The sequence below is a fragment of the Pezoporus wallicus genome, unplaced genomic scaffold (assembly GCF_028554395.1).
Source record: "Pezoporus wallicus isolate ANWC-B61680 ecotype Strahan unplaced genomic scaffold, APGP_CSIRO_Pwel_v1 contig_5879, whole genome shotgun sequence".
Taxonomy (NCBI): Eukaryota; Metazoa; Chordata; class Aves; order Psittaciformes; family Psittacidae; genus Pezoporus; species Pezoporus wallicus.
Genome location: NW_026637549.1, coordinates 2,365,224 through 2,437,312, shown reverse-complemented (window position 1 = coordinate 2,437,312; position 72,089 = coordinate 2,365,224). Strand labels below are relative to the sequence as shown.

The following is a 72,089-nucleotide window of genomic DNA, read 5'->3' as shown; positions in this document are numbered from 1 at the left end:
TACCCTTTCAGATCTGAAATAATGGTTCCTGTTAAGCAGAGAGGAAGAGCAGCCAGAGAGAGCTGCAGAGCTATATGCCCTTTGACTGCACCCAATACTTAAGGTACACTGAATTAGCCAGTGGTCAAAATGGACAAAAATGTCAGATTGATGTTTCTATTTTTGCTGGTAAATTTGCACCTGTGGGCTTACCCTTGATTGTATGGAGGATTTCTGCATACATAGCAGGAGAGATAATAATAAGCCTGTGCTAGAAAATAGATGCATTTGTATGAACAGGCAATCTATTTGAGAACTCTTCCCCTCCATGCACAAAACAGACCCAAAAGATAATAGATAAAACCACACTGTGGTTCTCAATTCAGAATATAATTATGAAGCTGGTAAATATGGTTTCCTCCAAAGCAAGCTAATTTCTTTCTGATTGTGATTCGTAATAGAAAAAAGAAACCTGCATGCGTACTGGCCAAGACAGAATTAATTTTCTTCATAGCAGCCCACATGCTGCTGTGTTTTGGATTTATGGCTAAAATGGTGCTGTTAACACAGCAATATTTTGGCTACTACTGAACAGTGCTTGTCCAGCATCAAGGATGTCCCCTTTTTGCCACTCTACATTCTGTCCCTCCCTCAATCCAAGCAAATAGGCTGGTTGTGGGCAAGAAGCTCTTAGGAGACAGGGCCAGGATAGCTTACCTAAACTGGCCAAAAGGTTAATCTACATTGTATAGCACTATGAACAGCAATAAAGAGGAAGAAAGGAGACAGTTGCCTTCCAATATGGTCATTGTTAATGGCTGGGCATCAGTCTGATATTGGAAGGGGATGAGTGAGTGCTTTTGCAGACCTTTTTTCCCCCACCCCTTTCCTTCACCTATTGAACATTCTTTACCTTGACCCACAAGTGTTCTTGCTGTTGGTTTTCTTGTTCTCTACCCTGTCCTGCTGGAAGAGGGAAGAGTGAGCAACTGGGTGCTTGGCTGATGGCTAGGGCCAACCCACCACAGCATGGTAACGGGAGGCTGATAATGTGATCAGCTGAGCATGAAATAATGACTCCGCATATAAATTGAAACTATTGTCAGATTACTCTGGTAGACCTACACTGTAGCTTGCCTGCATTTCATAAACCTCTTAATAAATGCATGGGTGGCATGTCTCTGGCATTAGCATCTTTTGCAAAACATATACCCTATCATGAATATTTCTATCAGTAGTTATCTGGCATCTGGATAATTACTGCAGTCCAGGAAGCTAAGCTATGGAGAGCATGAAGTATAATTGGTTTTCATAGTAAAACTTGGCATAGATTCTTACTCACTGGTTCTGGTTTGCATATGTATTGAATTATATATGCTTCTTTTAGGGCTGCAGATAAAGTTCTACTGAATTGACCTCTAGGGTTATTGAAAAAACAGATGTGTGGGTAATACAAGATGAGGAATTTTAATAGCCTCTAACTTATTATTTCATTCAAACCGTGATTCCTGTTGTCATTAATACAATAAATATAACTGGTTTTGTATCTCCACATAAAAGAAAAATCGTAATAACCTAAGACTGATTTTGTAACAAGCTCTGCAGAATGAGTTATTTGTACATTAATGGCTCAGTCTTGACATTTAATACTATTACTTGCTAAAGAATGAATACTTCTGGGTAGATTTTTTTTAATTTCTCAGGAATAGATGGCTAGGCTATGTTCTAATCTTACACTGAATCTTATGAATTTGTTTGGACATTGTGTTCATAGGATTGCAGAGCTGAACTCACTTTTTGTATGGTAGCAAGTATTCCATATACAAAATTGCCAAGCTCATAATTATGAACTTTCAGCACAGAAACAAAACAAAAGGTAGCACTTACAGATAACCTCACTGTATCACTGAATGGTGCAGGAGGAGTTCCAGTTCTAAAAGCCTTTATTTTTCTTTTAAATTTGACTAATCCTTTAAATTATGCCTCCAGGAAAGAAGTTTGCAGACTCAAAGAAAGAATAACATCATTGTAGATGCAATAAGACATAATAAGGTAGTGAGAGGACAGCGCTGTTCCTGAAAATATTAGTACTTCCTAATGAAAAGCCTGTTGCATGGTAGAAGTATTTTAAAATTGACTTGACCTTATATTGAAAGGACTGCAATCATGAAAGCATTATAAGTGTATCTTTGTTTCACTTTATGTTACACATTATAAGTGTATCATTTGTCAAAGTTCTTTGTTGTTTTACTTCAGCCCTTCTCTGAGCTTTGTTGGGTAGGAAATATTTCTGTGCTATGGTATTGCTACCAATGTCTGGATAAGCACCACCTGCTGTTTTAAGTGTGCAGCTCTACATTTAAACATACAGTCAACACTGAGACATGCTTTCATGGCTCAGTCTTTCCACCTGCTTAGTTAGACTACTTAGATGAGCTTTTGTAAAAACCAGAAATTGATGTCCTCATAGACTTCCCTAATACATAATAAAATATCAACATCTTTGTTGTGGTTTAAACCCAGCTGTCAACTAAGTACCACACAGCCACTCACTCACCATCCTCAATGGGATGGGGAGAATTGAAAGAATGTAAAACCCTCAGGTTAAGATAAGATCAGATTAATAACTAAAGTACAGTAAGCTACTACTAATAATAGTAATGATAAGGGAAATAATAAGGGGAGAGCATATAAAACTAAAATGTGAAAGGTAAAAAAATTCCAATAAACACAAGTTTTGCACAATGCAATTGCTCAACACTTGCTGACCAATACCCAGCCCGACCTGAGCAGCGATCTGGGCCTTCCAGGTGACTCCCCCCAGTTTATATTCCCCCAGTTTATATACTGGGCATGACATGCTCTGTGATATGGAATATCCCTTTGGCTAGTTTGGATCAGGTGTCCTGTCTCTGCTTCCTCCCAGCTTCTTCCACCCCTCCTCACCGTCAGAGCATGAGAGACTGGAAAGTCCTTGATCAGGGTAAGCATTACTTAGGAACAACTAAAACATTGGTGTGTTATCATCATTATTCTCACGCTAAAGCCAAAACATAGCACTGCCCCAACTACTAGGAAGAAAATTATCCTAGCCAAAACCATGACAATCCTTCAGTTTGAAATACTGGTTATGGAAGAGCCAGTTCCACTCAAAACACAAATTACCAGCAGATTGAATGAAATAGTGTGGCAACACATACAATGTCTTGTTTTGGCCATGGGCTACTGCCGCAGATACCTACCACAACTGGTGTCAGTAAGATGAAAGCTAGGAAATACACAGTTCAAAATGAAGCTGAAGCCGGTGCTCTTTCTTTGCGGGTATTAGCTACTGTGACCCTCATCCTGTCAACAGCTCCATATAGCACATGAGCATAGGTTGGTAATGTATGCAGAATGTATCAACACTCATTTGGCTAGAGAACAAAAATAGTTTCAGGAACACTGAAGCTAGCACCAAATGTCTGGCTTACAATCTTCATACATCGCTCCATCATCTCATTTACAAAATCTGTAACGTTGTAAAAATACAAGCATGTGTGATTTTTTTGCATGCATCAAGACTTCCAGAATCAATATAGAGGCCAACTCTGAGGCAATACTTTGAACTAGTTACAGAGAGCATGACAGCCCAAAGACAAAACATTATCACAGACCTGAAAAAATAAACCTTGAAAGATTAAGTCACTGTGGTTTATTAACTGTCCTAATTCCATCGAACCATGACATTGACACTGCAGTCACCTACTATGCAAACAGAAAATGAATGACAAGTTCAAGATAGAACTGATGCAAAACACTGTGTAAGTAAACCCAAAGCTCCTATAACCAGCTGTGCTTAATTCCTTAAAACAGTAAACTGCAAAACTGCTTGCTCACCCTATTTCCCTTAATAAGCATTTCCTTTAATTTTCATTTTTATTCTACTGTTAGCTCATGTATTAAATGAGGATTAGGAAGAAAAATGGCAATGTTACATAGCACTACTAACTATGTGCTCTTCTGTAGTTCAACTATTCACGCCTGCATATAAAAGACAGAAAAACAACAGACAAGTAGGTATTAAGATCAGAAAAAGCACTCAGTTGGCATCTCTTCAGACATTTGTAAAGGGAACTTACATGCACAGAAGCTTGATAACTATCTCTTATAAAAAGCAAGTGAATTTGGTCCTTGCAGAAGACATCTTTTGAAAGGCGCACTTTGAACTCAGATCCAGAGAAAGTATGTAAGCTCTGATACTCTGTAGGTCTGCTGGTCCTAAGACACCTGCTCTCTAATATTTTATTTCTGACCTTATCTTGTATAGAAATCATGATCCATGCCAGGTTGTCTTATTTTATAAGAATCATGCTCAGATACTGGAACACTACAAGCACCCTGCAAATATAAAAATTGAAATAGAATTTACAGATGAAAGTGGACCCAGTACCCAAAGTTGTGACGTGAAGATCATCATGCAGACTTAGAGCAATTGGCCATGAAGTTTTCTAATATTTTGGCATAAATGAGTGATGTTTTCCAGAATATTTTGCTGCAAGTGCATACATTTCTTGGAGCAGAACCCAGTTCCAGTTGCTCTCAGAAATCTGTATCACCTGTTTTCAGACAATTTACTAGTATTTCCCTCTTTTTCTGAGGTAGGTCCATGAGCTTTATGAATTATGTGGAGATGTAACATCTGCTACTGCCCTAACAAAATGACAGCAAAAATTTTTCTTGTTTTGACACACGGAAAAATCTTTTCATTCTTCATTCATCATTAATCACCACTCTTTGTGTGAAACTTCTTGCTAGACTCAAAGCAAATATACATTTAAAATATGTATGTTGCAGTGACTTAAGTTTTTTATCTTCTGTAGTAAAGCTCAAGCATCCAAGATATGTGGCCTGTTTATAAATTTTTGCACATGCTTTTTAATTTATTTTTTTTTCTCAGCTCTACAGACTCTTGTCATTTTTCTAAGACAACTGGTAAATCGAAGAAATCATGAAGTTCCTATTTTTTATTTTTTATTTTTTTTTAAATGTAAATAAGCCAAAACACTCATGAAAGCTGTGAGACAAAAATGCACTTAAATTTAAATCCTGGTTTCACCAGTGCCTCTATTGAAACTGCTACAAACCCAAAATCACAGGTATTCAAAGACTTCATTGGAATTGTGTGCATAATGCTTGCCTTCATTTTTTTTTTAGTTTTTCTGGATCATAGCATTATAGATGGATGATTAACAGTGGCAGTGTTCCAGTCAGAGCTGTAACCAGTTTGCAAATGGTTTTAGTTATGTTGGACTCATTGTGATGAAGTCTCAAACAAATCTCAGTGATAGTTTTTACAATGGACAAGCATCTCTCACCCAAGCTTTTAGGCAAATATTCTTTCAGGCTTTCCTTAATCTTCATTGCTTAAAAGCCTGTGTCATTTTGAAGCTTGCTCTGCAATGTGTCAGTTTGTTTTAAAAAGTTCCTTCTTTGAGTTTTGCATTGGGTGAAAATTTGCTTGCATCTGTAGCAATGTAAAACCAAAGTAACCAACCTTGTTTTCGCAGCTTTCACTGAACTTAATTGGAAAATGATGTCATTTGCTTAATTGGAAATGGTAATTTAAAATTTACAAAAGCAATCTAGATAAATTGAGCACAAAATCACCACATTAGCTGCCCTGCTACCATGGAAGTTAATGGAGAAGCCCTAAATGCAAACATAGCTAACTTTCTACCTTATATAATTTAGTATTTAAATAAATTCTCCTGGACAGAATCAAAGCCATTTTAGACAATAATAGAGGGAAAAATTGAATTGCACAGCACACATTTAGCAGGTCAACATTTAGCTCTGCGTTGATCCCTAAATGTCATGTCATAAACAGCTTGTTTAAAATTTTGAATATCTTCCATTATCTTCCCTCCTTTTCTCCTTTCATATCCTCTCCATCACTCAACACTCTAATACGTTTACCTTTTCTATGCTTCTCTTGAAAGAACTTCCTTTTTATTATATGCTTCTCAAATGACTCTTTTTCCAGACTTTAATTTGTAATTTGCTTCACCAGCTCTCAAAGTCCCATCAACTTGATTTAATCAAGCATTTATGAGAAAAATTAAATACAAAAGGGAAAAGGACTTTCAAAATTTTCAAGATCAGATGACAGTTTGTTCTGCTTCAGAGATGTTTCTTCTGAATGGTGGAACTGCAGGCTAACTTTCAATGCATGAAGTCATTTTTATATTTTGTATTTCTTCTGGTTTTCAACTTTTTTCATTTTATTTTTATGAAGTCATTGGTAGAGGTCTTTGAAAGCTAGTTCTTGCCACTTCTCTGAAATCCTAGCCATATAACTCCCTTACAAGTTGTATGTCATTCATAACATCAGACTACTATTAAATTCAACCTGCATAATAAAGATTGTACTAAGTACATGAAGCAAAAGGTTTTTGAGACAATAACAGAGGTATTGATAGAAAAGTTTTTTTCATCCTTTTATGTATATAGAGAACCAAATTCCACTAGTGTTCACTAATGAATGATTAATGTAAATGCATAGAGTAACAGAAGAAAAATCTTCTCCTTATTGAACAGAAAGACTAGCAACATCTTTGGTAGGAAAGCTAAGTAGGCAATTATTTACCACCCCAACATGTATGCTCGTAAAGAGAATAACAATATAAAATTGTTCTTATTGTGCTATGCTGAAAGCTTGGATAACTCACAAATCCTTTTTTAGCAGAAAGTTCTTCTCTAGACGCCTATCTCTGTTGACTGCAGGCAGCAAACTGGCTCCCTCCAACATTCTGCTGGTCTCTAATAAAAGCATTTAAAGAACTATACACTTTGATGTTAAATAAGTAGAGCCAGACAGATATCTCAGAATGAGGGTATTGGAAGAAAAATGGGCACATCTACATGGCATTGTATACCAAACAACAGAAGTTTTGGGCAATTGTGTAACTACAATGCTATGCAGACCCAGAAGCACAATAGTGAGAGGCTATTAGCTGTACACTACAATTTAATGCAGAAGATCAGTAATTTTCCAGAAAACTTCCACCAATCAGAAGCTGGATTAGACAGTTGTTTACATCATTACAGGAAGGCTGCATTTGTTCAAGGATACTTTTTTTTTGGTGTTAGAAAGAATGAAATCTGGCAAAGCTACTTTCCTTTAATGATGTAAAGTAGTGAGAAAATATTTTGAATGCTAGTTTGAAAATGAAAGTTCCCCTTAGGCCCAAAATAATTAATGACAGGATAACATAGTCAGACAATGGGGAGTCTGGAGCAAGGGAACCAATTTACCGTAACAACGTGGCTGATTCTACTGCAGATCGAAAAGATGTAGGGCCATGCAAGATATTTAAGAAGAAATATAAGGAATTATTTTACCCAAAGGTTTGGTTATCCATAAATTCTCTTCTCTGTAGCTATTTGTCCCTATAAAGAGGGATTGTCAAATGGAATTTGAGACGACAGAGCACAGCAGATGTCAATTTAATGACATTTTCTATTTATTGTGCATAGGAAACACATGTTTGCTGGCAATTCAGTACAGTTTTTCTTAAGATTTCTGTTAAAAAATGAAGACATCATGATGGCAATTGTTCTTGGTTTTTTTTTCAGGATTTTATTTCTGACTTTCCCTACCACAGGCTGAGTACTAGGTTTTCATTCTGCTTTAGGAGTGGATAAGAAAGTAGGACTCAACTTCTGTCTTAAAATTATTCCCTGCTTTCCTGGGAAGAAGCCAAAATGATCAGTCTCTCAAATGGCTTGTCATATTGATTCAATTATCACTTCCTGGGCCATTCTGTGAGCTGAACAATGGAGCTACACAGCTTTGATTTTCACCAGCTCAGCTGGTTGAATGCTTTTGGTGATTTTAGCACTGTGATGAACAAGCCCTGAAGTACTTTAAAGTGTTTCTCTGTCTCTCCTAGGAATGTTCTTCTGCCCAGAACTATTGCAGTATGTTGTGCAAAATCTTTGTCCTTTCTTATGCCATATGGGGATCCTCAAGTGCTGACTAAAGAGGCAGCTGCCTACATATGGCAGATATAAAATCTTTCTATACCAGTCGAGGAGGAAAAGGGCATTTAACTGGAACTGAGAGTTTTATGGCTTTTATTTGTTTGCTCTTGAAAATATTGACTGGACAGTTCAGCTCAGGCCATACTTAAAAAAAACAAACCAAATTTCCTGGGTTATATTCAAGCCACATTTGTACTTCAGATAATTTGAATTGTGCTTTTTTACTGTCCCTTTGGCCAAATTATCTGACCACTTCCAAACAAAACCAGCCAGTTTCAGCTGGCCTTGTTGATATGAAGATTAGCCCAGAAAAGTTGTTTATTTTCTTACTTTTGGTTGGGCACAATTGGCTAAACTATATTTATACCTGATAAAGATGGGAATCAGAATAGAGCCCTAATACACTATGTTAGGGTCTTAAGAAATCATTCCAAATTAGAGCAGCTCTAAGGCTGCCCTAGGTTATGTTCAGGCCAGCTTTAAGCAGCAAACCAAACTATATGCAGTATAACATACATACAGTTCACTTTCATTGATCATTAATTTCCTCTGCAATAAGAGGATTTAGGCTGAGAAGATAATCTGTTTCAGTGTACTGTACACATTAGGAGTCAGCCATAAGATGAATTCTGCTGTGTAGCCACAGCACTTCAAGCCCTTTACCTTCCTTCTCCTTAATGTCTGACTTTTACGTTGAATTGCTGTAGTGTCAGTGGGTTGGATTTCCTCAGTCTGATAGATTTGATTTTACAGTCAAATGCTTTGCCCTCATTCCATTACTTTTAAAAATGAGAAACTCTATTGTTCTTTATTTGTGGACAGTAATCAGCTTCTAAACCATCCCACTATACCATAAAGATCTGCTGAGGAATTGGCATCTGGGTCGAGTGTTAATGGACATGTATAATTAGCAGATGGGGACTCTGGCAGCATATGGTGACCTGTCCTGACCAACTTGTTCCTCTGATCCTCCCCTATATTTTTAGATACTTATTTAACTTTTGCTATGTTTTACCTTTCTCTCTTCTCCAAGCCATCTTTTTTATTTTATAGTTGGAACATCTGTTTCCATGTTTCCTGTCTTTTCAGATTGTTTTCTGTGAGTTGAGTGTAATGGCAAACAGCTTACTGGTACGAGGAAAACCCTCAAGTGCTGGAACTTACATAGCTGTGCACTGCATTTAGGAAAGTGTGACTTTGACATTAGTAGTTTAGGCTAACTGAAGCTTTATAAACTGCATGTGAATCTTCTGCAACTGTAGCCTTAAGTATTTGAAATATTAATTGCAATGGGTTACTTACCTCCATATGACATTCTCTGGAGTAGCCTTTCATGTTTTCATGTTGCAGTTAAAATTATACTACTTTGACATTAGTAATACTTTTATTTCCCCATGGTAACCCTTTCTAGATATTTAATAAGCTTAAGAGGAGATTAGGAAAATTACATAAGCATATACTCTTGAAAGCTTAAAATTATTGGCACCACTACAGCAGAAAGAAAGGCCATACAAGAAACCTGAAAAGAATAGACAATACTGATAATGGTTTTCTATATAAATTATTTGAATTTAATCTTATCCAGAGATTTTTTTAACAGTTAACATCATTAAAAGACTAAGCCGTTCATCATGAGTTATATGTTTATTTTTCTTCTGGTGATATACATATATATAAGTGGTAATAAGGCAAATAAAAGTAGCCTACTCCTATATTTCTCTTCACAGATCTCTCCTTTTCTGTACCATGGCTTTCTCAGCTGGAAGACCAATGATTTTCTACTCTCCTGCCATGTCTACAAATTATCAGTTATCAAACAACAGATAAACTGTCTGAAATCACAAATTTGGGCCTCTTAAATGTGATTATTCTGAGGGACTTTAATAGATCTTCAACTACAGTGTTTACATTTGTGTCACCTGTTTGTAAATGTTCTGATAAATGAATCCAGTTTCAGCAAAATTTACCAGAACAGTCACTTTAAAGAGAGAATTGTAAAATATTATTACAAAAGGGAAGTTTATCCTTTATGGCTATAAATATTCATGCCTGACTAGGTTGAATATGCTCACTCAAGAATGGGGCAGAATCATGTAATCTATGTGCTGAATCACCTCAGATTCAACTATTCCATGGTGAATATTGTATAATTATGTAAAATACTGACTCTGGTTTGTCTAATATACTAAGTGAAAAATTAAATGCTTGTGAAACTCATGCAGTATGCCTGAGTTTGTCAGTTTTATTACTAAGGTTCGTTTCCTGAACATCAGAACTTCCATTAGGAAAATACCACATCAGGACAGACCAGGGGCCTTTGTGTTGATAAGAAAGAATCTGGAATTAAAAATACTTGTTACTCATATTCTCATAAGTACATAGTGAATGCTGCCCTAGAATCACATGACTATACAAGTGCAGAGAAACTTCAGGAGGTCTCTTGTCCAACCTCCTGCTCAGAGCTGGCTAGCCCAGAGGTCTGATAATATTCCAGGGCTTTGTCCAACCTGGTACTGAAAACTTCCAGAGGCATAGAACAGCATAATCTCTTTAAGCACTCTCTTCAACTGCTCAACCTTTTTCATGATCAATCTTTCTTTGTGTGTATTCCATTCAGTCTGAATATCTCCCTGAAATCTCTCATCTTATGCCCATTGCCTCTCATCCTTGCACTACACAAAACTGTACACACAACTGTGAAGAGCCCGACTCTGCCTTCTCAGTAACTTCCCCACGTGTTATACCAATCTCTGCTATAACTGAATTGAGATAAATATCACAAAGTGGTATGATTTCATAGACAATAACGGAGTTATATTAAGTGTGAATTTGGTGCATATTTTTCCCTTACCTCCTTTACTATGTTAGATATCATTCCTTGTCAATATTTCTGTGTGCTATGTATAAAAGACATACTGTGCACAAATATATGTATGTGCACATACATAGGAGAAACATCTCTCTGGAGTCAAGCTGTATTATAGAACTCCATCTGGAGTTCAGCTTTGTCTCAGATGAAGCTACTACATATACAAGACTGCACAGAAGTGTATGTGACGGTTTGGGGTTGCGACCTTTGTAGAGATGATACCATCAATGCTTTCTGAAGTGTTCTCTGCTGTAGTTTAGGATTGCATTTAGGTATTATTTTATTAGATAGCATTTTATTCAGAGACTTGTTCTCCTGTTCAGACTTTTGCATTTATCAGTAAATTATACTATCTTAAATTCTCTGCCTAGAGACTACAATCTCCTTCTTTTCTCCCACCCCTCCGATCCTCTTAAACTTAGGAGCCTTCCATTGTTTTATTTTTCTTGTCCAAAGTGTAAAAAGTCCTGTGTTTTGTAGCTTTGTTGACAGATTTACTGAGCTGGAGGACATCCTTGATGATCCAAGTAATGCTGCAGGTTTTTCACTTTAACAATTACTTTGTAGTTTTGGAAAGCATAAAAACAGTTCATACTGTACCCCAAGTATCCCTCACCCAGGTAAACTATTGATTCTTTTGTGGTACTAAACAAAATGGAGATGATGTTGACTGCTCCAGGCTGAACATTATTATTATTATTTTTTTAAAGTTACCTTGAAATGGAGAAATTTTTTGAGTTTTTTTCTTCTTAGATATATTCCTCCATCTCTTTGGGAGATTATGCTACTAACAAATATTTTCTCCCAACTTTTTAAACAAGATCAGGACTTCTCAGGACTTCGACTTTAAAAATCGAGGCTGGTGTGTTGCATGACATGGTCAGTATGGCCTTGCCCACACCACGTACAGAATCTTCCTAGACAGGATATGTTTGAGAGAGAGAAGCTCAGGAAAGTCCCATCAGCCAGCTTTTTTTTTTTTTTTCTTTCTTAATTGGCAAAAAAAATCTCTGACTTTAAAAATTCATTCAAAATTCATCCTTTTGCATGTCTGTTGTGGTGGGTCGAATTGCCCACCTGGATTGATGTGACAGGATACTAACAAAGCAAGTTTAAATATTTTCTTAAGGATTGGATTTAAGGAGGAATCTAATATTAACTTTTATGAGGTGGTATGACTGTTAGAGTTATTCTTTCTGTATAGTATAATAGACATATAATTATATAGACATATAATAGACATATACTATCTATAATAATTATAGACAGTAATTAATTTTCAATGCTCCTTAGGCTCATAATAGATGACCACAATTTTGACCATCATTTATTATGAAGATTTGTGGCAGACCTCAGAGTAGATTCTTATTTTTTTTCTTTGCTTAAGCCACATCTGTGCTTTACATAGTCACCCTTGTGATAACAATAAATACCCCGATGATCCACAAAGGAAGAAGGAGCTAGTAGGAAAGTTCTAACAAAGTAGCTTTATTTCTTCAGCATTTGAGAGAGCTATCTGCTTCAAAATCTGCAAAGGCTTACAGAATACTTTTTATTAGCTTGCTGTGAACCATCACAGAGAACTGATTGTCTCTCAGGCCAGCCTACAATAACCAATCGCTCTGGCTTGTCTCCAGTACTATCCAGAAAGATTTCTTCCTTAGGCAATGTGATTTACAGTCCAATCTGGCTATCCAGACATATTCAGTCTCCTGAGTAATACAGAATAAAACCTGTCTCCTTTATTCAACCTAACCTCTTTTTTTTTTGCAGAGGGAACTTCTGTAGAAATGCTATTAGACTCTGTCTAAAACTTTTTATTGCTTCCTCAGCTGGGGACGCCAAAACCTTTGACATTGATCAGACAGTCCTCCTACCAAGGCCAGTGGGATCACAGTGAGCCTCTGAAAAAAGAGGTCCTGAAAAATTACATATCTTCTTAGCCATCTGAGTGCTCTGGGCTATAACAGGTACTGTAGACAGATATCAGTGTTTATTATTTGCATTCTGATAGCATCCAAAATGTGCCCTGCTGTGTCCACATCCCCATAAAGTCAGGGTTGAAAGATTTCTTTCCCTTTTTGGTATTTCCTTAGTACCATCAGCATTTCACATTGAGCTCTTGACTCAAAGCACTTACATACACCAGAAGCCTGTGCTTAGTATTTATAAATAACCTATCTTGGGCTGACATTTTACATTGTGAATTTCACTTTTACAGTTTCTTTTTTTAAATAATTATTTTATACTCTAATGATGTTGTTAAAACTCTACTGTTTGTAAATTTTAATGAATAATGAACTGGAAGTCTGGCAGTAAACCTCCGTCATCATTATGATGTAGAAAAAACATCTAACCCCACAACCATGGGACTTGCATTGTGAGTGTTTTTCTTCATACGTTAAAGCAAATAGAAGAAGGGTCTACAAAGTTATGTAGCCAGACAAACTAAGAATGATTTACTGTGTTTATTCATGCTGATTTCATTAATTTTTGATGTGCATTTTGTAGAAAATATTCCATGAACAATTCCAAAGTAGAACACTACTGTAAAAGAAGGATGATAATAAACATGACTCATTAAGTGGTCTTGTATTTAAACTTAAAATTGACCACGAGAAAATACAGCTTCCTTCTTGTTCTGTTACCTGGTTAAAAAAAAAAAAAAAAAAAAATTGAACCATTGACATGGTTCACTAACCAAGAAAAAAAGGAAGCAGGAGGAGATTGGTAGTTAGCAATTTCAACAAAATTAACAGTGAGAAGATAAGATGATTTGCAAGGTCAAGTAAATGTTCAGAGATGAAGGACGAGCTTTACTAAAGAGGAAAGCATAAAAGTGCTTGTAACTCAGCAGAGCTGAGTTATTTGACTGGATCAAGATTCAGCACGTTGTGCCCTATCTGAATCAGCAGCAAACTCCTCACTTTCTCTTCCCGTGCACACTTTGGATGCTTTGAGCTGAACCACCCTGCCCTAAGACACTGAGGAGAAGCAAATTACTAGAATACTCATTCCTGGTGTACTTAAAACTGTTTTTACCTCATGAAGTGTATATAGCTTCTAATTTCCTTGGAGTTTATTTAATATTTTCAAAAAAGTAACATTGTGAAATACTGGTGCAAGATGTTAAATTATACATATAGCACACCTCTTCATCAACATCATCATCATCATAAGGTGCCTGAAGCCTGTGTGTATTCAGACAGATTTAATTATGGAAAAGGAGAACTAATTACTAACACAAAAAAAATTATTTAAACACTTCATATACCTTTTTTTTTTTTTCATCAACCATAAAGCAAAGTGAGTTTGTACTGTCCCCACTCCCCTCCTCGTGTCATTTACTTTGCAACTTCAGTACTCTCCTCAGAGGATTTTTGTTGTGGGATGTCTTTTCCCTCTTTCTTTAGATTTGTCACCCACCTGCTCATCAGTATGTGTTCTTGCTGATGTGGAACATTCTCTGAAATATGTGTAGGACATTATTTTTAAAGATACGTCTTTGTACTTCAAAGAATCTACACACCAGTGTTTCCAGCTGGACAACAGCTCATGAAAGACTCATATTCTAGAGCTCACTCTTGAATAAAAAAAATATAAATTGAACTGAAAATTTATCCTGGGTTCAGCAGCAGCAGTCATTTTTTTCTCCTTAGTAGCTGGTGCAGCGCTGTGTTTTTAATTTTCAGCCTGACAATAGTGCTGATAGCACCAATGTTTTTAGTTATTGCTCAGTAATATTTACTCTGACCAAGGACTTTCTGAGTCTCATGCTCTGTCAGGGAGGAGGGGAAGTCGGGAGGAAGCAGAGACAGGACACCTGATCCAAACTAGCCAAAGGGGTATTCCATACCACAGCACGTCATGCCCACTATATAAACTGGGGGCAGTTACCTGAAAGGGCCAGATCACTGCTCGGGTCAGGCTGGGTATTGGTCAGCGGGTGGTGAGCAATTGTATTCTCTTCCCTTGTTATTTCCCTTATCATTATTATTATTGGTGGTAGCAGTAGTGGTTTTGTGTTATACCTTGGTTACTGGACTGTTCTTACCTCAACCCGTGGGAGTTACATTCTTTCTACTCTACTCCCCATTCGTCCAGGAGCAGGGGGAGGAAAGGGTGGGAGTGAGCGAGCGGCTACGTGATTCTGGTTTGCCAGCTGGGTTTAAACCGCAACAAAATTAAAAACGGAAGTGAATGTTCTCAAACATGTTGTACAACACACAACGTTCACAAAGTCTAACAATAAGCTTCATTATTTTTGCTCAAAACTCAGCCTTTAGTGAAGTCAGTGACTGTTATATTTGTATTTAGCAAAGCATTGTATTTAATAAAAAATATTTCTATTATTGCCTTCAGAGTGTCTGTCCTTAAATATTAAACACTTGCCAGAATGTGAGTCCTGGTTGATTTGGTATCTAACAAGGACTCATGCAGTGTACTTATCTTCAGCATGGGCTCTTTAGTCCATGAGGGCTTGAATGTGTGCAGAGGAGTTGACTACTAATGAAAATGGAGAAACAATGTGCTCTGCAGAGTTCAAGAGCTGGCTCGACTGCCAGACAGACCTGGTTAGCCCAGCTGGTACCTGCAGTAGATGGCTTTTGTTCCTTTTTAGCAATGTTAAATCTGCCATTAATCTGAAGGTTTCAAAGTGCAAATCCTATGTTTCTGGTGGAGCGTGGAGTGTTACTAACAGGAGAAAATGGTATAGCCAGTCTTGTTAGGGTGAGTATATGCATATTTATAAAAATGAAATGCATTTTTTGTAGCAGTTATACTATCAAAACTGCTCTGATACCAACTCATGAGCAGGTACCTATTAACGCTTTGCAGACACAAAGCACGTCCCATTGGCTAAAATGGGTTACAGTGCAAAGAGAGAGTGCAAGACCAAGATGTATTTTCTAAGAGGTTGAGACTAAGTATCCACAAGAATAATTAGAAACTGCCATAATTAGTAGCATTATCTCTTTTAGACCATAAGTATTTATTCATGCCTTGAGGTTCCATTGAGTCAGTGTAGACTGTGTAATGAGCAGTGCACGGGGAGCTGGATTAGCCACCTCTTACTCCTGGGCTTGAAAGGATCAGGTGGAGTGATGGTGGGTATGGGTTTCAGACAAGTGTGTGCCATTGACAGCCACCTTTGCTGCTGTGACAGAAAGGTTAGTGCAGAAAAGACTAAGAAGGAGCTCCTTGGAAAATTAACTTCAGAGTAGCTAAATTTAGGGAAACTAACTTCATGGAAGTGATGAGAAGGAAGCCACTTGCTTTTTTTAATTATTAGTATTCTATGACTTGGAGTTCTTTCTCAAGTCCCAGCCATTCAATTTGTTGGAGGAGATGAGGTCTCACCCTAACAACTAGTGCATGGAGCAGCCCTAAATCAGAGGCTTCCATGAGACTAGAGTGACCTGTCTGCATTGCTGTGGTGGAGAGCAGAACCAGCCTCTGCCCTTCCTTTCCTTTTCCAAAAGACGTATCATAAGAGATGAAAAGGAAACTGCAGCCAGCAAGAGATCTCCTGGTATCAAGTAGTCCTGTAGTGGCACAAAAAAAAAAAGAAAGTCAAAAGTGGGATTAAAGGAACATTGTCTGTGAAAGAATCTTCCATGCAAAGGCTTATTAATAATGATTGAAAGGTAAAATTCCATCAAAATGCATAATTTTAAGTAGCTGTTACTGGATCTGTGTTTAGGAACTTTATTACCTTTCTGATCAAGGGATTCTCCACCTAAAACTTTCCCCCTCAAAATTAATAAGAAGTCTCCTGTACTTTTCAGAATCAACATAAAACATTTTAAAAAAGAAGGCAGCATGTTGATAAATGTATGTGAGTCGAATGCTGCATATATTTAACTGAAGATTTTCTTAATAAACACTTTTCTATAGAACAGGAAGCTTTAGACAAAAATTAACCAGGAAGACAATGGAAAAAAAATTAACCATATTAGTCTAAATTGTTTATTACAGTGAGGGAAAACCTGGATTAAGATTTAGAGGATCAAGTACATCTTTACCTTGTCATTGAAAAGAATAAATAGAAAATAAGAGCAACAATGCTATGTAACAGAAAGTAGAATTTGGTCCCCAGCTTCCCTGCCTGCTAAAGTGTTTTCTCCATGACACATATTCTCGAGTTAAGAAGACTTTATTCCAATTTTATGACATTTTAGAATCACTTCATACTTTCTCCAAGCATGAGCTTGGTGGGTGCAAAGCATAAAAGAATGAGCTCAAAGACCTGTTCTCTGCTTCTAGGCATGAGACTTTATGAGAGATACTAGATTTAGGAACGTCAGATGCCTGTCTAAATGACTGACAACTACAACGAAGTGAGGGCAAAAGTCATTCCCAGCAAGACTATATTTAAAACTGCTAACCTGCACAGCCTTCATGTTCTAGGAAGCATGTCTGAGATTCATCTTAAAAATCCTGCTGTATGATTCCAAGTTCAGTCATAGGCTCCAGAACATTTTTAAATGAGAGATTTACTGAGCCAGTTACTGCACAAACCTAGCTATAGGAAAAGTTACATTGTAGTGATGAAAACAAAACATCCTATTATAGCAAAGCTAACTTGGAAACCATCTGCAGCCACAAAACCTTTAGCTGGACTTAAGCATTGGAAAGATTTAGTTTCATTTATGAACTAACATTGTGCTTTGCTCAGAGACCTATCAAGAGCCAGATTAGCTGTGGATATAATGCTAAATTCCAGTCAACACACAGGCAGAAGGAACAAGACCACTATCCAAAGGGTCTGGTGGTTATAGGCCAAACCCCTAAGTGGGCATCAAGCTCAGGGGCCAAATTCTTCACTGCATGAATATGCCCTGCTCCTGCCAAAGTCATTCAGAGCAGCATGCCAACATTGCAGGGCAGAGTGGTTGACAAAGAAACAAAGATATATTTCTGCAGAGAAATCTTTCTTGTGTTCTTTACAAGTATTGTTTCAGGGGTGTTTTATAACCCTGCAAAGCTGTGGGATATTGAGAAAATAGATATTGGATGAAACCCTGGTTCCATTGAAGTAATTGGGAAAATTCTTACTGACTTCCCCAGGGTCAGCTTCCATCTACAGTACGGTCACTTGTGTATTCTTTCTTGGTGACACCCAAATAAAATGTGCTCTGCTTACAAATCAAAACATGTTTTGCTCTTTTTTAAGCTGCTAGCTCTTTCAGCTCAGCATGGGAGCAAAAATACTAGCTGTGCTCTTCTCTGCATCTCCTATTATTACCTGCCCACAATTAGGCTTTATCTGGCAATTTTGTGGCTGATACACAAGGCAGATGAAAATCCAGATTGTTGTTCCAAATTTGTTTTAGCTGTATGCTGCCAATATAATAGCCTTTTGTGGTGGTGGAAGAATAGTAAGCAGTTATGTACCTTCATCCACATTGCCAGATAGCCAAATGAAATCAGTGGTATGAACTCCCACGTAGTAGAAAATTAATATAACTCAACTCCACAATGTTACTGTCATTTAATTCCTACAGTCCTGTAGCTGGGTTTACTGCAGCAGCTATTCCAGTGTACCTGATCTCTGCATGAGTTTTTTGAATGACTTCAGTGACAGCAGAACCAAGCCTTTAATAGTTAACACCAGCACCTGCAGACACACACAAGAAGCTGATAGTTTAAAATATTTTTTTTCAAACAAATGTTACTTTAAAGAACTCAAAGTAGAAGAGTGATATTCATATGTATGAGCATTTTTATAATAAGACAGTGATTTGTTGAGAGAATTCTGCTTTATCTACTGAGGACAGAGAAATGGAAGATGAGAGAGGATGGGTAGGGAAAAACATAGGGTATTCAGAGTATGAAGAGGAACTATTTTTCTTGTGCAGATTGACCAGTAAACAGGAAATGTCTTGTACCTGACTTAGGAGTGTAAGTCAGGCAATTTCCTTATACATGGAAAACATTAGTCTTCAAATTGTATGCAGGGCAGACAAACTAACTGGTCTACACCTCAATCTTTATAGCTATTGAAGACCATCAGTATGATAACCTGTGAAGGGTGTCAGAAACCTTATATTTCCTTCTGTGATAAATGTTTCTAACTTGATTTCTGTCCTGTTTGAACAAAGTCAAGTTAAAATGTTTCCTTTTGCCACAGAATGTTAACATCAAGTTGACATTATATATAGAATAATTTCACATCAATCCTCAAAAAATGGAAAACAGAATGACTAAGAGGAAAAAAAGCAAATCTTTCACATTTTTTAATTAAAAATATTGCTAAAATTGAGTCATTCCCATATGATTTATATTTTCTTGGAAGAACAGTTCTCTTAAAATTGTTTGACCTTTCCTATTTAAACACATTAAATGTTCTGCTTTTCTTACTTGTTTCTTTTTGCATTACTACTCAAATAGTTTCAAATTGTGATTTATACTTATTTGGCAACACAAAGGACTGAAGCCTGCAAGGTCTATTAAAAGAGCCTGTTTCAGAAATTATGTTGTATTAGCCTCATCCTGAGGCATTTTACTGTGATCTCTTTGAATTAATTTAATTTGAAAAATGTTGCTCCAGAATTAAAGTACACTGAATAATAGTCAGTTGTTTTGGAAGCTGAATAACAAGAAATAACTTCAGCCCCTTTTTTCAAGCTACTGATTGTTTTGTTTATTTAAATTAAGAGAAGTGTATGCATACGGACATGTTATGAATTCTCAAGACTATACAGCATTCTTTCTACCCAGCAACAAAGATATTTTTTTAAAAAATCTGTGATTACTGTTTCTTTTCACATACTTTTGTAAATGGAGAGAAAGAAAAAGTTAAACCAGATAGTAAGCATTTATTAAAAAAATAAAGTAAAAGGAAGGGAAAGGCTAGTTTAATGGCTCTTCAGTTAATTGGAGGCCTTTATCCTGCTTAAAACAAGAGTGTAAGTCACGGGCATGGCCTGTCCACAAAAGCCAGAGTGGTTATCATGAGCCATCTCACAAGGAAACCTTAAACAGTTGGCAGCCTTCCTTTTAATGAGGACACTCCCTTCTTGACAGGCTCTGGGATGAAGCAGTATCGTGTCTGTCCAAAACCACAGAATATTGTGCCTTGAGCTGGCATCACAGTAAAACCCTACTGATTCAGACCTAGAGTGACAACACTTACTGCTTTCTTCTATGTGAACAAGCAGCGCTAGAGTAGGCACACTGCTGACATGCAACTAGAACCAGCATCTGAAAAGTGCATGCTCTAAATCAAATCAAACAAAAAGGAAAGCACAAGGATTATTTCTATCTTACAAATGGGAAATGGAGAAGGAAAATAAGAGCATTGTGAGAGGACTCACACGCTCTCAACGTGCCTAAATACCTGACTGAAGGGTGCAAAGAGAACAGAGCAAGGCTCTGTGGTGTATTTACTTTTATTCTGTTATATTACTACAAATCAGGAATATGACTGAAACCAGTGTGCCTTCAGCAGATGTGAAAAACAGCTCATGGTGCCCCGTGGCAAGATGAGAGGCAATGGACACAAAATGAAACACAGGACACTCTGTCTGAACATCAGGAAACACTTTTTTACATTGAGGGTCACTGAACACTGGCACAAGTTTCCCAGGGAGGTTTTGGACTCTTCATCATTAGAGATATTCAAAAACTGTTTGGACATGATCCTGGGCAACTGGCTTTAAGTACCCCTACCTGGGCAGGGGGTTTAGACCAGAGGATCCTCAGAGGTACCTTCCATCCTCAAACATCCCATTACTTTGTGATTCTGTCTCATCAGCAGATCTGGAAACCAGCCCTGCCACTGCTCACCCTCAAGCCAGTTGTGCGGGATTAATCTGCACCTCTGAGCTTCAATTATTTGTGGAATAGTTTATTCACTCATTTTTATGTTACTTTCAGGGAACAATGGGTTCTTATTTAATAGAATCCACGACTTAATGAGAAGCAAATATTCTGATTCTTATATATATTCAAATCTCTCTATGCTGCTCTGGAAATGCAGGGGTTACACATGAGCATGTGCTGTAGAAATGACTGACCTTTTCACAGAAGTGTTCCCTCTCATTTTTTACATCTGCTGATGACACACTAGTTTCAGTCACATATTCCTGATTTATACTGATATTGATTGATTGATGGCTTGGCTTTGTGAGCGAAGATTTGGGAAGGGCTTTAACCACGCTTAATACAAGCACGATGACCAAGGACATGTGGGATATGCAAATCTGGTTGGAAAAAAGGGTGCTCAGGCAATCAGGAAGCGTCCGACCAGGACTGTCATCTCCTGAGCAGTCTCGAGCCACCCATGTGCTGCTCTGCCCGCATGCAAGGTTGGATCTGCAGCTTCCCCTGCACCTTGTCACCTGCTGTTTGACCTTGCCCGTCCATACAGACAAGTGAGAGTGAGCCCTTCCAGCCTGCGCAGTGGATTTGTTAGGGGAGGCGCAGCTTGTGCAGAACTGGCCCCACCGTTTACACCTGCGGTTTAAGTGCCAGGGCCTAGCGAGCTAGGACGGTGACAGCAAAGTCCTCAGGTCGTAGGTTTTGTAAGAGTGTCCTTCTCTGCGATGGATGGCCTTACAAGGCTAGACGAGCTCCATCTGCCTGGGTCTGAAGGCAGGAGTTTTTCTTCTCCTATGAGGAAGGCCTGTCTTCACTAACGAAGATTCAGGAAGGGCTTTAACCCACACATTCTGAACAAGACTGTCAGCTCCTGGGTCAATCTCAAGCGACCAATGATGCAACAGCACAACAACAAGCGTCTAGGTGCAATTCTGACTTAGAGGTGTTCAGTCAAAAGCCCGCAGATGGTAGCCTCGTGCCAGTGGCTCCTCAGCCAAGCGCACGCACCAGGGGTCTGAAGCTGAGGTTCCTCTCATACTGAGCAGGGTTACTATTGCAACAACACATCATCAGTAGGGTAAAACTAACCTGTCTCACAACTGTCTAAGCTCAGCTCACATTCCCTATTAGTGGGTGAACAATCCAGCGCTTGGTGAATTCTGCTCCATGACGATAGGAAGAGCCGACATCGAAGGATCAAAAAGCAACGACGCTATGAACGCTTGGCCACCACAAGTCAGAAAAAGTTACCACAGGGTTAACTGGCTATAGTGATATAAGTGCATACAAAGTATATCTGGATGGTTTGTTTTTTTTTTTTTTATTTAGCTTTAAATGTGACTGTGAATTTGGCTCAGTAAATTTGTCATATTTCACTAGCCCTGCAGATTTTACTCTCATGAATGCTTTCTGGTTTGTTTTTTTTTTCAAGTTGTGATGCCCTTTTTTCTTCTTTATCAGTGTTATATATAGAGAGCCATATACAAACAGCTTACCTGTCTTTACATGCTAGGAAGACTTCATAATGTCTTTGTTTAGATCCTAAACAAACATCTTACAGTTGACATATTTAAATTATTTTAATGCTTAACAGGGGAAATCACATTCTTCTCTGTAAGTGCAAACATTCCTTTGAAATCAGTAACCAGAAGGAGGAACATTAAAAAAATTGAAGCAATGCTAAACCAGATATAATATTAAAATATGCCCTCCTGTAAACAACATGGTGGGTTGGGGTTTTTTTCCTATGTTCTTCAAATTCCATATCTTTGTAATCTATACTTACAGTGAGAGGAACCATAAATTATGACAAAGAAATCTTCCAGGAGTAATACATTTCCCTGTGTTCTGCAGCTCTGAGAAATAGCTGACTAATATAATGGTGGATGTCATGTGGTATTAGGCAAAGTTAAAAACCATGATTATTCTGTAGTTAAATATGGGCACATATGATAATTCATTGGTTCAGGTCCACCATATTTAAAATAATTAAAATACTCAATGCTTCATTTTAAGTCCATTTAAGTCCGCAAACAACAGAAAATTATCTATTTGATCTATGTTGGGTTGCATTTGACCACAGTAGCTAGGAAGCAATTAAAATATGCTTCGCTCAGTGATATTTTATCTTTTCCTTCCAATTCCCAAATGTCATGGAAGAGTAAACAGAACTCTACACTGTTATTTCCAGAGTGCTATTAAAGGGAGATGAGGTACCTTGGCCAGAAGGAAAATATATTTTCTGTTTATTATATTTGTGACCTTTCTTCTTTTTCTCCAAAATATTTTTTTATAAAAGCACTTACTTCTAAACTGTAACCATCTTTCACCTGGGCATCTTGCAGGCATGATGCAATTTACTTATAGTTTTATTTCATTTTTAAAGTAACTTTCAAGTATTTTTTTTAAAAATAGATGTACATTTAAAAGTTCATTTTCAAAAGGAAAATACTGGTTTAGGGACATTTAATTCAGATTTAAAATTATTTTTTGAGAAAAAATTGCAGTTCAACTGCATAAAAAATTATTCCTAATACACGTTGGAGAAAAAGTTTGTATCAAGTGTACTAAAAGGGAAACATTCTGAAATGGCTATCAGATCATAAAAATAGTTTCCCTCCTTTTTTTTCCATGGCAGTGCTAAAGCAGTCAAAAGATGCAAAGTGTAATCAGCAACTTCTCTGAGTATGGTTTAAACTGAGAGAGTTTGGAAAAAACAGTGAGGGAAATCACGTTTTCAGGAGGGGCGTCTGTTCAGGCCCAGAAAAAAAAAAAAAAGAAATGTAAAAAGCAAATGGGAAAGAAGTCTCCTAGAGATGGCTGAGATGGCTTGAGGGAAGATAACCTGCTTCATTCCATCAGAGGTTACGGTGCTCGTAGATGCATTTTAAGGAAGGCAAGAGAGAGTCTGTGGAGTTTTTTTAAAATACATATTTCTTAGACTACTACTGTTTTATTTTAACATATTGCATGCACACACACAACCCCACCCTCCAAAAAAAATTAAAATTATGCAGTTTTAAAAGAACTTTGGCACAATTATCATATGGAGATATAACACACAATGTCAAAAGAGGTATCAGGAACACATGTTGGGGAATAAGCTTTGAATCAGAAAATGAAACGCAGCCCCATGATCACCTTTTCAACATGGAAAGTGCTAATCAGAAGTTTAAGTACTATTGCAATGTGACTAGTGGAAATTATTACCAAATCATTCCTTCCTATTAGCTAGTAATCACTGTTCTGCTAGTTGGGAAGGTATAGGGTTTTTTGGATTGCTCAACTACAGCAATTATTGCCAGATGGATGCAATTTTAAGATCATTATTTGTAATCCTTCCTGCGCCCTCAGTATTTTATCTTGAAACAACTGCAATTAAGATGTTCCTCAGTAGATTTTTGCTGAGATACATTCTTTTCTTGCTCACTCAGGTTAAAAAGCAACCAAATTAATCATTATGCAATTTAGCTAAGGAATATAGCTTTGTTGATGTGCTGCTATTTTTAACATTTAATTAGGAAGTTTCAGAGAGCTGATTAGCAGTGCAGTATGACTGCTCAGGTCATTAAGACCCAGGTGCATACCTAAGTACACTATCTTGTCTCACTATGTGCAGGTGGCAATTACCTGAGTAAGCAGAGCTCTCTTGGCACGAAGCATGTCAATAGCTAAGCAGGGGGGGATTTTGACGGTGGGACCTGGTTCCTTTGTCAGGTAGACAAAGGACTCAAGATGTGTCACTAGGGATGGCTGCTTTGGGTATGCTTGCTTTTCAGAGCTGTAGGGCCAGAATTCTAATTTATTACATCTATAGCATATATTCATATTAAGTCCAGATGTGATTTTTCTAGGTGAAAGAAAGAGCCAGTGGGCTTTGGTTAACACCTCCAGGTGTTAACATGAGTCATTTCTATATTAACTTCCTAATCCCATGACAGTGATGTGACTGGACAACCTTCCCAGCCAGACTACTAGCTGCTGCTGCTAAATCATCATCAATATATACACATTATTGACCAAAAATGGCCAGAGGGGTGTAGTAAGATTTTAGCCTAGTGATACACTCCCTGTGTTGTATTTGTAAATGCTGACCAATGAATAGCCATTATACAGAATAGCCATTATACAGATACCAAATTCAACTTACATTTCAATCAGCAATAAGATTTCTATCAACTAGATGAGGAATTGGATCAGACCAGAGATCTTTAACAAAATCATGTGTTACAGAAACAATTTGCTGGTTATAGTCCAAGAAAAGCTATGATTTCCAGGCATGTTGACAAATCACGGTTTCAGCTCTGTGCCCTCTGAGCTTATCATACTGTCTCCACACAGTATGTTTCTTATAAAAATGATTATCACAGTTTGGCAGAAAAAAAGGGGGTGACGGAGGCATGTATGGTTGAAGGAAAACCTCTTTGTTAACCACTAATGCCTATCTTTGCCTAACATTGAAAGAATGTGAATAACTAAAATTAAGTCTCTAAATGCTTTCATTTTTATTATGGATTTTTTTTTCCATTTTTTCTTTTTAACAATTGTATTGCAAAAGTATAATGCAGCAAGAGCATAGTTTCAAATCTTCTCAAGTAACAGCCCACATGCATCAAGGACTTTTCTTAAGAGAATGCATTTCATTGGTAGAAAAATTACTCAGTAGGACATAGATTCTGATCTAATTTAATGAGCTGGCAAAGGGGAAATAACCAGGGTCCTTATTCATCTGCAAAATTATCCTAACAGGCTTCGGATTAGGGCTCTTAACAGGGTTCATCCCAGCTGTTATCTCCTTCATGACTCATCCAAAGAATATGATCAGGCAACAGCTGGAGCCTGGGCTCTGCCTTTTTCTATAGTGCATAGGATGCTAAAACCAGGAGCAGATACTGATCCTGAGTTTATCAAGTGATACTTTCTGGGTTGGCACTATTCCTAGTTACTGCAGCAGCATAAATCCTTATCATGCATGATTATACAGTTTCTCAGGCCACTTACCATGTGCAGGGGTTTTTTTGCCCTTGTTCAGGCCATGTGCCCATTTCGGCAAATATGAACTTTGTGAATCTACATCATAGAGACTGGAACGACTCTCATTCAGCAAAGCCCTTCAGAGCATTTTTAGCTGTACATGTTAGGTTCATCCTCATTCAGGAGAGTGTCATTCATAAGGTGAATTTTGAACACACACTTGAGTGCTGGACTGCATGATGGCTGATATTGCTAAGAAAACTTCTAACCTTTATTACTTGACTGAGCTGCAGCATTCTAAAAAATTATGGTAGATCTATAATGTATTGAGGTTCTAGTTAGAAAGGCATTTCATGGCATTTTAGGTTTCAGAATTCTTTACCACAGCCTACACTGTCAGAAAATATTTTGACTGGATTCAGTTTAGAAGGGTTTAATTAAATCTCAGTTTAATGTGCTTCTGTGGAATATGAAACTTGCTCCGCAAAGTGAAGGCCAGAGAAAGATGGCAGAATGTCAGATGGTTATGTAAGTCATGAAATCCAAAGAGCACATTAATTTACTATCCTGCAGAGACTGTTTATACATTCTGTTTATATAACAAGACAGTAATGATGTTATCTCACTTTGCTTTGTTTTGAACATCCAAGGTTAATGTATTAAAGCAAAAACAGGTGACTAAGTAAGGATTTTTCCTGGGCATTGCATTGAATGAATTATTTGGAATAAAGATTTATGTTGCTTTTTTATTTTGGATCAGTATGCTTACTGTTCATCACAACCAGCAGAGTAAATTGGTGGAGATTTCTTTCAAGCAACAACAACATGAATGTCATTTGAAAACTGTCCTCCTATTGCAGAGGACAAGATGAAAATGAGATGTGTTCAGAAGATGTCAGTGAGATCCCAGTGTCATAGCTGGTGCTAGGAACTGTATCTTGTAATTTTTCTATGCTCATATCTAGTATGATACTGCATTACTTCAAAGTGCAATAGCTTCAAGGTAGCAGGCAGGTTTCAGAAATAGTCTGAACAAAATACTGCCTCAGTAGATTTAATTACTGAGTATAAGAAGGCAGGTAGCCCACAGCAATGCCTTATTTTTTGTGGAGTTGCTATATGCATGCTATATACCGCTAGAACACCTATTTGTAGCTTCACAGCTTCAGGTGTGGAGCTGTGATATGTACCACAGAGTTACAGAGTAACTTCTCCAGTGGTTCAAGAGTGAAAAATTCAAAGTGCCTCCAGATACTGTCTTACTTCAGATAATCTTCAAGGCAATCACCTAGGCAAAGGTCCTAGATAGATCCTTTCTTTCCAACGTATATGCAGAGGTGATGTAAAAATCCTCCTCTCCTGTCCCATTTAAATCAGAGCATCCTCTCCTACTAAGAAACCTTAAGAGATGCTAAGATGTGGATTGTAATATACATCAAAGAGAAGCTGAAGAGTTCAACAAGGACTCCCTCCTTTCAGTATAAGATCCTGTTCCTCCCTTAGGATCAGGATAACATACTTAATAGATAAAGTCATCAGGTTGCTAGAGGGAGCGCATTATTTAAACATACATATGTCAGATGAAATAGGGACTGAATAGATTCAGCATGCATCTCTGTTCCTGCTGGTGCACAGGTTAGAATGTGAAAGGTAGTCATTGCCTTAACACTTTTTATCTCACAACCCTTTGGCATCAAAGTGGAAAATCCTCAGCAAGGTTTTCCTGAGTTTTCTATCCTGTGCTATTTCTTCTTTTTCATCTTTGTGGAAAGAATGGTATTATGCAGCCCTTCTCTTATTCTCACACATTCAAAATATTCATGTGTAAAGGCTTAGGTTCGTAGCAAGCCCAAGGATAAGCAAAGAGTCTTTATTTAACAGGACATGGATACTGGATGAAAGAGACTGTCTCGGTTCATCTGCAGACTTTGTATACAATGTTAGGCAAGTCACTTTAAAGATCCTACGATTCCTATCCTTGTAAGTAACGTAGGGATAAGTTATTTCACACACTATTAATTGGTGTTTTGGTGTAGCAGGACACTTAAAATTTGTGAACAGATTTCTGATTTCTTCTACTGAAGGAGTATCCTTCTGCCATCTAGCCAAGCTAGTAAAAGGTGTCTTGAAGGGAACAGACATTTTTACAGTTGTAGAAAAAAAAAAAAATGGGCAGTTAAGAGTAAATCCAAAGGAAAGTAAAGTAATCTATACCTGCTTTTAATTTGGGTTATATAGAGTCCATACAGTTTTCACTATCCAACCCAAAGCTGAAAATGTGAAATTTTCCATCCAGCATCAATGACTGTCACAAATCCTCCAAATTCTCTTGAATGAAAACATGTGCCAAATAGTTTTAGAATGTCATCAGATTTTTTGGTGTGTTATAAGACAATACCTTAATGACTTGGTCCAAGAAAAACAACTGCTACCTAACAACCCGAACAGCCACATAAGTGCCACAGATCCTAGCTCTGTTGGGGCTGAGCTACTCATTCAGCAGAAAGTTTGTCTGAGTATTGAATTTTAAATAGATAAAATCAATGTCAGGCCCTTATCTTCTCCAATACAAGATTCCAATGTGGTTTGCTTCCCATTTTAGAACATCAGTGCATGCTTATTTAGGGTATGGACAAACTAAGGAGTAAAATGTACTGAGATTTTGCACAAAAAAGAGGGAATGTTCCAAAGGTTGTTTTGTACACATTTCTAGATAGGATGCAGTTGATACACTTAGTTTTAGAATTAAATTAATAGGCATCTCTTTGTAGAATCCGAGGCAGTGTATCACCCCAAAAACTTGAAAGGTGCTTATTAGAGTGCTGCTCTCCATTGCTTTTGCTTCAGTCAACCTTAATCAAAGGGATCCAGGTGACAAAACATTGTAAAGAGATGGAATATGCAAAGTAAGGTGAAAACAGGAGGTGCCTGTGAAAAAGATTCACAAGCTGTCCTTGAGGGCTGAATTTTTCCACTTCCTAAAGAATGCCCAGTAGAAATCATTCAGTCTGTGTCATTTATTCCAAGATAGCTCAACTAATAGTCCTTGAGACTGGCTAGAGAATAAATCCATAAGGTAAAAGAGTAATCTATCTTCCAAGATCACTCAAATCTCTGTTTATTTGCCCAAGAATTACACCTGCATATTAGTAACACCAACATTTAGGTTTAGTACATCCCCTCTTGCAACTGCACTGACTCATCTTCTAAGCAGCCGTAGGATGGCTGCACAGTTTCAATTTTATTCATCATTTACCTAGGCTGAATTGGATTTGGTGGCCTGAGTTCTGATTTAATGCTACAGTTCCAGCTCTTATTCACAATAAAGACCTTTACAATATTATTTAAGAGACACATGGAATTAGGAAGTAAATAGATTCAACTACTTTAACAGGATATGTTCAGCCATGAATACATGCTTGAAAGTGTTACATAAAACTGTTGATTTCCACTGGAGAGGCTACAACTTTGTGTCTCTCCTTTTGGCCATCAGAGCCACATAAAAGGGACTCAGTATAAACAAGCCTTCGTGTCTATTTCTTCATTGCCAGTACTATGTCATCCAATTACCCTTCATCCTGCTGTGTGACTAGATTTTTTTTGTTCTGAACCATTTTCAAAGTCTCCAATGATTAAAAAAAAAAAAAGTTTTCCTTCAAAGAAGTCAAGAATAAGATTGATGTCTTTTTTTTCATTAATACAAAAGTTTAAATTTAAAAATCCACATCCCTCACAGCTCTAGTTAATTGTACTTTGGAGACGGGATTTCAGTATTTAACTTTCTGTAGTGATAATGAAAAATTGCCTGTACATTGAATGATTTTTAGATTTTTTTTTCCCTAGTATTTCATCGTAATCTTTTTGTTATGGGAATCAACAAATACAGAAAATATTTCAAACCAGCCAGTTGAGACAGCAAGCAATTAAATAACTCTGGAAAAGAGTGCCTTAATGGTGCAAAGATGCAAACGTGCTGAAATGTATGCATGAATAGTCCCATGTGTAAAGTTAATTGCCTAGATCAGCACATAATGACGATGCAGCACCACAGTACAAATAAACTAAAGTGATTACATGGACAAAGACTGTATCTTTTCATTTTAAAAAGATAATGATTAGAATATTACATTTCCTTCCTGCCTTTATTTGAAAGGTTGCAAAGCAGAGATAACTCACGCAGCTTCTCCTGGGCATCTTATTAACTCTGTCTGAGGTCTTCTTTACCTCTTCACCTTGCAGCAGCCTGCAGCTTAGGAAGCAGGCGCCCAGAGCACTTCTTCTCCTGCCAATCCACTCCAGTTTTGTACCCCTGGTTTAGTAACCATGGCATGAAGTGATCTCCATCTAGGACACCCTTTTCACAAGGTCTCTTCCTTCCTTCCCCATCTTTCTGACAGCTTATTATGACTGAGGTGGAAATGTGACACAAAACAAGTTGTTTATGGAAATCTTATTTCTGTCACATGAACTCTATCCTGATATGATATGCATTCTCTCTGGCTGCGAGTATTAAATGTATTAATTATATCTGTCATTATACAGTTCCCCTCTTATCACCACTGGCTTTTATAGTCCTGGTAAAATACACTCTGAGCAGTAAGATCATTGCACCTCAGCACACTTTAACATTTATAACAATCTGACATAATAAGGATACTGTCATTGCAGAAACACCTTCCTACACACATGTGGGTACTTGAAAATCTGTGCTTTCTCCATCGTCTTACATAAATATAGTAGCTTAGGAACTTCAATGCTGTGCCTTGATTTTTAATGGTAGGAGATGTCAGGTACCATTTAAAAGATGAGTTGAAAAGGAGACAATTCAGCTTTAACTGTAATGCAGCTTTTCCTTTAGATGTAGTCACCTGCTCTGCTTCTCTGAACTGGGAAAAGTGTGAGAAAATAGGAAACAGATGAAATTTTAAAGTAGAAACCATTAAGATCCTGTCTTGGTACCCCTTTCTCTCACTTTCAGGTACCTAAAGAACCAAAAAAAATTAAGGTGACAGACTTTGGTGTCAGTCTCACTCCACTCACAACTATTAGGTATACAAGATTTCTACAAATCGGAACTAAACTCTGGCCTGTAGTGGCGGGTCTAATCTTCTGAAGTGTGTATAAAACCTATGTATAGCTTGCTCTCTTGCACTTTAACAAGTGCTGGTGATAGTGGTTCAGTGGCTATCTTCTCAAAACAAAAGGCACAGGTTTTGGAGCCCAAAGAAATGGGCTCAATTAGGACCTAGCCAATCTTATGCTCTTGCCTCTAAATTGCACCATTAAAATAATGAATAAGTCTAGACTGCCCTTCTGGATTATGATGCCTGAGTATAGAATGTCTGTGCAGGTTAAGAATTACAGATTTTCACATACAAGGAAGAATTGCATGTATGTTTTGTTTAGAATTATAAAAATAGAGAAAATTAGCTAAATACTACAGGATGTTGATGTTTTTGAATTATGATCTAGAGTCTGGGGGTACAATTGTTAAAGAGCACCATTGCCCTGTTGTTTAAGTAAGTGTCCAAAAGTCAGAGATCCATATTTAGGAGAACCAAGGTGCCAGATTGAGTGTTTACATATTACCATGTTGTGCAGCAGATCTGGATTGTAAAACTTTAATCAGAGTGGTGAAGCATTCCTTGTCTCTGAGCCACAGGAACAAAAATTGGTACCAAGCAATCAAGCATGGCTCAAGTAGCAGCTCTGAATCTTTTGTGATGTTCTGCTCTGTTGCTCATTTGCTTTAGGACTGACACAGTCCTGGCTATTGTCAGAGTGACAAGAATGGCTACAACAGTCGTCTATTTTGGTGACAGCGTTTTGGAAGAGTTTTGCAGTGGTGAGACGTAACAGAATCCAGCCCCTTTACTAATACAAGAGGAAGATGGACTTCCTCCTGAATTCTGGCAGCAGGACCTGGGAGAAGGGAGGCCTGTGCACACCCCATCGACAGGGCTCCCCTTTTAGGGAAGCGCTGCCTGAAGATGGCTTTGCAACGGCTCCTTGCTGCCTGACACCCTCCCGATGATGGGTCGGAGGACGGAGTTGGTGTGCGAGCCGCGGCGCCGGAGGGGAGGACCTTGTGGCCTTGTGGCCCTGGGGCGGGGCTGCCGTACCGCCTCGCCTGTGCATTGGGTCTCGATTCATACATAAATATAGCCGGGGTGGGCTCGCCACACTCCTCTTCCCCCTCCAACTCCCAACCCAGGAAGAGAGGGGGGAAGAGAAATAAGATGGGGGTGGGGGTTGTGTAAAAAAATCCCAGTGAGGTCATTTCAATGAGAGCGCAGGAGGCGATAAGACAAGGTCGACTTTTCCGGCGGAGGCGCAGCCCCTGAGGAGAGAGGTGCCGTACACCGCCAGCCGCGCTACTCGCCCGCAGCAGCTCCCGTCCCCGCCGCCCATCCGGAACCTTGGACAGCTCCGCGGCTCTGGGGCTGCGCTCGCCGCCGGCGCGGCGCTGCGCGGAGCCCGGCTCGGCCCTTCGGCAACGCCCGCCGGCAGCGGATGCGCCGCTCCGCCCCGGCTACCGGCGAAGGAACAAAACTTTGGGGGCTACTTACCGCCGCGGGAGCGCCGGAGGAGGAGGAGGATGCGCGGTTTCCCCGGCTGATCGGGAAGAAAGGATGACCAAGGGAGGATGTGCACCAGCAGCCAGATCATCGGGAGCCTCCTGGTGCTCTCCGTGCTGGAGATAGGGTTAGGGGTGTCCAGCGTGGCCGTGGGGGCGGTCAGTTTCAGCCTGGTCCTCACAGAGCATAAACCTCAGCTGGGAGACTCTTCTCCGGTATGGAGCGGGGTGTGTGTACGTTAGCCATTTCACTCTCTCTTTAACTCTTTATGGTGGTGATCAGACCGTGAGAAGGCATCCCCCTCCGTTCCCTTTTCTCCCCTTCCCTCCCGCGTGTGCATGCTGTGCCGGGAGCCGTCGTCGGGTCCATTTCAAGTGTGCATGGGGTACAGTTTGCATAGTCCTGGGACGAAGGGGGGAGGCGCGGTGGGAGAGATGTATGTGTGTGGTGGGGTGGGGGAGAGAGAGCTCTTCTTTCTCACTTCTTTTCATTTTTCAATTTTGCTGTGAGCAATTGAACTTTCCATGAACCTATTCTTACACCTGGGAAAGCGCGATGCCTTGAGTGGGTCACAGGCCATAGCTTACAATCTTTAAATTGATTGTGAGTTTGGCTTAAAAAAAAGAAAACAAACAGCCCTGTCCCTTGTGGTGAGACTGTTGAAAAGTGTTTTAAGATAATGCCAAGGGTACATCAGCTGAGTTCTGAGCTTTTGGAGGAAAAAGAGAAAGAGGAAATGGGAAGGAAAAGACAAGATATGTTCTCATGATCTGGGCGCTCTCAGCTTCTTGTAAAATGAACAAAAAAATGAAACATCAATAACAGGTTAATAGAAGCAGCATGTTATCACAGAGCATTTCTCACTTCTCAAAATTCTTTCTTATTTTTTCAGTTTAAGAGATGCATGTTTCTAGGAGGAATGTTCCTCCAAATGGTTATTTATATTTATGAAACAAAGAGTAGGAAATACTGAATATTCAGCCCAAACATGAGTGGGCATTTTTTTTAACTCCAAAGCTGGTTTTGGCTAGCTTTGCTTGAGCAGCAGTATTTCTAAAGGGATTATTTGCCTTTCTTGAGATAAGATGGTAAATGAAAAACACTCTTGGTTATTCATCATCACAACCTCCTGTAATTTACAGATTCATTCTGACAAAGTGCTTCATGTAATATTCTGATTGTAAATAATTATTAATTATTGACAACAGTCATAAATATTTTTGGCAGTATATAAGCATACACATAATCCTGCACTGCAGAACAAGTAGGTGAAAAATGAGAATAAAGACCAGATAAGATAAGACTGTGGTCAACAGGTAATGGTATTATCAAAATAATTTCAAAGAGTGAGTTTTTTGATTATTGCTAATGAAAAAAAAAATACCCCAAAATGTGTAAATCTGAAGATTTAATGACCAAGGGCAATATTCTGGGTTTTACTGAAGTCAAAGAGTTTTGACCAGTCAGTGAGATCATTATTTTAGGTAGTGATTGCATTTTGTGACAATGCTATCACAGCTGATACTATTTCATGACGATGCACATTTCCTGCATCATTCATTTTTATGATTTCTGTTACCCCAGAGCTTGTATTAGCAATAGATTAAGATCCTATTACATTAGATGTTGACTCTGAGGACCTTAGTATCAAAGCAAGAGACAGATGTAGGGTAACGAATGTAAGGGAGTATAAGCAAATGACAAACCAAAATTGATTGGTATAACAGGTGGCTGTATCAACATACCAGCAGTCTGGCTGATTTCAAGCTGTTTTTAGGCAGAGTTTTAGAAAGGAATATGACAGAGGAAAATCAATTAATTTTGCAGATGTTTCTAGGAAATTCTTCCCATATGTGAGGGCAGAGGCAGGGAAGGGAACCCAAAGTGACTTGTTTGAAAATGTAACAAGTGGGTGAAGGATGCCCATAACCAGAGCCAGAAGAGACAGTCACCAGCTGCTATGAACTGAGCAAGTAAATGCAGGTTGGGTAGGCAAAGAGAGGCCACAAAGAAACTATAAAGTGGAAGAAAACAGTTTATACCTCATGTAGTAGAGGACATGAGAAATCACAATGGTATGCAGAATGAGCTGACATGGTTACTAAGGCCTACTTACTTTGGCTTGAACTAAAGATCTATGGTCTAAATTCTCACCATTATGGCACCCTCTTTGTACCATTCTAGCAGTTAAAATTGTCTGTTAGGTTGTGTTCTTATGACTAGGGGACTAGCAGGTGAGACAGGACAAGAAAGGGGATAGAGATCTACCATTCCAGGAATGCTTAGGGTAATGGGTAACTAGGTTCAAATTAAAACAACTGAAGAAAGACTTGCTTGCACAATCCTCAGAATTGTCCTGCTGCAGAAATGGCATAAACTACCTTTCCGCTCACTAGATCTTTCACTGAGCTCATATTGTCTTCATTAAAGAATATGTCTTGCATGAAATATGGTGAGGTTTTTTTGTCCAATTCACAGTCTTGAATCAAGGTTTTCCTTTGAGAAGTGAACATTAAGGAAAAGAAAGGGACTTTAAAGTAACAAAGCATACTTTTGACAGGTTAGGATGCAAAACACTGGATTTATGTTGGACAGTGTCGTATCTCCTGTTGTAATTTACCTGGAAATATACTGAAAACTTTTGACCCTGTTCTATCCTTTTATGTGGGTGGAACTCAGCAGAGACCCAAGTTCATACGGAAGTAGATGAAGACAGCATCACCATGGAAACCTTAACCTGAAATCCTAAAATTTGGGCATCTTAAAATCATGCACATTCTATCTCTTGTATTTGCCTCCCCATAATGCTTTACATTTGATGCACATTAGCTCTCTTCTTCAAAGAGTTGTTCTTAGTGCTCACTGTCTCCATTCAACCAGATAATTTACCAAGGTACCTAACTTTAAGCATGTGAATCCCACCCATAGGATTGGAGATACAATTGGAGAAACTACAAGTTTCTAGATTTGTGGTTCGCATTGGAGTTGAGCTAGATCAAGACAGCAAAAGTTGTTTAAAAGTAGCCAACAGAAAACAACTGAAGATATGTCTCACTTCTCAAATCACCTGGAGTCAACTATCCAATTTATTTTACATCAGGTCCAATCTGTTCTTTTTAAAATAGGCCATAAACGCTAAATTGAAAAACAAACAAAAAAAAATCAACAAAACAATAAACCCCCAAATAAACCAAAAATTCAATCCTATGTAAGGTAAGGTAAATGTGGCTTTGATTTCTGATCTTTCTGTTTGTTATGATCATATTCATAGCATCATAGAATCATACTTCACTCCACAGGCTGTACTCAGTGTCTCCCAGATTTCTTTTTAAACAAAATTTTGGGCATATTTCTGCAATCCACCATTCCATTTCAGCTATATAACAAACATAATAATGGTTGCATCAATATCACTATGAGTAGTGACTATGTATTCATACATATGCATATGGCTCTAATTCTCATTTATTCTGCAGTGGTGAACAAATCCTTGCTACAAATGAGATTCTCTCACAGAGAGAGAGAAAAGCCATGTCTTTAGTCAAATATGCCACCTATCTTCAGATGCAAGAGAACCTGATGATTCACTTATGGCTATATCCCTCAAGAATAATAGTTTCTTCCCCTATAAAGACAAATATCTATAGGTATTTGAGAGATCTGCATTCTCTGGGTGTTGATCAGTCTATCTGCCTTTCTGTAGAGGAAGAGATATTATTTCCATGATTTGTGATTTTAGCACAGTGGAAGTCTACCTGCCCACTAAAAATCTGCATTTATAGTTTAGCTACATAAATTTGTTCCAAGTTGGCACTTGAAATATTTGATTTTGATGACCTTTTTTTTTTTTTTACCCAGGATTTGAAGGAAAAGAAAAAGTGTCTGTCAGTATCGAACTCTCCCAGAGCAAGAACATAATTTTAGATTGTTAAATCAATGTTGGTGGCCTAGAATTTTAAAACATTAAATTCTGCATTTAGTTTTACTGCTGCCAAGTTTCCTTTGGAAAGAACAGTCAAATTATTTCTTTTTCTTCCTTATTTTTTTTCAGAAGAGCTCTAAAAAATTCAGTTTATTGTTTAAGATGCAGACAAAATACAGATGTGATCCTACTTTAATTTGACATATGCATTGCATTTTCATCAAACTGACCATATTTCTGGTTGGCTCCTGCTCCTGATTAAATGAATCACAGCACTGCCAGTGCAGTGCACCCCAGTGGAAGCTGGGGAGAGTTCTGTACCTATAGTTGAGGGAGGACGCATCAAGCAGGGAATCTTCTCACCTTGCGTGAAACCAGGACAATTCCCTCCAGTTAAGTGAATTTCTCAGTCTTTCAGTAGGTTTTCTTTATCATTCAGACACTCCAGAAACATAAACCAATCTGGAAGACAGTCTGTCCAAAGGTACTTGTAATTCCTGGGTTGTTTTGGGGAGGATCTGTTGAACATAGACTGACTTAAGCATATACTTAGATGTTTTTTCTGAGGTAAGACTTTAGTTCACCTGAAAGGAATAATCTTTATTAATTTTTGAGACAAAAAAAAATTCATACTCTAAATGTTTTATGTAAAAAAAAAACAACCAAACCAAAAAGCATTATTTACTGCTTATTATTCTGACAGGCCCTAAGCAAGGAAATAAATATCATTATTTTGTGCTGAGAATTTGAGTGCTTTGCCAGACTATCAGAGAATTTTTGAATTACTGATTCAAAGATTTCCAGGTTCAAACACCCACTTTAAAATTTTCTTGATCATTTCTAAAAATCATTTTCCATTTTTAAAGCATCTCTGCAGGCCTAGAACCAGATGAATGGAAACACTAATCACAGGGACTCGGATGGAATTTAAACTGCTTGAATATGGCTTGAATCAGTGGGAACTGCAGCACCACCTGAGCTGATAGGACCAAACAGCACACTACCAGGTCAAGGTATTAGCTCAGATTAGATACTTTTTAACACTATGTCTTACTTCAAATAGCAGAGGCCCCCTCTCAGCATGAGAGATTTGGTGGGACATAGGGTTCAGCTGTGGCAATGCTGTTGCTTCTGGTTCTGGTTCTGGATGAATTGCAGCCTGCTGGACATTCCCGTTTCCACAACCCCTTGCATGGGACAACAATATCTTTAGAAGTTTTCACCCCTCTTTTGCAAAGATTGTGTTTCTCTGTGGAGGTAATGGGCAAACTCACTACCTAGGTTCACATTTTTTACCTGTTGGTATTTTTACCTAGTTTGACATCTTTGTTTTCATGAATGGATTCTGTGCCCTTTATGACTACTCTAAGAAAACTTAATTCTTGTTCTGAAATACTGCCTCGAAGAAGAGTTACAATTAGAGATACTTCCTCTGCTCTGTTCATCCATTAGGGATTTCAGCTTTTTTCTCATCTGGATGGAATTAAAGTAGCAAGATTATTAAATTGAATGGTTCTTTCTAAATATTACTAAATTCAAAATCCTGGGTATTCTCATGACAGTCACATGTTTATACAATTTTAGTGTAAAACTAAACCTGACAAGAGTAGATAGAAGTAAAACTGTTGATTTTGTCCTGATGCTTATTCTTCCAAGTAGAAGATTATTTGAATAGACATGATACACTTGTATTTTCACTGTATTATTATTCAAATTTGGAATATTTTCCCTTCCTCTATTTCATCAGATACATATGGATGACCCAGAACACTGGAAAGCTTTCCACAAAGAGTATGTGGTTTGGGCTTCTTTATCATGAACAGACTAGGGATCAAGTATATTCAACTGGTTTTCTCTACTGTTTTCTTGAGCCTTTCTCCAGAAAGATTTTCTATAGAGGCAGTTTTCATTTTCCAGGGAATTGCACACACTATTGCTTTTGCCTCTTCAAAACAGAAGAAATAAAGGTTTCTTAGAGTCAATATATAAAATAAAAATAGTTCCTTTTCTTCTGCATGATGGAAACCAACAAATCTCTGGCTTTCTGAAAATATAAGTAAAACTGAATCTTTTTTTTCAGACTACCCCCCTTTTTTTTCCAGGAGAAAGTGCAAGAGGTCAAGTCTTCTGTTCCAGAAAATATAAAGTAAGGATGGATCCAAACAATAAAACTTGAATCTGAATTGACATTTCAGCCTCCTTACTGAAATTTCTAGGTATTTTGATCTGAGGTTTTGTTTCAAGCCCATATTTAATATAAAGTAAATTAAAGCAGGCTCAAAATAAACCTTCTCCTTTTCTGGGAGGTCTTTGGTTCCAAAGTTCAATAGACCAAAAGATAGATTTTCAAATATGCATATTGAACATAAACAGGCACAGTTGCAGCATGAATGTCAAAGACTCCAGAGAAAAACAGACACTACTGTATCACCTTAAAATCACACCAGTGCTATCAGAGGGACTCTGACTCTGCTAGGTCTCTGGCAAATCCTTACTGAAAGAGGAACTGAGGCACACACAGCCCCCTGAGTCTTTAAGTAGCCTTTGTGCTTTGTAGTATCTTCTTTGACGTTTTTACCAATCGCCTAAAACTGATTCTGCCTGTATTTATTATTGGATTATACATAAAGTCCCTACCTCCTTTGCTAGTCTTGATATGAAACATCATGTAGCGTAGGAGGTATGAATAAGTCTGAAATCAAAAAGTAACCCCAGATGCAATGGGGACTGGTTGTAAAGAGTGAACTATGAGATTTTGGACCTTTAGCCTCATGGTTTTTCTAATGAAAAATAATTAAAACAAAAGTCCAGCAGTGAAGTATCTGTTTCTATAACAGAATAATTGCAGTTAGTTCCCTCTTGAGTTCTTTAACTAAAGGACACCTTATTCCTTGTGTATATGTATAAATATTGCATATGTACAGAGAGAGATAATACACACAGGGTATATATACAGGCCCTGACACAGTAAAATATTATCATAGAATCACAGAATCATAGATTATCTCCAGTTGAAAGGAACCCATAATTCCCTACCAAGTCCAACTCCATGTTCCTCGCAGGACCCCCTAACACTAAATTATATGACCAAAAGTGTCATCCAGACACTCCTTGAACCCCCACAGTCTTGGTGCTATGATCGCTTTCCTGGGAAGCCTGTTCCAGTAACCAACCACTCTCCCAGTTGAAGAACCTCTTCCTAATGTCCAACCTGAACTTTTCCTGATGCAGCTTCATTCCATTTCCATGGGTCCTATAGTTGGTCACCAGAGGGAGGAGATCAACACCTACTCCTCCGCTTGAGGAAGGTGTAGACTGCAGTGAGGGCACCCCTCAGCCTTCTCTTCTCCAAGCTGAACAAACCAAGACCTCATCTGTTCCTCATAAGTTTCCCTTAAGGCCTTTCATCATCTTGGTCACTGTTCTCTGGACACACTCTAATAATTTCATGCCCTTCTTATATTTGAAGCACCCAAAACTACACACAGTACTTGAGGTGGGGCAGCACCAATGCAATATATTGTGGGTTAATCCCTCAACTGGCTAGCTGTGCTGTGCTTGATGCACCCTTGGACACTGTTGGTCTTTTTGGCTGAAAGGGCACACCATTGTCTTTTCAACTTATCATCAAGCCAGATCCTCAGATCTCTTTTCATGGGGCTGTCTCCATCCTTTTTTCCTGCAATATTTATGTATAAGAAGGATTACCTCATTCTAGGTGCAGAATCTGGCACTTTCTCTTATTTAATTTCATATGGTTGGTGATTGCCCACCTCTGCAGTCTATCCAGATATCTCTGTAAGGCCTCTCTACTTTTGAGGGTGTTCACAGCTCCTCCTAGTTTACTATCATTGGCAAACTTACTTAATGTACATTCAACTCCTGTGTCCAGATCTTTACTCCACTTAGTCCTTCAGATACTTTGACAACTATGGAATATAGTAGTCACCCCTTGTTTTTGAGAAGCCAGTACCTTAGGGCCTGCAGATTAGCTCTTTCACTATTCTTTGGATTTCAACTGCGAAATACCTTTGGTAATATATAAGTATATGGCACTACATAATGGTGGTTTGGAAGGATGCATTTTCTGTCCTCGAAAAACACTAAGGAACAGCAAAACTGCCAAAACTGGTGGGTTCTAATGCTGAGTGAATCTGTAATTTGCATGTTGCTCCTTTGGTCATATGCAAAGCTACTATAACTTGTCAACTGCATTCCCTTCTGTCTAGCAAAACTGTACAGTGGAAATAGAAAGTCTTCTTCAATTGAAAACAGTGGTAAAAAAAATTCATTGACTCTCACAGGATCAGAATTAGAGCATCCTTGAAGAGATGGGTGACCTATTATTTCAGCTTTGAAGGTAAATCATCAACACCACAGCTTTGTAAACTAGTTAACATGCACTTATTACAAGTTGAAACTAGCTTTGATAGTATCTTCCACGTCCTTTCATTAAGCTCTGCAGAACTCATTAATTTTTCTCTATACAAAATTCTCCTTTCAATGTTATTCAATCACTACAAAAAGAAATTATGTTATTAATCATCTGCTTTATCAAGTCTGACAGAAGAGAACATAATTATAGTGAAATATTTGCCTTTTTTTTTTTTTTTTAGTTTTCTGCATTAATGCTGAGAAATACAAAACGTTACGTGTGAAAATCTGAAGCATGCCTTCAGTTGAAATCAATCTGCAATAGCACAACTGGGAGTGAAACTCCAAAACCTCACAGAAACCTTGAGTGAAAACTTACGATTCAGGATTGATATTTCTGAACTGAAATCTCTCCTTCCTGTCAGAAAGGGGTAGAGGAAGCCCTGCCTATTGGCTTGAAGCCCTACCTGTTGGCTTTTTGATTGTTTTTCCAATAGGTGAGCTGTAGTAGCAAGTACCAATTGTATGTCCTGGTATGTCCTGATCCATTCAGCACCATGGTCTACATGACCCAGCCCTCTCCATAATCAGACTGGTATGAAGTTCACATCCCATGCTTAGTGTAGAAGTAAGTAATATACAAAATTTATCCATATTCATCGTGTGCAACTGATTCAATGGACCTAAGAGTAAAAATATATGTTAAGGTTTATTCTTAGCTATATGCATGAACTACTTTAGTTGGAGGGAGATAAACTATGTAGTAAAGCACCACCTCAAATGAGATACTGAAGTTTCAAAATTCTGGAGAGTAAATGTGAGGTGCAGGCAATATATTACAAGGATCCTGAAATCCTGAATGATGTACAGAAACTGCATAATTTTTTTTTTTTCTTATGTAACAGTCAGGTCTGTTCGGTGATTTAACCCTAAATCAAGGTCAAGCAGGGCCTTTTGCTAGAATCACCACCTCCATGCAGAATGAATGTGGGAAAATCCATTTTCAAAGCTATAAAATTAAGTCCCAGTAAGGGCATAGGGTTAGATTTACTGAAAATAAGAAGCACAGATTTCTTTAATAAAGAAGTTCATGAAGTATCAAAGACATCTTCTGACACTATTATAAACACCTGGAGAAGGCTTTACTGCTTTCATCCCACTGCTTTAATTCCTACCACAACTGCTTCCTCAGGGACTACCTTCTTACTCCCTCATTAAAAGTTTTTGTTCAGGGACAAAGAGACGTTCAGAGAATGTCATCCATCTTCGATGCAGGTCACTAAAAAGCATTAACATCATTGTTAGGGATGTTTCTGGTTTTGTTAATTAGCTTTTTTAATGCTTGATGCAACAATTAGTACATCAGCTTGTGAAAGGGAACTACATGAAAAGGTCCAGATACCTTCATACAAAGTGAGCTATGTAGAAAAAGGTTTTCCTGCATGCTCAGTGTAGCTGCACTCGTACTTTACACCTACACCGACAGAGGTGAATGAATTGCATTCTTGCCCAGAGTTCCAACAATCCATGTATGATCCCTTGGTGGTTCAGATGGTAGGATCGGGGCATTAAGTACATCAACAGCTTGAAAGTAGGTGATTTGGATCACTGACTAAAACTTGCTAAACTTATCTAAACAAACCCCAAAAGAGTAAAAAGTCATCTTTTGCTTGCAACATTGATTTTGTTTTGTTTTGAGGGTTTTTTTTTCATATTTTGTTTACCCAAGCAGCTTAAAAGTAGGTGTTTTTTTTTTCTTTTTGTATGAGTAATCATCTTTAATCCGGCTTCTCATTCCAGTTTCTTCTTCTCAGATAAGTGTGTTTATGGTTCAGTTATAGCTTCCTGAAATATAAGGTTTGTGATAAAAATGCTGACAACTGTAACCACTGCCTAACCTACTGTTGTGGTCAGCACTAGAGCATTTCAGCAGCATTTAAACTTGAGACCATAAATGATGAAATAACTGTTGTTTTGTTTTTGCTTTTTCTTTCTTTGCAGTTTCTGCTTTGTGGCATATGTGGAATATTGTGCGCCAAAAAAAAATCTGGACTTGTTGTAAGTTTTTCCACTGCATATACAATACCTAAGTATACATAGAAAGGCATACTTATCTAACCTGAAATACTTCTACTGCGGGCTTTCTGTGTCCAAGTGTTTCTGATAAAAAGTCTGTACAATTGCAACTCGGCAGTCCAAAAAAGCAATCAGCACTTTGCATTAATCAAACACACAAGGCAGTTCTGAAATGGCCTATTTGGGTCATACCTCTTTAAGCCATGCATTCCTACATATCCTAGTGTGGATAAACTTGGATGGAAAAACATATGACAGAAATTTATTCCAAGTCAATAATAAGTTAGAATAGTCAGGGTTGGAAAGGACCTTAAGATCATCTAGTTCCAACCCCCCTGCCATGAGCAGGGACACCTCACACTAAAGCATGTCATCCAAGGCTCTGTCCAACCTGGCCTTGAATGCCGCCAGGGATGGAGCATTCACAACCTCCCTGGGCAACCCATTCCACTGCCTCACCACCCTAACAGGAAAGAATTTCTTCCTTATATCCAATGTAAACTTCACCTGTTTAAGTTTTAACCCATTACCCCTTGTCCTATCACTACAGTCCCTAATGAAGAGTCCCTCCCCAGCATCCTCATAGGCCCCCTTCAGATACTGGAAGGATGCTGTGAGGTCCCCACGCAGCCTTCTCTTCTCCAGGTTGAACAGCCCCAACTTTCTCAGCCTGACTTTATAGGGGAGGTGCTCCAGTCCCCTGATCATTCTCGTGGCCCTCCTCTGCACTTGGTCCAACAGTTCTGTGTCCTTTATATGTTGAGGACATCAGAACTGCACACAATGCTCCAAGTGAAGTCTCACGAGAGCAGAGTAGAGGGGCAGGATCACCTCCTTCAACCTGCTGGTCACGCTCCTTTTGATGCAGCCCAGTTGGCTTTCTGGGCTGCGAGCACACACTGAAGCCAGCTCATGTTCATTTCCTCATCAACCAACACCTCCAAGTCCTTCTCCGCAGGGCTGCTCTGAATCTCTTCTCTGCCCAACCTGTAGCTGTGCCTGGGATTGCTCCGACTCAGGTGTAGGACCTTGCACTTGGCATGGTTAAACTTCATAAGGTTGGCATCAGCCCACCTCACAAGTGTGTCAAGGTCCCTCTGGATGGCATTCCTTCCCTCCAGGGTATCAACTGAGCCACACAGCTTGGTGTCATCAGCAAACTTGCTGAGGGCGCACTCAATCCCACTGTCCATGTCACTGACAAAGATGTGGAACAAGACTGGGCCCAACACCCCTGAGGTTCACCACTCGTTACTGGTCTCCAGCCGGACATTGAGCCATTGACCACAACTCTTTGTGTGCGGCCATCCAGCCAGTTCTTTATCCACTGAGTGGTCCACCTATCAAATTGATGTCTCTCCAATTTAGTGGCAAGGATGACATGTGGGACAGTGTCGAATGCTTTGCACAAGTCGAGGTAGATGACATCAACTGCTCTACCCCTGTCCATCAGTTCTGTAGCCCCATCATAGAAGGCCACCAAATTGGTCAGGAGGATTTCCCCTTAGTGAAGCCATGCTGGCTGTCACCAAGCACCTTGTTGTTTTTCATGTGCCTTAGCATGCCTTCCAGGAGAATCTGCTCCAAGATTTTGCCAGGCACAGAGGTGAGACTGACTGGTCTGTAGTTCCCTGTATCATCCATTTTCCCCTTCTTGAAAATGGGGGTTATATTTCCCTTTTTCCAGTCATCAGGAACTTCACCTAACTGCCATGATTTTTCAAATATGATGGACAGTGGCTTAGCAACTTCATTCACCAGCTTCTTCAGGACCCACAGAGGATTTCCTCAGGTCCCATGGACTTGCACATGTTCAGGTTCTTAAGATGGTCTTGAACCAGATCCTCTCCTACAGTGGGCCTAGGGTCTTCATTCTCACAGTCCCTGTGTCTGCCTTCCAAGACTTGGGTGGTGCGGTCAGAGCCTTTGCCAGTGAAGACCGAGGCAAAGAAGTCATTGAGAACCTCAGCCTTCTCCAAATCCAGGGTAGCCAGTTCTCCCTTTAGCTTCTGGAGGGGGCCTACTTTGTCCCTAGTCTGTCTTTTATTCGCTACATACCTACAGAAGTTCCTCAATAATGTCACTGGATTGTATCTTCTGTCCTTCAGAAGCCACCAGTGGGCTGCCACATCAGCGAGGCTACTGTCAAAGTTTGATTTTAGATATCATAGCTGTTCACTGAATAAGTTCTTTTTGCAACCAGAATCACATATAAGCCAGTTTTAAAGTGTTGGTGGATGTTTTCTGTCTCTTCTAAGAATCAGAAGTGCAGTAATTTTTCTGACTGCTGAAAAACAGTGTTATTACTTCACAAGTCGTAGCAGAAGTTCATGTTAAATACATGATCCTATTTTAAGTGATATCTGGTGCAATTTTCTGCCAGCTTGATTATTCCACCATATACAGATGGAAGTCACATAAAACCAGCATAAGTGTGAAGGGAATCAAGATCTCTCTCAGATAATTTCTGAATATCACTGAGTTATCCTAACCCTGTTACAATGTCAATCTCATTTCTTAAAGTATATGGACCATATGCAGTTTCTAGAAGCTGACTGTCTCATGGTCTCATAAAATAATCACTTCCCAGTGGACTGCAGCATATAGTCTGAATGCCATATGCCTGACAAAACTCTTATCCCAGTTATGTACAGAAGTGATCTTTAAGGCTTCATAAATTTTTCTTACCACAGTAGAGAAGTATATACACAAAGCCATATTGAGTGACATCAAGGACCCATCTAGATCTACATCTGACAGGCCAGCAGTTTCAAAGGAAGTGAGTAAGACAATAGTTTAGCAGTACCTTCATAATAAAGGTCTTTTGCTCTTGAGTCATTTATGGCTCAAGGACATTGTGAACCAAGGTGGCATCTTTTTGATTAAAGTGTTAGGAGGTCTTCAAACATATCTCATTAACCACAGCCTGTATCACATCCTTCTAAAGTTTCCAGAAACATTTTAACCAAGTTAAAAAAAACAAGCAAACTATCACATAGTCAGCACACTGACCTTCTGTAAGATTTCGTTGCTTCTCTTGCTTCTTTGTCTAGCACGTTCACCTTGAACACTTTTGAAGTCCTCACAAAAGCTGTAGAAAGCCTTCAAACTGCTCTCTGACTGAACAACTTAGAACTGAACAGGAGGTAGAGTCAGATGGCACACAAACCAAGAGAGATTCACTGAAAATGCATGAGGCATTCACCCCTGAGGAATGGTGAGAAACTGCACAAGGGAAAATTATGACATATTCTGTCATGATATAGTTTTGGATTAATTGCTAGAAATCAAAAGATTTGTGTCCTACTAGTCCTTCCATTGACTAAACTCATGACAAACTCATTCTACCCAACTTTATCTTACATGCAACATCAATCTTAACTCTAGTACACCAGAAGGTATTGTATTCCCTTGGAGCTCCGCAGGAGCTGAGAAAGTTAAAAATGAGTGTCTGTGCAGTGTTTTACAGACCATGATGCTGTTGAAACATTGAATTATGGTTAGTCTCATTTTTCATATGAATGAATCTGTCTCTGAAAAATGTTACTATGACATAACCTCTCTCATCTTTCCTGACAGATGATACTTTTTTCTGCCTGTTGCATCTGTGGACTAATCGGAGGAATCTTAAATTTTCAATTTCTTCGTGCTCTGACAAAGAAGTCGTCTGCTCTTTATTCTTTGCATCTTGCCTCCATGTCTCTTGCATGCATTGGAATTGGTGGTTGCACCCTTTCTTCATGGCTCACTTGTCGGCTAGCCAGCTATGAACAAAGGCGAATGTTCTCAGAAAGAGAACATTCATTGCATCACTCCCATGAAATGGCAGAAAAAGTGAGTTGCAAGTCCTCCCTTACTTGTTTCGCTTCTCCTAAAATGCTACTGTATGTGTTAACATTTACAATGGGCAAGAGATGTGCTCAGTTTTCAGTTTTATATAAAAGCTTCTGGGAAATGAAATGCTGCCATTCTGTGTAAGCTTTATTATGTTGCATTATACAGAGCTATTTTTAGGTAGTGGATATTTGCAGTACGTCCATTTCAATGAAGTACATCCATTTTCAACATAATTCCATCATATAGCTATTCAAGGGTTTAGCTGCTAAATATAGCACTTCATAAATAATGTGAAACTTTATTAATATGGTTATCATGTATTGTACTGTGAAAAAGCACAGAAGGCTTTCTGTAACCACATCATTGCACGCTTCCAGGATTTAATTGTCTTCCTCTCCTAACTACTCAGCTTATAAAGTAGGTTATTTAAACACAAAAGCCACAGTTCACAAGCCTGGATGACTAAACCTAAGTACCTAAGGGCATATTTAGATACCTAAATGAAACTGGTCTGATTTGCAGCACCACTGAGCATTTACTGCCTTTCTCTGTTAAAAATAAGCTTATCAAGGTGTCTAGGTCTATGTTTAGGTTCTGAAACTTAAGCTCCTGAAACTACGCAAATAGGGTCAGAAAATTAATTTAGTAGAATTCTTGAAATCAGCTCATTGGATTTACAGATCTGTCCAATATTTGAGGAGTAAAATTTTAACTGACACCCTGTGCTTTACATTTGGACTTTGTATGCAATGACTTTCATTTGAGAAATGAGTAGAGAAGGGAACAAAAGTCAAGTGGACTGCCCAACTGAACTTCCAAGTGCAAGTTTGCATTACAGTTAAATTCAACTGTCTGTATCATATCTTCTGAATAGCAGATTGAGGATTAATTCACTCAGAATGTAGAATGCTTCCAGATTCTCTGACAAAACATGACATAGCAGTTAATATTCCATGAAGTAAAAAATTACTTGCCACTATCCTTTGGTTTCTTAACCGTCATGAGACTCCAAGTAGAAACATAAAATGAATTTACCTTAGATGTATGAAATGTAGTTTTAAAAGTTTAATAGTACAGGCTAAAACTATAACACAGAGTGATAAAATCAAGAGAAGAGATACATTTCTCACTCTCATTTTAAAAAGAAGCAGAATTCTAGTCAGCTATGTAGGCAAGTATGACTATTATCTTACAGATGGTAGGTTAGATCTTACTTTTCAAAGAGGCTCTTTCCTCAACAAAGACAAAGATGAAGCCCATTTGAAATAAAAAGAGAAACTAAGAAAGAAATGGCCTGGGAAGAAAAACACCTGCCAACCCTACCAATTTGGGCTGAAGATGACCAAGTATAGCAGCAGTTCGCTGCCTCCTTTCCTGGACTGTTTTAACCTACTGAGCTTTTAGACACATACTAGAGAGGACTGCCAGATGCCCACTTATCTTGGGTGACAGGCCATGATGCATGTGCAGAGCAATCCTATGGCACATGCTCAGTGAATGTGGGATGTGCCCCACCAATGGAGGACTTCGTGCAAGTGTGTTGTAGATTCAAGTATGCATGTGTAGATGGTCTGATCTGGGACTTCTTAGACCTATATACAACCTGTGGACTGCCTGCTGCTAGCGGGTTTGAGTACATTAGCACAAGTCATGCCCCTAAAAATTAATGAAGACTACTTAAAAACTTACATTAAATTAGGCCCTGATGTAGAAAATGGCTTTAGAATGTTTTATGTATAAGACTATTTTATGTATTTATACTAAATAGATATACAGTAATATAGACATGTACTGCATGTGCATTTATTTGTGCTATATTTATTGTATAATTGTTATATTTATATTAGAGGTTGAGGGGTATTGAAATAACCGACCTGCCCAGCTGCCCGGTGGTTCCCCCGACACCAGAGTTACCTCCAAGGTACGCTGAACACTAGGGAGCTACCATGTTGTTATGTCACTTCAGGAAGGGCCACCTCTAAGAGGAAGTCATAGTTTCAGCTAATCAAAGTTGGCTGATGCTGTGATGCCACTCTGAGTCAGGAATGGTGCTTCCAGGTAGTGACATAATTCCAAGTGGTGAATGCTGCAGTCTGGAAGTAAGTTGAGTATTTAAAATATTCATCCTAGTAAAAGATCCAAATGCTCCTATTTGGATGTGCAATCATTGACTCACTCTGCTTCTAACCTGTGTACTCCTCCATTTCTTGAATTCAGCAACATTTTTTAATTTATTAATACATTTATTTTTGTAAATAGAAATACTGGGGAATATAAATGGTTTTCAATATTTTCTGAAACTATGATGATATACTAATAGTTGATGTCTCCAGAGGATTCAAGTGACGAAGCTGACAAAAGGAAACTTACATGTACTTGCAAGTAGTCTTCTGACAGATCAATACTATTAACATGTATCTGACTGATAGTTAATATTAAATGGCTTTGGTATTCCTGGTCTCTTTCCTAGCTGACTGATATCTTCAGCGTAGATCCAATAATGGCAACAAAGGCTTAAGCACCTATAAATAAGCAAAACATAGTGCCTTGTTTCAGAGCAGATAACCCCCAAACTGGGATTCAGAGTTCGGTATTAGGTAAGATTGTTCCTCTTCAGTATATGAGAATGCTGCAAGGCACCATACAAAAAATCCAGCACCATCATCTGGCAAAAGAAGAGGTGGGTGGCTGAAAACACTCAAAATTTGGTAACTTTAAGTATCTTATTTTGTCTGAAATTTATGCTTGTCACAAGAGTATTAATTGGCAAGGCTACTTGGGTTGATGGCCCTATGTTTACTTTGTAAAGAGGAATAGGGCATCCTTTCTTCAAAAAACTGTAGAGGGAATAATTAAGTCTTGTAATCTACTTTAAAATGTAGCAGGTAGCACATGAGGGAGAAGGCACCAGTGCTTCCATCTTATGCTAAACTCTAAGTTCTGGTCTCTGCCTCCCAAAGTATTTATAAATCAAACATTATGTATTAAAAGAAGAGAGAGAAAGAGTCAGACTACAAATAATGATCCGGTTCCAGAATTTCTGCTCTTTACCAAGAATCTCAGCTGCTATTCTATAGTCAGGCTCTTTCTGTCTTTCTCTCTGTTTAGCCCAATGAATCTTGCTTTACTTTCTTCATAGTAATTTCCACAAGAAGGAGGACAAACAAATCCTTTTTCTTCAACATTTTCTCCAACTGTACCTAGAAGGTAGAAAAGGTGAAATTAATCTTTTCATGCAGAGAAGAGCTTTTGGTTCTCGTGCAAATATTTTAGAACAAGTCCAACAGTGGCACCTCTCCCTCATCTACCTGAATTTTTAAAAGAATAGAAAAACTGCATTGTTATGTGCCCATTCTTCTTGGCATAGCTGGATGTTCTCTGTGATCTGTCATTGGACATAGGTAATAGATCATTTCTGCATCCAAATTCAGTGTGGTATGAAATAAGCCTAAAACCATTCAGAATAAGGCACTTCTGAGTATAAACCACACGTGGCTTAGCAGCCTTCAAGGTCAGGGGACTGCTTAATTAATATAGCTGTCTCCCAGCAAACAAATCTTCGTTTAGGTGCTTTAGGATTCTGACTCATGATCAGGTCAGTTTACTCGAGGATGACTCATCTGCCACTTGGGCAGCAATTGCTGAACTGCTAAAAATGGTAGTCCAGCATATTCAGTGCAAAACAAAATCAGTTTCATCCCAAACCCCTTAGATCCTGTTTGGATTTAAACCTACTTCCTAAATGTCTACCCCAGCTAGCATCAAATGGCATCTGTTCGTAGCATGTCAGCACAGAAAAAGGTTTGAATGGAAGCAAACACTTAATTACCATCTTCTTCCTTTATAGATTAGCATGCAAGCTTGATTTGATGCACTTTCAAAGGACAATGCCACAAAACTTGCACAGATGCCATCAATGCTGTATATGTGGTCTGAGAGTAATGTCCAACTCATTCAGTATCAATGGGTCTATCAGCTTTCAAATGTATTTAATTTATATAGGAAGAAGTATGAGTTCTTTTTTTACAGTGAGATTTATCAAGCCAAATAAAAGTTGCAAAGTTTTTTCTGAATGTTTGAAATTTGGAGTTTGTTAATTATTTTTTTTTTTACAAACTCATCTAATTGAATTTCAAAAACCATAACATAATTGTAATATTGATCAGTCTTTTCTGTTCTTGTTCCAGGAAATGACAGACAACCTAAGCAATGGTGGCCCACATCTGATTTATAACGGAAGTATATATTAAGAGATATTTAAAAGTTCCATGGAAAGAAATGGGTTCAGAACTTTCTTCAGGAAAGAAATATAGACTCCAAGAAAATAGAATTATCTTAGCTTTTATGGCTCCAATGTTACAACTGCAGAACAGGACAGTTGCATTTTCCTTTTAGAAACATGTTCAAAATTTGTCTCCTAAACATTTTGAGGATATACAGTATTTATTAATTTCCTGGCTACTCTCTGTTTTTAATTTTTTTTTTTTTGTCTGAATAACTTTTCATAATTCTGTCAGTATTTGAAACAGACTTCTCAAGACTCTTCTTCTCAAAAAGACTCAAAACCAAGGAAAAAAATAATCAAACGGCTACATTTAGCCTGTCACAGCATTTCTAAAGAGAAGAGAGCAGAGGAAGGATGGCTCAGGGGAATCTTTTTCTCCTCCCCACTTAACAGCATCTGGTGTAATATGATGGTGTCAGATCATCTGGCATGGTACCAGCAACACATCTGCACAGTCCTTCTCCCCAGCCAGCCTCAATTTTCCCAGTAGATCCTATCAAAAGAGAGTGCAAATTACTCTTCCAAAAGGCTCCCATTTCACATTCAGAGTGTAAATGAAGTGTGCTGAAAACACCACCAATGTCTTTGTTTTGAAAGACAGAATGCTCTAAGAATGCCATAAATCAAAATCTCAACAATGCCTTGTTGTAAAGAAATTGTAAATATTTCCAATTTGTGAAGTATATTTCGTAATTTGTTCATAAAAGATAACAAATAAAATGAAATCTAAACCACAGATTTTAGAGAGTTCTTCTCGGGGGTTTCCTCATTAGAAAAATCCTGCAAAGATGAACTTGATTGCAGTTTTGCAGAACGCATTGAAATGTTTCTAAAGGGGGGAAGCAAACGCAGAAAGGAGAAAAATGAAGCCTGAACTAAAGCATAGTCAAGGTCAGAACACACTGGCAAGGCCTGCCCACCCACAATAGTTTGGGGTCTGTTAGAGCAGCGTATATGTTAAAGAAGCAGCTTTAATTGACCCCAAACTTTATTGTAAGACCTCCAGGCTCATATAGCTGTGAAAAATAGAAGATGTAATCTGTAACAGAACATATACAGAATAATATTAATATCAAACATTAAAATAAAATCACTCATATCTTACATAGTGAGTCTTTGATTGTGCTGTAAAGCCCAGCACTTCATCATGAGCTTGAGATGTGAGCATTGATGACTAGCAACATTTGGTGATTTATACCCACGTCCTCAGACAAGTGTGAATAGAGTCTTTTTGTTATTTAAGCCATGCTATAAAATCCTCTAGAAATTACATTAAATTGTTTTGTGAATCTGTATGCTATAAAATGATCTTTATTTTAATTACTTTAGGATTTTCTAAATCTGTAAGGGAGTTTCCCATCTAATTACAACATACGAAACATCATCACTGTGATTTAAGTCTTTCCAACTTCATGCAAATTAATTGGCTGGTTAAGCTTGGAAGTCAAAAACTGGTCCACCTTCTAAGGCTTCTCTTCACTCACCTACTGTCTCAAAGGGCTTCTGAATCTTCTCAAAGGCTGTGATATACTAATACATATTATGTACATTAGAAATTGCTAATGAGACTGTTAAGTTCATAAAGAATACAGATGCTGTCACAGCAAAAGAATTAGATGCTAAGGCACTTCTGCTCAAGGGAAGTGCTTCTGTTCTCAGGTCCTACCAGCCTTTAGACTGTCTCCCTGCTACATTCCAGCTTTGGGCTCTTTATAGGTGCTATTCCTTCCTCAGCTAGATGCTCCTCTTCCTCAGCACCAGGAAACATGGGATACATCTGTCCCCTCCTGAGACAACTTTTGTTGCAGCCCTGGACACAACTTCTCCAAGTCAGGACTACTGTCTAAATGGGCTGCAGAGTTTCACACAGCTTGAAAAAATATGCACTGGACATAGAACCAGGGGAGGTGGTTCTGTAATATTCCCTTCCTAACTGCATCAGTACAAACCCTTACTGTAACTTATGAAATACAACCACATCACTTCTGATGATTTTCAGGAGGTGCTGAAAGGAGAGTGGAGAGATCTGGACCCCAGAGAACAAAAGATTCAATTGTATAGGGGTTTTCTTATTCTTTTTTGCTGCCAAGCCTGTAGAAAAACTGTCTGGTCCCTGCATTAATAAAAGCTTTGAAAAGGCAAAGCTGGAATTCAAAAGACTTAGGAACAAATGCGATGAAAACTGCTTCTACATGAGACATAAAAGAGGATTAGAACTTTTTAGTTCAAAGTAAATTACAATAATACAAGGAGGCAGAAGGGGAATTCTAGGAAATGCTTCACTTCGTTTAATGAAGTTTCGCTCCATAAGTGCATACAGAGTTCAACTGTAATGGAAATATTTTCTGTATGTTTTCATTACTGGTACAGTTGAATGGACACTCATTCCACTTATCCAACTGTATGAAAAACAAAGCTTTCAGTTTTCAGAATGTGACCAGCAAACATTTTTACACCAATGACTTGTCTTGCACAATCTTTAATATATAGATATTTGTTGCATTCAGACAGATTCCCTTCAGATGGTCTCGGGAGGTACGAAGAAGCAAGTCAGATTCAATAAGAAATTTATATGCAGTAAACCATAATCACAAATAATCATACTAAAATTTTCCTTGAATGTGTGATTTTTGAAGATACAGGGAAAAGAGGGTTTAATGGCTTATACCATTTTTAATCCTTTCAGATCCCGTTCCCAGGCAGGTTAAGGTATTTAAAACAGCCTTTTATCATTAAAAGCTTAGAAAGCTAAAATCAGACTGATATTAGACTACCATATCATTGTAGATATTACTGCATAATCTTTCTGCCTGAAATGATTCTATCCAGCTTTCCCTTCCTGTATCAAAGTGACATCTTTAGTTCCACTACAAATCTCCAACAAGTTCCAGAAAGCTGTTGTGCACACATCTGAAGACAGATTTCGAAGACTATTTTTAGAACGTGTACAGGGGTGAGCCAGGGGCAGGGGGGAGGAGGAAAAAGATTTTTAAAAAAGAAGAAAAAAAGAAAAAAAATATAGGATTTTTTCAGTAAAAGGTAATTTGATTAAAGTGAAGATGCTAAACCCGCCCCCACCCTAGCTTAGTATCATTAGCCTGAGGAACTCTGAGTGAACTTCAGAAGGTCTGAAGCTTGCTCAGAAAGTTATTTACTCCCCATAATGATAAAATTATGAAAATATGATTCAAAGTTCTGAAGGGAAAAAAGGAACTGGGTGAGACGAATCAGTAGCTGGAATTTTGGCAGAAAGCTGTGTGCCTGGAGAGGCTTGTTTAGCTGTGAAAGTGCATTCTGTTTCAGAAAGAAGCCGCTTTGATTTGGAGCAAAAAGTCCAGAGGGCTGCACCAAGGTATCTCTCATTATCTCTATGCAAAGTAATCAAAGAAATATTGAAGACACAGGATAGACACATCTACTTCTTCCAGGGAACTAGCAACAAGCTGGGCAGAGCAGCCTAACAATTGCTCTCTGGTTCCCTCAAATGAGCCCTGAGCACATTTAGAAGTGGCAGTTTTCTTGTTTTTCTCCTCTTGCATTGCATTTGATTTGCTGTAAGGTATCTTTTATGTCCTTTAACTACCAAGTCACAGCAGAATGCCTTCATGATTTCCACATCAGTGTAATTTTGATTTGTAATCAGTAGAAGTTGTTTTTTAACCCAGAGATCCTTTCTGAAATGCAGTTTAAATCCTGCCATAGATTGCAAAATGTGTCTTTCTAAAAATATTTGCAGCTATGGCATGTTGAACAGGTTGACTACACACACTAATTAAAAATAATGCCATCCATGAAAATACATGCTTTGATGAACTGGCATAATGTGCAATGGGATCAGGCTAGGAAGGCAGGCAGGAAGAGGGACCACAAGCACAACTGGAAAAGCTTTGAACTGCAAAGTGTCACTACAGTGCTGCATATAATTCCACTGATAGAAATCAGGTATATGAGTCAACAAAACTTCTCTGTACCCTTAAGAAAGCAGACATAGATTTAGACAGAGGTAAGAGCTGTTAGGATTTCCTGCCCTCTTTCTCACATCCCATTACTAGTAGCAAGTGTGAGGCAAATCAAATGATGTAACTGGGACCGCAAACTTGCAGCTCCTCTCCCACATCATTAGATGAGCCCTTTTTTCACTCCCCCCCACTTCATGCTGGCTCAAGCTAGGCGGTAATTTCTTATATCTTCCCTTATCTCTTTTCTGTTAAAATACAGGTGTACCCCTTAAATTGTTCAGTGCTGAATAAACTTTTACCTTCCCTGTCCAGAGAAAGCAAATACCCAAATACCTTCATTGCCTTCATTTTACTGAAAGATTGCAAACATGGCAAATCTAAATCTAAACCATAAAGTCCAAACGCCCAGACAGACAGTATTAAATTCCTGTGGTTTGCTACACTTACTGATATTATTGCTATCTTCCCCCTAAATCATAGAATCATAGAATAGTTAGGGTTGGAAAGGACCTCAAGATCATCTAGTTCCAACCATGGGCAGGGACACCTTACACTAAATCATATCACCCAAGGCCTCATCCAACCTGGTCTTGAACACCGCCAGGGATGGAGCATTCACAGCTTCCCTGGGCAACCTATTCCAGTGCCTCACCACCCTAACAGGAAAGAATTTCCTCCTTATGGCCAATCTAAACATCCCTTGTTTAAGTTTTAACCTGTTACCCCTTGTCCTTTCACTACAGTCTCTAACGAAGAGTCCCTCCCCAGCATCCTCAGATACTGGAAGGCTGCTATGAGGTCTCCACGCAGCCTTCTCTTCTCCAGGCTGAACAGCCCCAACTTCCTCAGCCTGTCTTCATACACTCCAAGAATGCTGACATCTTATATTTCCCTGAGGAATATTTATTAACTTTGTAGCACCCTGGAAAAATGCGTGTGTCAGAGCTCCTTTGTAACCAGTAAACATAAAGGACAATAGCTTAGTATTGATGCCTACATTGTGATGGCAGCAAGAGAGATCTTGAAATGGTCCAAGAGTTCTGGATCTAAATGCTACAAAAGGCATGGGATTCTCTACCATTGAACTTATGGAAGGGATTGTTTTGTTTCTATTTTATACTTGCTAAAATTATTGTATAAAACCACAAATAACACTAAGTTTGTAAATTAAGACACTGAAACCTGAAGAAATACCTGAATGGATTTTAAGACTAGAAGGCACCTTATGACCACCTAGGTTTGACTTCTGTATAGCACAGGACATGATACTTCATCTGACTATTCTTATATTACATAACATCTGGGTAAGCAATATATATGAAATCTGATTTTTATTTAAAGACTTCAAAAACTGTAATCTATCACCTCCCTTATTCCAGTGAGCAGAAATTTTCCCACTTTAAAGTGATGTGCTTCTATGCAGATGTTTTTCTTTATTTCCTGGGCACTGGTTTTCACTACAGTATTGTTTGATAATGTTAGGAGCCTGGGAGAAACTGGGATCATCATGTTTTAACCTTCTCTTTGGTGAGCTTCTTAAATTGCCTCACTGTGGAGCAGATTTCCAGACATATATATATATATATATATATATATATTTCACTTCTTTCCTAAACCATTTCCAATTTTTCAAAGTAAAATTATTCTTTCTTGTGCATAGGAATTGTGACATTATCTTCAACTACTTATCCCATTTATCCCTGTTGCACTGAACTGGCAGCCAGCAGGCTAACAGCTCTCATCTCTTCTCTTTCCCTGATTGCTTCAATTTGATCTTTATACTAGAAGGATTTTAAAATGGAACAAAATTTCATACTCTTTCAGCTTGCTTTCCCCTGTTTTCTCTGAGAAAAACTGCCTATTTTATCCCTAGGAGTAATGAGAAAAAATAGGAATTCTTTATGTTTTAGAATGTATCTCCTTCCCTGATTTCCATCAGTGGATAGACAGATCTTTTGTGTGCATTTCAGGCTTGCAAGTTTAGTTTAACACTGATGCCTGTATAACTAGGATCTTAAAAAGGTTTACACTGCGCAGTAAGGAATCCTTCAGAACTCCCATAATCCTCAGATGCAGAACCTGCTACGGTGTAGCTGTATTAATAAGACACTCCTGGTCTGAGCTAATTAGCTGTGCTGAGAGGTAAGGCTGAGAAACCTGAACAGAGAACCACATACATATGAATATATTGCTTCTGCACAATACATATAACAGTAACACACTGTATGGCACAGGCACACCTATAGTGCTTCAAACCCATGCCTAGCTTTGCAAAGAGAGAGCTCTGCTCTTGCTGGCTTTCAAACCCAATTGTCAAACAAAGCTGAAGGACTACACAGAGAATACATTTCCATCTGTCAAAAGGAAGATGCTTGTTTTATGTTAAATGGTGTGCTCAAGAGGAAATGACCCTTCTTCCCCATTCTTATGATACCTGTTAGCTTTTTCAGATTATGCTATGGACTTGGGTCATAACAGCCTTCTGGTAGGTAATGCAGCTAGGATGAGCACCCAACAAAACAGTCTCAAGGTTATATAAATAGTTATTTGTTGCAATTTGCCATTCGAGGAAGTGTTGCAACATTCTTAACTCTGTGGCAATTCTATGGCTACAGTAAAGAGCTAGTATAGGTATAAAAGAACCAATTGCATCCCTGTTGTAAGACTGAAAACTCTGGGGAAAAATACTGTTTCTGAGAAAAAGGGTTTAATGATGTATTGACACATCATACATCTAAAGCTATTGAAAAAAAAAATAAGAAAAGGAAAAGAAAGGTGGATATGTGCTTAATGTTTTCTTTTGTATCATATGTTTGGGACTCCAGAAAGCTGTATAGTAACATATTCAATATTTGATTTGAAAATCACATATGCAAAAAATAATGAAAAATATTCAAAATTAATTGCTCATGCTTTATGAACAAAGGGTAGTTTGCATGTGCACCTTGGGGCCCAACTTCTTAAACGCTAAATTAATGTCCCTTTTGAGGACTACATATAAATATGTGCTTAAGGAACTGCTTCCACTGAGAGCAATGGGACTACGACTTATGCTTAAAGTTAATCTTGGACAACTGTCTCAAACAGGGATTCTTTTGTGAATGATAGCTTAACACTGAGATGAGTCCAGTGACTAGTAACTACTCTTGGTTTGCAGTCATGAGAATCAGGCCCTTAATCTGAATTGCCCTGAACCTTGCAAAAATAGCAACTGGATGTGCAAATCAGAAGCACAGAAGTGATCAGTCAGAATAAATGAATTCTAAAAATACAGATTTACTGGGGGGGGGGGGGGGAAGGAAAGAGACAAATAAAAGGATTTCTGCTATTAGCACCCAGCAGTGAAAAATGCCCAATTCTGTCAGTCAGTGCAATCAGACCTGCCTTCCTCACACAGTCCCCTGAGACAGACTGCACTGTCCTCACTCCCCACTGCACCTACATACTGCAGTCTATAAGTCTGCAACACTTGGAAGTCTTTAAAATGACTCTTTTTAGTCATTCTCCCAAATACGCTGCTCTTAACCCTGAAAAAGGTTCATGCTTGAACTCTGAAGGTTTATTTGGCAGGATTTACTTTTGATTTCAAATAAATGTACATTCTGGGCACTTCCAGGATATTGTGTCTGTCAAGGAATTTAAACAGATGCCATCAGCCTACTGGCAAAGAGAAGAGGTTCTGTCAAAACAGCATATTTATTTGGAATTAAGAATTCAATTTTAAATCTTGTTTTTTGACAACACTCATATCTTTGGCATTTACATTTCCAATGTTTATACTACTATCTTAAGAACACTTAAGTAGAACCTTTATTTCCAAATAAGCTTTCATAACTTGGCAGGCTTATGCTCACTTTATAAATATATGAACTTTAAATCCTTTTCCATATAAACATATGTAATATTTCCTACCAAAAGTGTGTGACAGCCAATAAGTTCAGTTATTCTCAATCTATAAATTTGTGAAAGACAGCTCATCCAAAATAATGCATCAGCCCAGGCATAATTACAAATAGACATTTCCCATAAAGGTAAATAAATAAATACCGTCCAAGTATGAAATAGCAGCAACTTGCCAGGAAAATTATACTGTATGTTAAAATATTCCATAGGTTCATTGGAACAGAGCTGTGGTGAAAAATAACAGGAGACCTTTTCCTCCTAAGAGTGTCCACAGCTCTCTGCTGAGCTGGAAATTAGCGAAAAATGAGGGGGAGACAGACACCCCAAGTTGTCCTCTTTGCTGGTATGCACACAACAGTAGGGAGGAGGTTGCCAGGGAGGTTCTTCTTGTCAGCAAGCATCTGTGGAATGGTCCTAAGGTGTGCAACACTGATGTAAGCACCTTGCCTTCTGCTCTGAAACCCAGAACGGAAACAGAATGAAAAAAACCCCACAATACAAAGAAGTGTATTTTTCCAACAGATGCCCTCACTACACGGTGCCACATGAAGAGCCCACTGACTGCATGGGGGTGACTGCAGAAGCAGATGCTATTCACTGAGAATGAGCACAGTGCTGGTTTAGCCCATATTTCTTTACTGTGAGGGTGATGAAACACTGGCACAGGTTGCCCAGAGAAGCTGCAGCTGCGCCATCCCTGGCAGTGTTCAAGGCCAGGTTGGATGGGGCTTGAAGCAACCCAGTCTAGTGGAACATGTCCCTGCCCATGGCAGTGGGTTGGAACTGGATGATCTTCAAGGTCCCTTCTATGCCTCTGTGATTCTATTACTTAACATTTTGGATCAGTCAGCAGCAAAAGATTAGGATCAGGCCTGAGCATTGGTTTAAGTATGCTGTTCACGGCTCCCACTGGCTGTCAGCATGGCTGCTGCAGGGATGCTGCTTTGGAAGAAATGACCCTTGGCTGCCTGTGAGGGAACCAGGCTCACACCACACCTGACTCATCTGGCCATGACAAAGCTGGGAGCGTGCTAAAGCACACAATGTCCTCACAAGAGTCTTCTCTGGATTTTGGCTTGAGCCTGGTTGTGCTGGTGAACCCAATTTCAGTAACAGGGATGGATTTTCTTAGAAAGCTTCCAATTGAAATAGCACAACATGGACTCACACTGAAACTAAGCACAATTTAAGACCATGTAAAATTAAATTCTACTGGTGAGTCTACTACAGTGTTAAAAGGCATTAGATTCTAATAAAAGCTTTAGCTAGCCTGTTGTCTTACATGCCTTGCTCCCAAAGTGGAATATCCAAAGTTTCTTTAGGTACTTGGCTAGTCAGGGAGAAAGGCTTTGCTCCTCCAGAGGAAACACTCCCTGCTCTCAGTATCCAGAGTTCTGAATCTTCACCTCAAATCAGTAACCTGTGAAGGAACCACATTTAAAAAACTCACTGAGAGTTTAAAAATTAAACTTGAAAACTGCCTTGAGAGGACTTCATGGGTTTACATCTTATGTCACACCTCAACACTCAGCAAGTGCCTGTTTTGCTCAGCCTGTATGCATTCAAACCCCTATCCCCATTTCTCAGGAGTGCTCACCAAACATCTCACTAAGGTTAAGCTGGGAGGCCCTCTTCTGTCGAAATAAAGCATGTGTGATTTACTATACAGAAGAGTACATAAAGCAGAGCAGGTCTGCACATTACTGATTAGGGTGGTCGGCTACAAGCCCTGAATTCTGCTGTCACCTTGTCAGACCATTACTTCCAGGTTTGGGTGTCGGGGGTTCTTTCCTCCATGAGTACCTAAGCAAACCTAAAAACAGAAGCAGACTACTGAAAAAATACCAGCATTACCCAGTGCCACCTCCCTCTCTGGCAGCTGTAGGACAGCTCAGCTTCAACCCAGTCTTCTTTCCTGTTCTCAGCCACGCAACTACCTTGCTAAAGCACTTGCTGATACTGCAGGTTTCCATCTCCTCCAGCTGGGAAGAGAATCAGCCACTTCCCAATGCGGTCTTCTGGCCATTACACAAAATAAGGGCTGTCACCCACCTCCATCTGAAAAAAGACTATGAATGTGTTGAGGAGATCAGAGAGCTGAAACATGTATTTTTACAGGTATTCTCATCACATCACACAGATTAGAACCCTCAAGACTGTGCTACGCAGAGGCTGGCTCGTGGCACTGTTCAGGATGGAGCTGGAGACTTTTGAAGTGAGACAGGTCAGCCCAGTGCACCACACTGGGGAATGGGGAAACCTCTCCACATTAGCTGAAAATTCCATTTCAGACTTAACTTTTTTTTTTCTTTCACTCTCAGAAGTAAAGATTTAACACAAAACACTCAGATTTGTTACCTCCTCTTTCCTGACTTTGCTGAAAATCAGTATTACCTCCATTTAAGGGAGTTACATCATTACTAACCTGGAGCTTTTATACAAAGCTGTTCATAGAAAGCAACTCACTGTTTAAAGGTTTTGCTTATTAACTTTTTTTATACTTCCTAGCTAGAAAGAGACTGGATAGAATTTTTTTCATCACTGTTGCAAGGATAACCATAGAATCATAGAATAGTTAGGATTGGAAAGGACCTTAAGATGATCTAGTTCCGACCCCCCTCCCATAGGCAGGGATATCTCACACTAAACCATGTCACCCAAGGCTCTGTCCAACCTGGCCTTGAACACTGCCAGGGATGGACCATTCACAACTTCCTTGGGCAACCCATTCCAGTGCCTCACCACCCTAACAGGAAAGAATTTCTTCATTATATCCAATTTAAATTTCACCAATTTAAACAACTTTTAACCCGTTACCCCTTGTCCTGTCACTACAGTCCCTAATGAACAGTCCCTCCCCAGCATCCTTATAGGCCCCCTTCAGATACTGGAAGGCTGCTATGAGGTCTCCACACAGCCTTCTCTTCTCCAGGCTCAACAGCCCCAACTTTCTCAGCCTATCTTCATACGGGAGGTGCTCCAGTACCCTGATCATCCTCGTGGCCCTCCTCTGCACTTGGTCCAACAGTTCTGTGTCCTTTATATGTTGAGGCCACCAGAACTGCACACAATACTCCAAGTGAGGTCTCACGAGAGCAGAGTAGAGGGGCAGGATCACCTCCTTCGACCTGCTGGTCATGCTCCTTTTGATGCAGCCCAGGATACGGTTGGCTTTCCGGGCTGCGAGCACACACTGAAGCCAGCTCATGTTCATTTTCTCATCAACCAACATCCCCAAGTCCTTCTCCGCAGGGCTGCTCTGAATCTCTTCCCTGCCCAACCTGTAGCTGTGCCTGGGATTGCTCCGACTCAGGTGCAGGACCTTGCACTTGGCATGGTTAAACTTCATAAGGTTGGCATCAGCCCACCTCACAAGTGTGTCAAGGTCCCTCTGGATGGCATTCATTCCCTCCGGCGTATCAACCGAACCACACAGCTTGGTGTCATCGGCAAATTTGCTGAGGGCGCACTCAATCCCACTGTCCATGTCAGCAACAAAGATGAACAAGACCGGTCCCAACACCAATCCCTGAGGGACACCACTCATTACTGGTCTCCAGCCGGACATTGAGCCATTGACCACAACTCTTTGTGTGTGGCCATCCAGCCAGTTATTTATCCACCGAGTGGTCCACCTATCAAATTGATGAAAATGGGGGTTATATTTCCCTTTCTGCAGTCGTCGGGAACTTCACCTGACTGCCATGATTTTTCAAATATGATGGACAGTGGCTTAGCAACTTCATTCACCAGCTCCTTCAGGACCCACAGAGGATTTCCTCAGGTCCCATAGACTTGTGTACGTTCAGGTTTTTAAGATGATCTTGAACCAGATCCTCTCCTACAGTGGGCCTAGGGTCTTCATTCTCACAGTCCCTGCGTCTGCCTTCCAAGGCTTGTGTGGTGTGGTCATAACCTTTGCCAGTGAAGACCGAGGCAAAGAAGTCATTGAGAACCTCAGCTTTCTCCAAATCCTGTGTAGCTAGTTCTCCCAATAGGTTCCGGAGGGGGCCTAAGTTGCTAGTCTTGTTTTTTATTCGCTAAGTACCTATAGAATCCCTTGATGTTATCCTTAACATCCCCAGCCAAGTTTAATTCTAACTGGGCCTTAGAAGCTAGTTTTCTCAAAAGTTTTGTGTCCTATTGTTGCTGTAGCATTACCTCATTCTTTGCATGCAGATAAAAGTATGAATCCTCACACTGACTTTAGCAGACAGTTTTTCAAGTCTGAATTCTGCTTGCCTAAATGTAACTGTGTCCCACATTTTGGGCTACTGGAAAGAAAAGACCTCACTGTGTAGATTTAAAAGCAGTACAACTACTACGCTCATTGTGGCAAAGTATGACTATTTTGATTACTCATAGGGTCTTTTCATAGTGAGATAAACTACCTCTCTTTAATAGTAACAATGCAGCTGTAGTTCAGTCTCTCCTATTGATGAGTACATATGTAATCACCTGCAAATGCTGAAAAGGGAGACAAATCATTGCTTTTGTGTGAGGAACACTGAAAGACGGGGTTTATATTTTATTCAATAAAAGATAACCAAACATATATGTCATGCTTCTGGCTCAGTAGCTGAAATAACACCATGCAAGAATAATATAATAATTTAAAAAGTGAATTTTGTTTAGTAATGTCAAAGTACTTACTGAGTAGGAATTAAGGCTTACAACATCTGCATGAGGTTGATATTATAGTACCAAACTGATATGTAATTTGAAGTCAAGATAAATACAGCCAACCTGATAGGTTCAAAATCTGAAACTCAGCCACCCTCAGGGCCCTGAGCACACTCCCTCCCTCTTGATGGTTTGGCTGCTTGAGCTAAGACCCAACCTGGACAAGCAGTTGTCAATCATTGAAACAGCTATAAAGAAAGAGCTCGCTGAGAAAAAGCTGGAAGAAGCCCCACCAGAAACTCTCACCTTGGGAGATAACATTTAAGTGAAGGCTCAACCTTGGTCCTGGTGCAAGGCCACATGTGTTTGGCCTCAAGTCTCTCTGACTGTGACTCTGACCCTGACCCAGCAAATTCTAGGCATGACCTCAGATTTGCCTCATTTCTACAGGCCTGTTGGGCTCCTAGTGGACCTCAGCTGACCCTGGTTATGATCATGGACATGCTTTGCTCTACTGGCTTGGGTCTTGTTGGACAGTACCCTTGCTGCACCCTGACAGTCACTAGCAGGACCAACTGAATGAACCAAACATCTGATTTTAACTGCTGGGCAACATGCCTTACCAATGCATTTACACACATTTCAACATAAAAGTAGACTTACAAAAATGGTTTAGGAAACCAACACATAAATAATCATAATTTTAAAAGAAAAAATTGTATTTTCAAAATGTTAGGTGTCTAAGAAACTTCTTTATTTTTTTATGGCAACAGCAAAAGCATTTTAACTGTAGTAATATAAGGCTTCTTATCACTACAGTAAGAACGCCCAGCATGCTTTGCCACATTGATTCAACAGAGCTATTACACCCTTTAGCTTATTAATAAAAAAAAAAATAAAAAAAATCACATACCATGAGCCTCTCACTAATCTCAAATAATGCCATAATAATAGTAGCCATCCCCAAAAGGAATGATTCTTAGTTGACTTTGCAGATAGAATACTCAAAGGGCTGTTCAGCCTGGAGAAGAGAAGGCTGCGTGGGGACCTCACAGCAGCCTTCCAGTATCTGAAGGGAGGCTATAAGGATGCTGGGGAGGGACTATTCATTAGGGACTATAGTGATAGGACAAGGGGTAATGGGTTAAAACTTAAACAGGGGATGTTTAGATTGGATATAAGGAAGAAGTTCTTTACTGTGAGGGTGGTGAGGCACTGGAATGGGCTGCCCAGGAAAGTTGTGAATGCTCCATCCCTGGCGGTGTTCAAGGCCAGGTTGAAAGAAGCCTTGGGTAATATGGTTTAGTGTGAGGTGTCCCTGCCTATGGCAGGGGGGTTGGAATTTGATAATCTTAAGGTCCTTTCCAACCCTAACTGATTCTATGATTCTAAGCTGCATGTTTAACTGACACATTTCAGGAAACCAGATCATTTTCTTTCAGCATATTTGAGCTCTTTTATTGGTGGGAGCACTGGCGAATATCACAAATAGCTAGAGATATTTACAAGAAATTAATTTAATTAAATAAAACAAAACCAAATATTTTTAAACCCATGCAAAACATGCTAATATAGATGTTTGCAAAGTGTAAATGTTGATAATGTCTGTGTGGTAAATGCAAATTATCCTAATTGCACAATTCAATCAAGCTATCTCTAGATTCAAATTCATCCTTAAAACATGTATGTGCTCTTTAAATTCTTTTACCATTAGCTCATTAAGCTCCAAATATAAACTTATATAAATAAATACACTTTGCATTTCAACTCCCTACTCACGTCTCCTCTCCCAAATATAGCTAATATGCACAGTCCTTATCCTTGCTAAAATGCATGCAATTAAGAAATAACCTGTGGGAAGTTACACTGGTTTCAATACAAGTTCTCATTTATATGTCTTATAAGACTTATAAGAACATATAAGGGGAATACAGGGTCTGTGTATAGACTATATGCAAGACCAGCATTCAGCACAAGTAGTTACAATGACTGCTCTGTGCCCTGATGTCCTGGTCTCAACACCTCTCCTCCTCACATGCTCCACAGTAAGTGTGCCTTGGGGAGATTTCAGAGTGCTGGATGAGCCCAGGAGACCTGTTCACTGGTGAGAAAATAATTTAAACTAATTCAAAATCTTTCTGACTTGCTCTCTTTGTCAAAGGCCAGCCTAGCCTGTGCAGATACACTGCATGTAGAAATACTTAAAAATCCAGCCCTTGCCATTCCTTTGACATGCAGTTATCTAATAGCATGAGCTATTGAAAACAGATGGAAGTCCATTTTCAGAGTAAAGTGATCTGTGTGCCCAGGTGTTGAAGAGCTGACATTTAAAATGCTGCAAGTGGAGGCTGGCAATGTGACATTTCTGAATTCCCTTTAGCACATGATCATTAGCAAATATCACAATGCAGCACTGAGAGTTGCAATTGGAGGGTCACATTATTTTTGGAGCACAGAATGGTTTGAAAAAGCCAATTTCAATTTGCCAAGTACTGATGCAAGACCCTTTTGTGCTGAGTAAACATGTTAGTTACACTCTGCCTCATCCACCATAAACTATGCAATCTGAAATATCTGCTGAGTAGCAGTACAACAAACATCATTAACTAAATATCAGTGAACCAACAGTAACCACATAGTGGCACCTAGGACATTTATTTCCTGATTCATGTTCAGATGAATACTGCAGAACTCAGCAACCAGTGTTGCAATTTTTGGTGAAAGGTGGTTGCTACTTTATGAATAAAAACCATAGCGGCATTAATGTTCAACAACTGTTTAACTGAAAAGCAGCATCCTGTTCAACATCTTCATTCATGATCTGAATGATAGGGCACAGTGTAACCTCAGCAAGTCTGCACATAACAGAAGAGGAAAAGAGTTGGGTTGAGCTGCCATTCATAGGGACCTTGATTGTCTCCAGAAATGGGCTGACAGGAACCTCACAAAGTTGAAAATGGAGAAATTCAAAGTCCTGCATCTGTGGAGAAACAATCCCATGCACCAGTACATGCTGGGGTACACCCAGATTCAAAGCAGCTCAGCAGAAAATGACCTGGTGGTCCTGGTGAACACCAAACAATGTGTCCTCGCTGCAAATAAGGCAAATGGTATCATCAGTTACATTAGACAACGTACTGACAGCAGGCTGAGGGACGTGATCCTTCCTTTCTACTCACCACTGGTGAGGCCATACCTGGAGTACAGCTAACAACCACCAGTCTCTGGAGAAGTCTCTGTCCATGATAAATTGACACACTGGAGCCATAGTCTCCGTCTGTCTCTGAAGCAGGAGTATAGCAATGTGTATCCTATACTATCCCACCTTGCATCTAGAGAGTACCTTCTAAGCAGTCCCTGAGGCATCTGGAATGCTTCTGCTGATGGCTGCCTTGTAGATGTATAAATAAAGAGTTTATCAAACCATAAGACAGATTGAGGGCTGCTGCAGAGCACAGACATACCTGTTCTGCTTTCTTCAGCTTTTACTAGTATGAACTCTGATTTAAAGAGTGCCATGGCCTGTTTGTGTCATTGCCAAGTATTTATTCTTCTGTAATAAATCTATCATTTAATCTAGAATCACAGAATAATTTAAGGCAAATGGGACCTTTGGAGGCCATCTGGTCCACATCATTATTGTAATATTTCAAGGAACAGGGATCCCACAGCTTCTCCAAGCAACCTGTTCTAATATTTGATCACCCTAACTGTAAAGAAACCTTTCCTTTTATCCAGTAAGAATTTCCCCTGTTAAAACTTGAACCCATTGCCTCTTTCTTTCACTGTACACTGCCAGGAAGACTACGGGTCCATCGTCTCCATAGGTAATCATTAGGTTGTTGAACACAGACAATTAATTCCACTGTTGGCTTCTCTTCTCCAGACCAAAAAAGCCCAACTCTCAGAGTCTCTTCATTGCATAGTTGTAAGCGGCGAGGAGAAGCAAGACAGGCCAACCCAATATGGGTGATAAGCAAACTTCTACTTTATTTGTGGAGCACTTCGCTTAAATCCGCGTGGTGTTTAGCCACGCCTACTAGTCAGAACAGCATTGGTCAGTTCTACACAGCTTCCTTCACATTCTCCTCCCACATCCGGTACCCGGATACCTGTGAGGCCTACACCTTGCTTTGCTCGCACAAGGCCTCTAAGGATCCATGGCCTTGCTCTTGGAGCCGTTCTGCAACACATAGTCATTGTGCTTTTGTTTCCCTGTGTCAAATACAGCACAGCAACATATGTCCTTCGCTCACTGAAGATACTGAAGTAATGTTTCATTAACCATATTTATTGATGGTGCAAACCTGACTAAGTGGGACTCAACTGTATTGACTAGCCCAAGTGCTCAAGGATTGCTACCATGTGTAGTAAAGGCAGAAACCATTTCTAAAGGCCCAATCCAGAATGTATTGAAATCAGAGTAAAAACTCTTGGCTTTTAGTCAAGACACTCCTGTTTTCAGATCCTTTACAACTTTTTTCACAATGGAACAGAAAAAGAAGAGTTCTCCGCACTCAACTTGGTACTTTTTAATAGGTCCGAGAAACACTTGAAAAGAGTTCCACTGCATTATGCACAAATGAGAATTAAAGTACATTATTCCTCATATATAGAACAGATTTACTTTCATTACACATTGCCTTCAGATCCCTCTGCAGATTTCTAACAGAAGGAGACCCAGTGCACCGTTATACCTTTTTACTCTACAGGAAGCTAATAACTACATCCATTTCCCTAGCTGCAACTGTTTCATGAAGATGCCCACTCATATTTGATGTCTTTTGTGCATTTAAAAATTACAGAAATACTTGCTGACTATATGTATTAATATAGGTCAAATCATGAAGTCCACCTCTAGAGCAAATGGGACCATAGCAGGCATTACACCCTCCCTCCATCACACACAAGGGACTTCTTCTATAGCTATTTGGTGCATAAGTGACTGCCATCCTATGTACAAGCCAGTAGTGGCAGAGCTGGCAGCATACTATCTGTTGGACCAGAGTGGAAACTTAGAGCACTGTATTGTACAGATGGCAACCAAGGGCTACACTTCTAACAAACAGATACCTTTGCTTAGTGAATGGGTATGATGTGGAAGCCAAATCAGAGTGCCTCTCTAATGGAGCAAGCATGCTGCACTGGTCTTTACTCAGACGAATTCCTTTGGCTTCAGCTGAAATTTGCTTAAGTAAAGACTGAAAAATATCTTGGGATTTGACTATTGCAACTCATTTGCTTTCAAGAAGATGGTGATGGTAAAAATAACGATGAGAACTTTGTGATTAATGTCACACAAAAATTTACATATAGAACAATCCTGCACTTCAGAAATTTCTCATGCTCTTAAGGGATTTGGGTAAGTGAAAAGAGAATCTGAAATGAGAGCAGGAGAGCAGGCTTTTGCCCACAGTGCCTTTTTTTTTTTACTACTTTCGCCACCTAGGGAACATTAAAATGGTACTTTTGTCATGACTTTCACAGAAGTGTCCCTGCTTCTCATGTTTTGTTTTGCTTTGGTTGTTGTGTGAATCGTTGTTTTGGGGGTTTTTATTTATTTTTCTTTTTACTATAACTGTGACTTCTGTTATCTTGGGATTTTAGCATGTAGGTGGATGGATGTGACAGTAAGCAGTTGAATCAGTTCAATGAGAACTCTGTGAGCTGCCAAACTAAACCATGAACCCAGCAGGAAGTTAAGCAAGAACAGAAAATTTCCTCCTTAAACTAGGACAACCTAGCAATTGTCTAAAAATAATGCTACATCTGTTCTTCAGCCCTATCACTCAGAGGTATCATTCAGGCACCAAGTGATAAGTAGCACTGAATCACTCAGAGGTGACAGACACTCAGTTTCATGATAAGAGCTACTATAGCCATAGTACATTGGAGACTGCAGGTGTATTTGCTTCAGCACTTAAACCCGCTGTACTCAAATGCAAAAGTGGCATCCAGCTCCTCAGTACCCACTCAGAATAATGAATACTACCCTTCATTTTTCTGAAGGTAGATGAGACTGCTACTGATAGGCTCTTCTAAGAAATTAATCACATTAAAGGTTTTTTTGAAGTAGTATATGCTGCATAAGAAGGGTAGCAGAAAAATAGTAAATCTGGAATTGTTTTACACTAATGACATTATTTTTATGCTCATCTTCAAGCAGAGATTGAGAAAGAATTCATCTAGAAGAATTCATCATTTAGGCAGATTTTCACATACCATATACTAATTAAAAACAACTAAAAGCTTATCTTTGAGTTAACAAAGGATATTCTGGAAAAGGAATCCAGAATTTTTTGAGAATGAACAGAATAAATAGCCAAATGTTATGATGCTTACTCAGCCTCTTTGGTTTACAATATGAGAACAGAATTCCCATCAGATTTGAGGGTGGGTTTTTTTTCATTCTTGTATGCCGGAAATACAAAAGAACAACTCTTTTTTTTGTATCCAAACAAGCTCATAGTTGATACAAAGCAATCCATATAATCACAAGAATAAAACATACCACGTTTTTGAACCTCAAAACCAATTTGCATCTCATACCCAATACATTTGGGGTAAATGCTTCACTTTTTCTGCTCTGCAAACAGAAAAGAATATACTTTGAACTGCAGAAGAAAATACAGAAAAAAGAAAATAGAATAACATGTTACCATAAATACAGGTGATAATCTAGCTCTTAAAGTCTATAGGTGAAAAGAAAAAAAAAAAAAATCCACTTTGCTGAATTCCTCATCCTTGTTTTTAATACTTCTCAAGTGCCAACTCTCCTGAAACTCACTTTGAAAAATCAGATTGCAGGACCTGGGCTTTAGCTTGAAAGCAGCCTAGCAGATATAATCAAATATCTTTCATTCATGGGTGGCTATTTTGGATCTCCCTCAGATTAGGGACCAGGTGTCCAGGACAGAAGGATTAAGTTTTCCATTAAAAAATAAATAAACAAACAAGTAATTGTAAGAGATGCAAAACTGGGAATAACAATGAAAGTTAAAAATTCCTGTGCCTTAGCAAAACCTGTGGAAGTTCTAGAGTTTTGTCTGAGCAAGGATTTATTTATAAATGTGTGCATGTTCATTTCATTACAAATGTCTTCACAATTCTTCACATGATCTAACAGGATATGAACACTGAAAGGACAGAGACCTAGTAGAACCAGATTATTTTATCTTCTGTAGTATCTTGAAGAAGTACAGAAGTCATTAAGCAGGATGGCAAAAAAAGGCATTTTCTACTCCTGAAATTAATGGCAGATGGCTTTTCTGGATGCAATCGCCTGTGCATCCTTAATTCCTATCTTTTCTGACAATATAAAAAAAGCTGGAATAATGGGTTACTTGGAGTTTCTGAGTATGAACTACAAAATAACACAGCTGGATTTTTTAAGAGACACCTCATTTACCCCATTTACAATCTGCATATCCATCTCATTTGGTAGCACAATTCATCAGAAGCATTTAAAATGCTGCAGAAAAGCCTTACTGTTCTTCACATTGGCATAGGCTGCTTACCTCCCTCATTTCTATGGTAACATCACCTCTTGTATACATGGGAAAAGTCACGTTCTCACATTATTAGCTGTACTCTCAGCCAGTATTCAAACACACTTCACTCACTGATGGAAACATGGAGGAGAAATTCAACATCAGCTCAACAGCCAGATCTCCACAGATCATGATGTTTCTACCACTGAAACTATACCTTCAAAAAACAGCAAAGCTTGGGAGGGGCACCACAGCCACTATCAGGTACCCTATGGCAGGTGCTCTCATTTCCACGGATGTAAGGCAAGAGAGCTACTTGGATACAGTTCTTTCAGTAATATATTTATAGAAAAGATGTTTTCTCTCTGGAAGAGTGATTCACAGTGTAGGCAACACTGATCACCAGCCATGTCAGCCATTTCCTGGCAGGCAACAACCTACTTGGAGAATCAAGGGCCAGAGGCAAATTGAGCCAGTCCCCAGCTGTTAGGAAATGTCCATCCTAGACACCAAAAATGTCACTACAAATCAAGACAAATTATTACCTGAAAAAAAAAAATAACATAAGCTGTCTTATCCCATTTCTTTCCCTTAATGTTTCTCTTAAGTGATTTTCTAGCTATTAAAGATCGACCTAGTAATTCCTGACAAAACAAAGCAGAGTCATAAGCACATTCAATTTTCGGCCTGCCCTGAATTTACTATGGCATTCTTGGACGACAGCACTTTCCAGTATCAAGGCTTTAGTGTGCCATCTGGTGGATTTTCAGAATCTGGTACATTTTGTTTCTCTACAAACCCAGTGATATAGAGAAGCCCAATATACTAACAGGAGCACCCAGCTTTTTTGGCCACTGACAGTACCCATCATCTCATCCTGTATTTGCTTAAATCAAATTTTTGCCTGAGGTTAATAACATAACTCTTGAATTTCCAGTCAAATGAGTTTTTACTACTGTAACTATTGTAACTTTAGCTAATCCCTTATTAACTAGTCTCTTAATCAATTGTATATGTAATTGAATGGTGGCTTTCTCAAAAAAAACTTCCACAAAATTAACCTAACAGAATTCCATATTTAGGGCCACAACCTGAGGCCCTCAATTACATTTATATGCTTAATTCTCAATGACCAAACATGCTAGGATTAGTCTCTATTTGGGATGAGAGTCAAAGATGGTGAAGCAAACCATACAACTTCAAACAAAACTGAGAGTTTGAGTACTGATTCTTCATTCTAAGTACCAAAGCAACAAGCATCATTAAAAATACTGTAGGTTTTTATGATACCACATGAAAAATGTGAAGCCACCTAAAATATTTGGGGAAAAAAAAAGAAAAAAAAAAAGGTATTAGTTTTCTACTGTATT

General features: G+C 38.9%; 1 protein-coding gene across 5 annotated transcripts; it reads left to right on the top strand.

The window, feature by feature from the left end:
- The first annotated feature begins 32,144 nt into the window (after window positions 1-32,144).
- TMEM196 (transmembrane protein 196) lies at window positions 32,145-50,781 on the top strand. 5 transcript variants are annotated; one of them, XM_057406224.1, is made up of 5 exons: window positions 32,145-32,465; window positions 42,548-42,604; window positions 46,202-46,456; window positions 48,307-48,380; window positions 50,647-50,781. In XM_057406224.1, the coding sequence occupies exons 1-5, from the start codon at window positions 32,319-32,321 to the stop codon at window positions 50,651-50,653; spliced, it is 540 nt and encodes a 179-aa protein (XP_057262207.1). In that variant the 5' UTR covers window positions 32,145-32,318; the 3' UTR covers window positions 50,654-50,781. The 5 variants fall into 5 exon arrangements, with proteins under 5 accessions (XP_057262207.1, XP_057262206.1, XP_057262205.1 ...); XM_057406223.1 differs by having other exon boundaries at window positions 32,145-32,477; XM_057406222.1 differs by having other exon boundaries at window positions 32,145-32,483.
- The last annotated feature ends 21,308 nt before the right edge of the window (window positions 50,782-72,089 follow it).

Coding starts and splice junctions, on each gene's coding strand:
- TMEM196 (XM_057406222.1), top strand. CDS start 32,319: ATGTGCACCAGCAGCCAGATCATCGGGAGCCTCCTGGTGCTCTCCGTG. Junction 42,605..46,201: donor AAAAAAAATCTGGACTTGTT/GTAAGTTTTTCC, acceptor CTTTCCTGACAG/ATGATACTTTTTTCTGCCTG. Junction 46,457..48,306: donor CCCATGAAATGGCAGAAAAA/GTGAGTTGCAAG, acceptor TATTTATATTAG/AGGTTGAGGGGTATTGAAAT.